A 72089-nucleotide genomic window follows, 5' to 3' on the forward strand; every position below is an offset into this window, starting at 1 on the left:
TTTGGAGAAACTCCATGGGTCATCTCGAGAGTGTCACATATTTCCTTGGAGGAATCACAATTAAACACATAACAAAACTCCTTAGAACTTAAAACGATTTTCGAAAGATGTTTGACTTCAAAACCAAGTTTTACTTTTCTCTTGTCTTCTCCCATCCAATGAAAAACAAGTTTATTTACTACTTTATCATCAAATCAAAAAGTAGGAATAAATGGAACATTTATTAACAAATTCAACATTTCAAAATCATTGGATTTAATAAATATTTCAAATCCCTCTTTCCATGATTCAAAACTTTCACCATAAAATGATGGAGGTGGATTCAAAAAAAGATCTTCATTAAAAATAGAAATATTTGCACTCATCATTTTACATCTTGAGACGATTTGTCTTTGAACATGATTTTGGCTCAAATGCTACTTGTTGAACAAGTGACTCTAAACACAAGGAGGAGGTGAATTGTATGAATTTGAAAACGATGTTAAAAAATCCTTTATAAAATCAAAGTTTAAAACAGGTTTTTAAAACAAACTTGGAATAAGCCGCTGAATAAAGAAAATTAGAGTATAAATAAATACAACATAAGTAAATAAATGACTGAAATGTAAAAAGATAAGGGTAGAGAAAGATGCACCAAATATTTATAGAGGTTTGGTCTAACCATTCTACCTACTCCTCTCCCTAAGAATTACTTATTGAGAGTTTCCACTGTCTTGTGAGCTTTTTTGTTTTTTGTAACACTTTTGGTAGTTGTCTTGATCACCTTAATAGCGTTCTAAAGAGATATGTTGAAATAAACCTTATTTTAAACTGGAAAAAAACCACTTTATGGTGACATAAGGTATTGTTTTAGGACACAAAATCTCTTCGAACGGCATTGAAGTAGATCAAGCAAAAAGTGAGGTAATCAAAAAATTACCACCTCTAGTTAGTGTGAAAGGAGTGAGAAGTTTCTTAGGACATGTCGGTTTCTATCAATGTTTCATAAAAGACTTCTCCAAGATTTCAAAACCTTTATGAAGTCTTCTTGTGAAAGAAGATGATTTTGAGTTTGATGTTGATTGATTACATGTTTTTTCCATCATTAAAGAAAAGTTGGTAACTGCGTTTGTAGTCATCACTCCGAATTGGGAACTTCGCTTTAAGCTTACGTGTGATGCAAGTGATAACCCGGTTGGATCAGTTCTTGGCCAACACCATGAAAAATATTTTCATACAATTCACTATGCCAACAAGGTTTTAAATTAAAATCAAGTGAATTACACCACTACTAGAAAATAATTGTTAGCGGTATTATTTGCATTAGAAAAGTTTTTTCCTTACTTAATTGCTTCAAAGACTTCTCCAAGATTTCCTTCCTTTCTTAAGCTTGAAGTCTTCCTAAACTGCCTTTGTCAAACCACTTATCCTCGCTTAGCGAGATATAACTCGCTAAGTGAGCTTTATCACTTGCTCTTTGTATAGCAAAATTGGTATTTTTTGAATATACAAAATTTCTTCCAAGCCTCGCTGGAGCCCGCTTAGAGAGAGTTTGTTGAGTGCTTGTTGTAGCGAGTATTAGATGACTTTGCTTTTTACTTTGTTGCTCAAACTCTTTCCTTAGCATCAAAGCTTACAAAAGGTTTACCCTTTAGCAACAATATGCATTAAGCTCTTGTTATCTATAAAAACTCAACTTTCATCAATAATTGGGGTTTTTGATATTGGAAACTTGTAAACCAAGTTAATAAGTGCTCCAGTTCTCTTTGTCCATTACTCGTAACTTGACATTTATCAACTCTCCCCAACTTAGAGTTTTGTTTGTCCTCAAATCAAAGTATTTCAAAGCAATTCGAAATGCATGAATGGATGTACTAAGTTTCTATGATCAACAAATTTTCAAACAAAAGATGGACATGTATGGTTCAAAGATAAGATGCACATGTAAGTCTTGTGTCCACCACTCTTAAGAATCGAATCATGAATATGAAACAATTTATAAACACAAAGTTCATGTCATACATTCCAAGGTAATAACACATCTTAACTTGGTCACTCCTAACATACTTCCTTTTAAGTAAACAAGGAATTGAAAAACATGTGTTATTTTGAACTTACATCCATAAGTTTGCTAACATCTTGATCAAATTATGCCTTCATCTAAACACACCATCATGAAAGCACAAAAGCATAAATCACAAGGACTTTTATCGGTTGTAATTTGGCTAGGTTTCCAAAGAAGGGTCATTTCTACGAATAATTGAAACCAAAAATGACTAAAGTCATATAAGAGCATTCACACCTTTTTAGATTTTCAAAACACTACTCATCTTACCCTCTTTCAACCCTTTAATGGTATTTGATACATAAATTTCATCATTCATATCTTTCTTTTCTTTTTTCATTTTCTTTCATTTTTCTTTCTTTGTACTCTTTCTTGTTTATGAAGCAATCTTTCAATTTTCTCCCCAACTCGAACAAATATTACTTTTTATTTTTTTAATGCTCTTCATATTCGGCCAGGGACAAAATTTAATCATGACTGGTTTTGGGTTTTTTCTTTAGAAATCAAAATTTTAGAATGGATTTGTTGTGACGCAAAAAATACGTGAGCGCATCACACGCTCGAAATACAACAAAGTCTCCATTGAATTTTATTTATTCTAAGAGAAAGGGAAAATATCAATAAAACCCAGAGGGAAGAGAAAAAGGGTACGAAAGTCATTTATGTAAGGGGGAGGTATTAGCATCCCTCACATTTGTTGTACTCAACGGGAATCATTTTGATTATTCTTTGTGCATATGGGTGTTATTATCTTAATGTTACTTGCGATTGGTTTTAATTAAGGGGAAAATAAGTTTTAATTAATGTGCTCGCCAAGATTTCGAAATCATGTGCCTACGTATTCCTATAGTTCAATGAGAAAATCAGAGTTTCATAATTCATGGGGTAGTAAATAAGTACTTGTTGGTTAATTTTAGGGAACAATGTTATAATTGTATCCTAGAAGTATTTTGACATTAGTTGTTTGATCCTGGTTCAGTTTCTCTAAGATGTTAGTCTAACTCCTAAGGAATGGGTTATAACAAGGCAACCGAGAATAAGAATAAGAGCTTACCTAAACTAGGGGATTAACAAGGCAAATGGGAAAAATAATAAGAGTTTGCCTAAACCAAAGGATTAACAAGGCAAATGGGAAGAGGAATGAGAGTTCACCTAAACTAGGGGATTAACAAGGCAAGCGGGAAAAACGAAAAAGTTTGCCTAAACCAGGACATTAACAAGGCAAACGGAAAGAGGAATATGAGTTTGTCTAGATCAGGGGATTAATAAGGAAAATGGGATAAAGTAAGAGCATGGGTGCCTAAGCCAAGAGGATTTATACTGGAACCAAGAGAGAATGATTATGGAATGTTTTTGTTATTGGTTGTGATTAATTTTAGTCTCAAGATGAGTATTCATATAGGGAGCTCTATAATAGTGTCTGAATCATTCAGGGAGAGAAAGTCTACATCATCCTCAATTTTCTTCTTTTATTATGAAAATTTCGTTGATTTGAATTGCACTAAAGTCTATGAATGAAGGTGAATACTTTGAACAACTAGGTCATGCGTCCCGTATCCAAAGATATTCATAATAAGGATAGGAATACACCCTCTCATTCTTCTCCATTTCTTAAGGCTCGTGGCGCACAATTTGTATCGAGTGTTTTTAGTTTATTTTCAAAAAGAACTTTAGTCTTAAATGAATAAAGAAAAAGACATGATTAAAACAATGGGATATGTTACCAAAAATGGGGAATACAACTTAATGTTGTCATGCATTGATTAACCTATTTTTCTAGGGTTTTGAATATGAATGGGGTTTGTATTTGACCTAAGAGATCATGCATGGTATAAGTCCTAATGTCAATCTAATTCAAATTAAATGATTAAGGGACTTTTAATCACCTAATTGAATAAACTCTTACGGGATCATGCTAAATGTTCAAAACTTAACCCTTATTGCTTTGATAGATGTAATAGATAAAGTTTGCAGAATCAATAGCACAAGCAAAATCAATATAGAAAAATGATTTGGGAAAGAAGAAATGACTTCTTTAAGAATAGATTCCAAACACCAAGACGAACTGGATATTACACCTCTGAAATTGAAGAAAGTTAGAAGTTAGAAGACGTTGATCTTTAATAAACATTGTGAACTCTCAAAATAAAATTATATAAACAAATGCATAATTTAAACAAAAATTGAAAATATCCATTTAAATAAATAATACAAAATAGAATTTATCAAGAAAAAAATAAAGAGACTACATATCCTTTATTCTCATCAAAGTTCTATATCTACACAAATATAATTAGAAACATCAAGATGATATTTTTTTTTATTTTTAGGAAAAGTTGAGTTAAAGTTAAGAAAAAAAGAAGGGACGAGTTCATGGAAAGAGGGTATAATTCTCAATGATGTCACTAGAGGTTCAAACAAAGTTTCTATTTGGTGGAAAAATATCTATTCAGTGGGTAGGAATTCCCATACGGAAATTAATTGGTTCACAAATAATATTTCGGTTAGGATCGGGAATGGTTATTTGGTTCTGTTTTGGCACTATCGTTGGCTAGGGAGCGCTTCCTTATGGAAAATATTTCCATTGCTAATTCAAGCTTGCGACTTGAAAGATGCCTCATTTGTATATCAAGATTTTTGGGTGGAAGGAAAGTGGCAGTGACGACCTTTGGCTGTCAACTTAGAAGGTCATGTTGAACTGGTGTCTCAATATTCGGAACTGTTGGAAATTCTGAATGAACTATCCCCCGTATATCGAAACAATTGGTTCTTTTGGGTGGAGAAATAACGTGGATGGTTGTTTTTCGGTAAACATCTGTTATACCAATTTGAATATCGTGGCTCAAGAGGAGATGTTCGAAGATGAAATGTTAAAGGCATTGAAACAAGTTTGATGCTCTAAAGTCCCTTCTAAAATTAAGATATTTTCTTGGAGACTTTTCTTGGATATGATTCCTACTAGAGATCAACTTGCAAGGAGAGGAATTATTCTTTCTAGTCATGATTTAGTTTGTGCTTCTCACTTTGTCAAAATCGAAACCATTTTCACTTGTTTTTCAATTGTTGCTTTAGTAAGAAGGTTTGGAAGAAAGTGTTTTCTTGGTTAGGTTTAGAGGAAATGGTCACTTCTTCTTGTTTTTGAAACTTTATTATTTTTCGGGAGATTGTGAGAAGGAAGGTAAAGAGAACCAATGGGAGTTTGATCTGGATGACAACAATTTGGAGTTCATGGTTAATGAGAAATGCCTTAATGTTCAACAATGTAATAACCTCTGTTGATGATGTTATGCTTTGTTGGCATATTTTATAATTTAAATATTATTTAATTATTATATTCCAATAATTATTATGTGGGCATATATTTTAATTATATTAGTTATTTATCAAATTAAGAGTCTTAATTGATTAAGTGGTCAAATAAATTTAAAAGGCTATTTAGATTTTTATTTAGTAATTAATTAATTGGATATGAGTTCAAATATGAGTGGGTGTCAGGATGATCCATTTCGGAATAATGGGTACCCTAGTTGGAAATCACTTTATATATAAGCTATGATCCCCAAATATTTGTTTTGGTATAAGAGCAGATCTACGTGTTAAGTTTATTGAGATTTTTCCACAAAACTTTAATTTTTTGTGTGGATATGCGATTATGAAACATATATTTGAAATTCATGATTGTGTGAATTACGAAATTATATTCATGATTGTGTGAATTACGAAATTTATAACTGTGTGTATATTTGTTTTGAAACGATTTGTATGGTTTAAGATCTTCCATATAAATTAATATGTATGCATGTTCTTTTATGTTATTTCAAATAAATGATTATACATCTTATATATGTAAATACTTCTTCATGGATGATTGCAATTGTTTGGTCCTTGCATTATAATCTTAAATATTTGTTTTGATCATTATTTTTTATAAAATAAAAACAAAAGAAATATATTAGAAATAATTTTTTTATTTGAAATTAAATATTTTATTATAATATATATCACAAATTTTAGATTTGATTCAAATATAATTTATTGCCATCGAATAAAGTTTTGAATTTGACTTGCAAATTATATGATAATATTTTGATTCAAAATAATATCTTTATATTTTTTTAAAATAAAAGTATTTCTGAAAATTTGGCTTTTTTAAGAGATATGTTATTTAATATATATTAAACTAAATATATTTGGAATCACATATATGATTATGATTGATGATTGAGAACCATAAAAAATAAATTTCATTAAAGATTTTGATTTTCAACACTTTATGGCTAGAGAGTATATATTTAAATATATATATTTATGTCAATTATTTGGAAAAGATTAATATTGAATTTAAATCTTATTTTGGTGATTTGATTCTTAATTTTGAGTTAAAAAAATTATTATCAAATCATTTTATTTGATTTTTTAATTATTACTTTATCTTTCAATTTGATTCACATAAAATTTGCACATGAATTTTAATTTTGAGAGATAAGACAAATACTAATTTGCTTAAAATATATTTAGTTATTATATATTATTTATGGATTTTTTTGAAATATTTTGAATGTATCTCAAAATTATAAGATAAAACTAAAGATTTGATACTCTAAATTTTGAATACTTTGCATTTTTGAATTGGTTTTGTTTATGCCGTGTAAATTTAAGACTTTTCCCATTGAATTTATTAAAATGTCTAGTAATTATGATTGAGTTCGAAGCAACATGTTGCAAAAGTAACATCTATGGTGTAAGTTTGTGTAAATTTGATTCAATCGGAATTATAAAAGATGTTATGTGTAATTGTTCATGCGAACGGTTATGATCGATCAAAAGGAAGACACGGTTTGACCAAACAATTGGATACATGTGATGGTAAATATGTACTAATTATTAATTTTATCCGTGTGGATAATGATTAATGTCAAAGACGTCCATTGTCTGACCAGACTTATTACTAATAATAATAATTTATAATTGATAGGTAAAGATATTGCCTAAAGACTTAATATCAATGGTGAATTTTGTATTTTGGTGAGTAAATTTTGCTTCATTTTGTTGTTCTTTTTAAAGGTAAATCTAACTTATGATCATTAAGTATGACATTTCGTAATTTTTGGTATCATTTAAGATGACACCATTTTTTCCATATTTTCTTTGTTTAATCTGAGGTATTTTTAAAGAGATTAATTACTATACATTGTCAGTGTAAAAAGTTTTACACCGTCGATTCATCACCATCATCTGTTTGTATTACTTTATAGATTTTTAAAATAAAAGTCAAACTTCATTTAATATCCGACGTCTATGATTAACTGACGGTGTAAAATCCTTTTACACTGTCAGTGTATTTCAATTAAACTCATTTTTAAAATAATAACGAGACAAACTCTCATTAGAGTGATAACTTTTTATTAAGATTATTAAGAAAAGAAAATATCAGAAATGCATTATGAAACTATTTAATCATGCTAAAACGCTATAGTTTCGTCATTAGGTGACTTTGTCGAAAATTTAGCATATGATATTCTTTTTGCACAATTAAATTTATATCTATTAAAGTTAAAAATTATTTTTTAATAGAATAATTTCATAAAGTGTGCAATAAAGAAAGAATTGAAGCAAAATAAAATAAAATAATACTCATTCGATAAATACCTTAAAGGATAAGAACAAATAAAGAATAATAAAAGAATAGGATTTGAACTGACAAATGTTCAATGACGTTGAAAGATACATCAATTTAAATGGGATAAATTTGGTGAATATATATATATATATATAATATATATATATATATATATATATATATATATATATATATATATATATATATATATATATATATATATATATATATATATATATATATATATATATTTAGATTGTCATTATAAGCTTAAATTTGTATTTAATAAACAATTTGGTGAATTAATAAAGTTTTATTTTAATGTGATAACTTTTTTTTTAAAATGATGAATTCAATTTGTCTTTTAAATTTAAGTATTATTATAGTTAATTCAGTCATGACTTATGACAATCTAGAATTATTGAAAAGTTTGAGAGATATAAACTTTAGTCTCAAGTTAAGGAATACTTTGAGACAAATATTGTAATGTACAAATTGAGTGAAAAATAATTGGTTCTAACTCAATTCATATAGTTGCTATTTATATAGCAAATTTGGATCCTCATACGGATATTATTGTTTTTTCTCTCAATTAAAAATAAAGCATCAAGTGGAATAAATAATTGGTTGAAAATATAAATCATATTCGGTATAATTGAAAGACTCTATTATGATAGTTGTGACACTTATTACTTGTTATAATTTTGGAGCTTCATAAGATGGATATCAAGTTAGTGTTTCTTAATGGTGACATTAAGAAATACAATATGGTGCAGTGAGAGAAAATTGTGTCAATAGATACAAAGTTTATGGTTTGCGAACAGATAAAAACTATTTATGAGTTAATGAAATTGTCTCATAACTGATACGACAATATTTCATAAGGTAATTGTCTCGTTTGGTTTTGAGGTGTCTATTATGAAAAATTATTGGGTTTTACAAGTCCAGTGGGAGTAAGTTTATGTTCCTAGTTTAATGAGTCGATTTTATTTTATTTAGTCAACAATGATATATTATTGTTATGTGAAATCGAGAAATCTCTAACAAAAGTTTAGCGATGAAAGATCTTGGATACATCTCTTTTGTATTAGGTATATAGATACTTAGAGATTATTCTGAAGGTATCATCCGATTATCACAGTGTGTAAAGTTGAAACTAAAAATAAAACTGATATGAAAGACAATAAACTATGGTATGTATCAATTATCAAAGGAGACTATTGAGTCTCTATCATTGTCCAAAATAAAAGAATCTGGAAATTTAGAAAACTAAGTCTTTTATACTTTTTCAATTTTTTGAATCTTATATATTATCTCATGTATATTCATCCAGAATAAGCGTATAAATAATGAGATCATTTGACAGATATGAAAATTCAAAATTTGAATTGTTGAAATGAGGTAACCATAATGATGCTTATAGAGAACAGAAGAACTTGTGCTCACCTATTAGAGATCAAATAATTTGGAGACCATCATAATGTTCGACTATGATCCTTTTGGAAATAATTTGGAGACCATCATAATGTTCGACTATGATCCTTTTGGATATATATATATATATATATATATATATATATATATATATATATATATATATATTATATATATATATATATATATATATTATTATATATATATATATATATATATATATATATATATAACGAGCATCCTAACTCAAGAAATGACTATAAGTATTTATGTCACTTGGTTACATATATAAAAGGTTTTGAAAGACAACTCGAGCTATATTGTGACATAAGTCAGTCGGATAATGTTTCAACAACTGTTTTATAAAGTTCATTGACTTATAGGTTGTTGTTGTTGAAGGATATAACATATAGATATAAATTTTATGCTAGTTGATTTACTAATGAAAGACTTGACATATAAAGTCTTTCATATGATTTTTGTCACTAAGGATATCCTAGATTAGTGGGAGTCACTCATTCTTTATATTTTATAATATTGATTTGATATCGATACAAACTTTATGTTAAGATTATTGGTAGAGATAAAGTTTATGAGGTTATTATTGTTATAACCATTTCTGCATCATTTGTGCAAATATTGAATTTGCAAAGTTTAGTTTGATCTCAATAAAGAAATCAATTGGACCAGTTGAAAATAGGCATGATTCATAGATCACGTTGCATGAAATTGTTATGCCACTCATCCATATCGATCTATGTTATCAAGTACATTGATGTGGTGGTTATCATGGTTCTATCACGCTATACGTCAGTGACAACAACCGCATGTTAACTGAGATTTTGACGCCAATGTTGGATTAAGTATGATGGGCAAAAGAAATATTTTTTAAGATGTTTTAATTTTGACAGGAAGTATTTTGGGAGATCTTAGTCGAAGAGGTCCTTTGCATAAGAGGGAAATGCTGGTTTTAGGACTTAGAAATATTTATGAGTTTAGACTGCAACTTCGACAGAAGCAATACTGAGGTTGCGTTCGACGAAATGTTTTAAATTTTGAATAAGGATGATAATTGTCTTTTGCCCATATCCATTTATCTAAAATGACGAGTGTAAAGCTATGGCGAAGTGAAGGCATGCAAGCGAAACGTGTCATTTTCTGGAGAAAAGACCGTTGGTAGCGGTTATTTTTGACTTAGTATAAATATGGGTCTTAGTGTATATGATTTCCGTGTGTTCAATCATTGTATAAATACTCACAAATTACTCTAAGTATCTAAGTGTGTTTGAGAAACAAGTTCATTGAGAATGTACGTATGAATCACCATATTTTCATTTCAATTGAAGTCATTTGCAGTTTATCAATTATTTTTTCTTATTGCAATTTACTTTGAAGTTCTTTATTGCAACTCCTTTGCAAATTCTGCATTTACTTTTAAACTTTAAACAACATTCTCAAATCATGGGCATTGTCGAAGTGTTCATAGACTTTCAAATATAATTTAACAAGAGTACATGTCCTAGAATTCACTGGTTGATCATGTAAAGTAAACCATTTTTGTAGACCATAGCTTGTTTACCAATTTTCACGGTAAACATATTGGCACGCCTAGTGGGACGGTGCTATTGTTAAAACGTTTTTCTTTTTGAATTTTTTTTGTATAAGTTCTTCATTTTACTAATTCTCTAACTTCTTTGCATTAGACTAAGAAGTGGTAAAATAGCCACAAACAATGAGCAAAGACTAATGAGAGGATACGTAGGGAGGATGGTGAATCAAAATCCACCAAATAATAATGGAAAACCACCCAATTCATCTCCGATAGGGGGGACTACGGTTGCAACATTTGTATCTGAACTTGTACCATCCACGACAAGTACGATGCATGTGCAGTCAATTGCCCAAAGTGGACCTATTTTATCTTATGTAGGGATACAAGGTGACCCCCTCTCTAGTGGGGAATGACTTATCCAGGCCTTATATGCCTGGATTCTCGAAGCCTTTAAATGGTCACGAACAGCCTTATGGCATGCCAACTTCGATGATGACAAGTTTGCACAATACAACATAAATGTTTAAAGAACTGGTGGTGAACGTGACTTCACCACTATAAGGATTCAGTTCAGGCATGAATATCATGGTTAGAATGAGTCAACCCTTAGGGATGGAATTTCCTATCCAAACGTCCAATCTTACCAACAATTCTGCGGTAGTAATAAGGCAACAGATGGACGAAAGCAACAATGAAATGGTCCAAATGTTGGCTAACCAAATGGGTACAATATTTAACCATTTGATCCAAAACACTACCTAAACGAACCAACAGATGGCAGTGCAGATGATGCACATTGCTGATTTCTTTGGTGTCCCACAACCTCCTCGACATCCCCAGAGGGAGTGGATGATAGAAAATTAGAGGATAGCCCTTGAAGAAGACCCCACCATTAACCAATTCCAACAAAACCAAAAAAACCTACCCCGGGCGAACGTGGTAAATCAGGGAGTAGAAGTCGAACCCCATAGAGTCGGACCCCTAGGTCCTGAGCCACAAATCCCAAGGGAGAGACAACCAAGGGTAGTAATGGTGAATATGAACCAAGATGCTGACAACGTCATACATCAGATTCAATGTATGATATGGTGGCAGACAATAACCTGGCAACCATGTGTAATACCCCAAAATTTACCCTTCATTTTTCCTGGAAGCATGGGATTATGTTTCCCCCCTCATTCATGCATTCATCTTTAGGTCATTTAACATTTCATATTGCATTGCATCATATCAATCAGAATCAGATCCAAGAAGCTTGAACGTCATCCAAGACACTTTGTGGGTTCTATCTGGGTGGTCAGTCATGTTAGACTATGGCACGGATCTAGAAGGGGGGGGGGGGGGGTTGAATAGATCCCAATTAAAAACTCGAGTCGGCGCTACCAATTTAGAAGAAAAGTTGGTTTTAAAAATGTTTTAGGTGCGGAAGCGACCGAGGAAAATTTAGTCTAAAACGAACCGTTATTGGAAAACCGGATATGCGTTAAGCTAATGGATAATAGATGAATTGGAATACAAGTCACTACAATTATTTGCACAATCAATGAAATAATTCACTTACTAGCAAGCCTAGTTCCAATGATACAAAATGCCAAATCAAACAGAATGTAAACTTAAGACAACTTTGGCTTAAGCAAATTTACAAACACTTGGTGTGCATAAACACCCCAAGTGATACTTGAGTTGAGTAAGTAGATCAATTTGTCCTAGTACAATGTATTATTGTACTTAGTATTCAAACAGCAGTTTTAATCACTTACTCAACTTATATCAGCGTTTGGTAAAAATTGCTTAAACTAAAATCACTTAAATTTTAAGCTGAAAAACAGATTATGCAGAAAATTAAAGAAGACGCAGATTTGATGAGGCAGTTCCCCCGCCGTCCTCGCTTCGGGGTACGTCTGCCCTCAATTCTAAAAATAGAATTGAGATGATTAATTAGATATCACCTGTGAGATTTAATCGTTTTTACAAGGATTTCAAAGTATGTAAACAACAGAACTTCCAATGTGTTGAATGATACTTCTTATCCTTGCTCCTTGATTCAAGATGAATCAAGACCTTTGATCGTTGATGCTGGACCTCCGTTTCCTGCCACTCGTTGAGGAACTTTCCGTTCTTCAACCCCTTGGCCCGGCTGATCACGAACACGAACAAATCAAACCCGAATCCTTCACTACACAAACACCGAATCCGCTACTAGACTGATGAAGACATTCTCTTATCAGTCACCTTCGCTCAGCTGAATGTTAATGAAGCAATTCGTCCAAAAACCCCCAAACACAAACCGGTATTGGAGGACAAAACCCTAATGGTTTTATTCAAGAAAGAACCTGCCAAGACTTCAACTCGAACCCGATTCTCCAATCGTAGCTACGAACCTTATCACCTTCAATCTATCACGAATCACATCAAACGTTATTGTGTGCAGTTGATGTATTGTGAACTGTTGAGGATGAAGATGATGAATCTTTGACACCTTTTTCACTCTTTCTTGTTTCCTTGAACACTTGCAAACAAATTAACAAAATGTTGGTTAATAGAAGTGTTTTGACTTCTATATATAGTAACAGACAAAATCAAACAAACATAACAGTATTTCAAATATTTGAAATAACTCAGAAAACTGAGTTGGCGCGCGAACGGTCGACCATAGGTCAGCGTGCGCTGACCCGTGGGGCATGCGCCGACCCTTATGGTCGACTCAAACATTTCATGCGCTGACCCGTGGATAGCATCACTATGCCATGCGCTGACGTGTGGTCGACTCAAGGGGTTTATGCGCCGACCCGTGAGCTATGCGCCGACCCTATGGTCGACGCAAGCAGTTTTGCGCTGACCATCCTCCAGTTTGGGTTGAGCTTTGCGCTGACCCGTGAGCTTTGAGCTGACCCCTATGGTCGACTCAAAGCTTTCAAATCTGCAAAAAAATGTGATTTGTGATTTTCATGCATTTAGTCATGATCACACTTTGTCTACATGTTTTTTGATGATTATAGTAGATTTAGAGGAACGTAGAAAAGGATATGGTGGGTAATGTGTTGCATTTGTTTGTAGACGTGCATGATGGTCTTTTGTCATCATCGAAACTTGATATCGTATGTTGTATGACACTTTGTCTTTACATACTCCCCCTTTTTGATGATGACAACCTGTATAAATCAACGTGACAAACAGCATGCGGTATTGACACATTTTGCACACTCCCCTTTTCTTTTGTAATCTAAGGCTATTTGCAGAAAGCGAAAGCGACTGTTAGTTGTGGATATTTTGTCAGCACTTTTCTCCCCCTTTGACAACATCAAAAAGAGAGACAGAGTGATTTTTCAAGATAATAACGAAAAAATTCACAGGTAGTAGCAGAGATATAGATACCAACGAAATAATATCACACTTATATCATTTCTTACTAATAGTCATTAATTAAAAGGAGAAAATACATAAGGAAATTACGGTTGCATAAACATGCAAAACAAAGAAAAAAACAGGAATGCATTCAAGCAACATGTAATATGCATATGAAGGGCTATTGTCTTAAGTGACGGTGGCCGGGATGGTAGCAGACGCTTGGGTTTCTGCTAGGGTCAGCCAGAGTTTCTAGGTAATCACACACACCTTCCAGATGCCTAAGACTCCCGGTGACATTCCGATCCAAATTTGCATACCGTTCATTTAGACTTGTGGAGAGGTTGTCGAGCCGCTCATTTTGGGTTTGAAGTTGACTGTTAATTTGAGCAAGTCGGTCATCCTGGGATTGCATGAAGGATTGTTGGGCAAGTTGCATGCTCCGCATCATCTCCAACAGCTCTGAAGAATCAGCTTGATGTGGAGGGGATGGAGGAAATTCTTCCTCAACTTGGTGATACGGCTGGTAAGATTCACGTTGAGTTGTCCATCCCGTATGTTGCCATTCCCCCCAGCCACCCCATCGTGAAACATCTTCTTCATATGTATCCGGCTGCTGTACCCAAGCAGAGCCGGAGTAGTCATGCGTGCCAACGGGTGAAGGACTGTCGTCTCCACCATTGTAAGCAGCATCGTGCCTAGCTTCTTCTTCTTCTTCTTCTTCATTTTCCACTTCATCGTCTTATTCTTCGCTTTCATCACTGTCAGCACTTGGAGGAACGTATCCTCTTCTAACAAACTTATATTTTCTCCGCTCCTTGCACCAAATATATCCCATCATAGACATGGTTTTTGTGCTAAACTCTTTGTCAGGTGAGATTGATGTGAACGGGAAAGACGGATGATTAACATTGGCGGCAGTAATGACTTCTTGAATGAATGATCCGTAGGCAAGGGCAGTCCCTCGCCCGGAATCACGTAGATTATACATTCTACTAGCAATGTAGTATGGCCATTTGATTTTTATCTTATTTTTCAGAATGTAAATCAAATGAACCTCGGGCTGTTCGACTCTGGAGAGACCGCCCTTCTTCGGCCGCAGGATGCGTGAGACAACCCACTGAAGAATCCTTTCTCCGGCGTTCAGCTTGCCGGCAGTGACGGTTCGTGGGAACAAGTCACTTTGCACAAACTCATCAGAATATGGCCGTGCCAGCATGTCATTTAATGCACTCTTAAACTCATAGCCATCTATGTGGTGAGAGTCAGTCACCTCAGGTAGAGAATTTCCAGCATCATCCACAGACATGTCAAAATACTTGTTCCAGAAATTTGATTTAATCGATACCTTTGTAGAGCCAACTCTGGAGGAAAGCTTGTGCCCGCGAAAGTTCTCATGAAGACAGGAGTAGAAAACTCGGACAAGGTCTTCACTGTATTGAGTGTTGCACTCCAAGAAGTTGATGAGGCCTTGATGCTGCAACAGAGACAGGACTTCCGGTAGGTGCATGCGTTCAGCTTCAAGTTTGTAGAACGCATGTTGTTGCACAACTCCTCGTTTACCGATGTCTTTGTTGAAAATTTCGACACGAGCAGGTGGAACGAGTGATACAGCAGATACGGGAAGAGATGCACCGGATGATTCTCGGGGTCTTTTGCCGGAAGGTCTGCGTGATGAGGAGGCCATTGAGCAAGTGTGAAACAGGGTGTTTGTGTGTAGAGAGAAGGTTTAGGAAGGGTTTTTGACTTCACAGTGTAAAGTTTCAAAAACAGTTTGCAATTCATGATGAGACATACTAGAGGAATTTTCATATTTAGCATGTCGTACCTGTTTCTTCTTGTTCTTTTGATGAGCAGAGAGACATAGATTTGCATTTTCATCTTCATCACTAGAGCTTTCATCATCGGAGGAGTCGCTATCGCTTTCCCAAGCAATGTATGCCCTCCTTGGCTTTGATGGTTTCTTATGTGATTTGTATGAATCTTTTTCTTTTGTCTTTTTGTTCATCGGACAGTCCGGTTTGTAGTGACCCGGCTTTCCGCACTTGTAGCACGACCCTCTAGTTGTTTTTCCTTTGGAGTCATCATTTTTGGAGAACCTAGATTGCTTCCGGAAGTTTACTAAGTTCTTCTCGGAATGTTGGATGCCGTTCTTTCTCACGTAACGGTTGTAGCGTTTGACGAACAGCCCCATATCTTCACTTTTGTCTTCTTCTTCTTCGTCACTTGATGAATAATCACTTTGCTCTTTTGCTTGAGACTTTGAGGAGGAAGTCTTTAGAGCTATTGATTTCTTTTCACTCACCTTTGCTTTGTCTTTCTTATCTTTCTTTTCATGTTGTTCCAAGCTTAAGAGAACTTGTTCGTGCTCTTGTAGTTTACTGAACAATGTTGTCAAGTCCAATATGGTAAGATCATTTGCCTCTTTGATGGCGGTCACTTTCGGCTGCCATTCCCTATTAAGACATCTTAAGATCTTATTAGTAGCAACATCATTGGAAATAGGTTTGCCTAGTGAATGTAATCGATTGATTAGATGAGTGAATCTCTTTTGCATGTCGGCAATGGTTTCCCCTTGCTCCATGAAAAAGAGATCAAACTCTTGTGTTAGTGTATTGATTCTAGCCAATTTAACATCGTTCGTCCCCTCATGGGCAATTTGAAGTGAATCCCACATGGCCTTAGCAATAGGACAATGGGATACACGATAGTATTCGTCTACCCCTAATGAGGAGATTAAGATGTTTTTGGCTTTCCAATCATAGTTGTATTTCTTTTCATCATCATCAGTCCATTGTGCTTCAGGCTTAGGCACTATTTCATTATTCTCATTGGTCATGGTTATTTCAATTGGACCATTGAGAATAACATTCCATATTTTTCTATCTATGGAATTTATGTGCACCCACATACAGTCTTTCCAATAACTATAATTTTCACCATTGAAAACGGGAGCTCTATTGTAAGCCCCTTTAGGTTCGTTAGCCATTTTCTATCAACGTTGTATTTTGAAGCACGGAGTGAACCGGAGCTCCTGATACCACTTGTTAGACTATGGCACGGATCTAGAAGGGGGGGGGGGGGGGTTGAATAGATCCCAATTAAAAACTCGAGTCGGCGCTACCAATTTAGAAGAAAAGTTGGTTTTAAAAATGTTTTAGGTGCGGAAGCGACCGAGGAAAATTTAGTCTAAAACGAACCGTTATTGGAAAACCGGATATGCGTTAAGCTAATGGATAATAGATGAATTGGAATACAAGTCACTACAATTATTTGCACAATCAATGAAATAATTCACTTACTAGCAAGCCTAGTTCCAATGATACAAAATGCCAAATCAAACAGAATGTAAACTTAAGACAACTTTGGCTTAAGCAAATTTACAAACACTTGGTGTGCATAAACACCCCAAGTGATACTTGAGTTGAGTAAGTAGATCAATTTGTCCTAGTACAATGTATTATTGTACTTAGTATTCAAACAGCAGTTTTAATCACTTACTCAACTTATATCAGCGTTTGGTAAAAATTGCTTAAACTAAAATCACTTAAATTTTAAGCTGAAAAACAGATTATGCAGAAAATTAAAGAAGACGCAGATTTGATGAGGCAGTTCCCCCGCCGTCCTCGCTTCGGGGTACGTCTGCCCTCAATTCTAAAAATAGAATTGAGATGATTAATTAGATATCACCTGTGAGATTTAATCGTTTTTACAAGGATTTCAAAGTATGTAAACAACAGAACTTCCAATGTGTTGAATGATACTTCTTATCCTTGCTCCTTGATTCAAGATGAATCAAGACCTTTGATCGTTGATGCTGGACCTCCGTTTCCTGCCACTCGTTGAGGAACCTTCCGTTCTTCAACCCCTTGGCCCGGCTGATCACGAACACGAACGAATCAAACCCGAATCCTTCACTACACAAACACCGAATCCGCTACTAGACTGATGAAGACGTTCTCTTATCAGTCACCTTCGCTCAGCTGAATGTTAATGAAGCAATTCGTCCAAAAACCCCCAAACACAAACCGGTATTGGAGGACAAAACCCTAATGGTTTTATTCAAGAAAGAACCTGCCAAGACTTCAACTCGAACCCGATTCTCCAATCGTAGCTACGAACCTTATCACCTTCAATCTATCACGAATCACATCAAACGTTATTGTGTGCAGTTGATGTATTGTGAACTGTTGAGGATGAAGATGATGAATCTTTGACACCTTTTTCACTCTTTCTTGTTTCCTTGAACACTTGCAAACAAATTAACAAAATGTTGGTTAATAGAAGTGTTTTGACTTCTATATATAGTAACAGACAAAATCAAACAAACATAACAGTATTTCAAATATTTGAAATAACTCAGAAAACTGAGTTGGCGCGCGAACGGTCGACCATAGGTCGGCGTGCGCTGACCCGTGGGGCATGCGCCGACCCTTATGGTCGACTCAAACATTTCATGCGCTAACCCGTGGATAGCATCACTATGCCATGCGCTGACGTGTGGTCGACTCAAGGGGTTTATGCGCCGACCCGTGAGCTATGCGCCGACCCTATGGTCGACGCAAGCAGTTTTGCGCTGACCATCCTCCAGTTTGGGTTGAGCTTTGCGCTGACCCGTGAGCTTTGAGCTGACCCCTATGGTCGACTCAAAGCTTTCAAATCTGCAAAAAAATGTGATTTGTGATTTTCATGCATTTAGTCATGATCACACTTTGTCTACATGTTTTTTGATGATTATAGTAGATTTAGAGGAACGTAGAAAAGGATATGGTGGGTAATGTGTTGCATTTGTTTGTAGACGTGCATGATGGTCTTTTGTCATCATCGAAACTTGATATCGTATGTTGTATGACACTTTGTCTTTACAAGTCAACACAAGGGAATGACTTGAGTTACTTCCAACATGTTCAAATGGGGTCTATTCATCATTCAAAACGCTAATCTCGAAGGAGAAAAAGTCTGTGCCTAAGCTGTCATGCTCGCTAGGCGAGTAGCAGGGTTCGCTTAGCGAATGTGAACTATCATGCTCGCTAGGCGAGCAAATCCTTCGCTAAGCGAAGCGCACGCGTTTTTGAAAAAATATAACAGCAAAATCTTGGACTTGGACCTCTCATTTGAGCCCACCAAGCTACGAAAATCAGGTTATAAAAGGAGAAGGGGTGAAAGCTGAAAAACAGAGAAGTTTCCTTGGAACAAAACCCTAGAGAAGAGCTAACAGAATTTAGAGCAACCTCCACACACTGAGGGGGAACTCATCTGCAAAGAACCAAACCCATCTCATATTTACCCTAAGATTGTTTTGCAAACCCACAGGTGCAATTCAATTTAAATCAATCTCTCCAATCAGGTTTGCCCTATTCCCATTACTTCACGCCTTCAATTTGAAATTTCTAAATGTATGAGGCATTTGGGTTTAGATGTGCATGAATGTATAAAATAATGCCTTGAATGTTTAATCTCTTCGTTTCTGAGATGGATACCATAGGGTTTGGGATTACTGAAATCGGACTGTTATCAAGAAGGAATCCAAAACCCGCAGACACTCGCTAGCACCTCGCTAGGCGAACATGTAGCGAAGCTTCGCTAGCACATCGCTAAGCGAAGCAGTAGTGAGCGTGACAGTAGTTGTTTTTCTGTTTGCTCCAATCTGTTTTGTGTTTGTAGTGACATGTTTTCTCTTGATTGCATCTTGTTATTCTAACCCGTTTGTTGAGTTTTTGTGAGGGCTCACATGACTCTTGAAGAGATAGCCTGCTTGGTATTTCGCTTTATTTTTGGGATACCACCTGGGGTTTTATTCCGATTACCTGTGCTGACTTGCTTTGTTTGATGGTGCTAGCTTGAGAGATCTCTGGGTTTCCTGTTCCTTTAATTGTTGTTACTTCGGATCTTTATCCGTGTGGTAGATCTTTTGATCCCTTTTACATCTTTTCAGCATTTTACCGCTTTCTTAGCTGGAAGACCTCGATAGGAGGCAATGTCTTTTGTTTGTTTACTTTTGTGCCCAAAGACCTCCGAGAAGAGGCACCAGTGCTAAAGACCTCCATGAAAAGGCAATTGACGGATAAAAGGGATTAGTAGTCAATCCCCCGTTATTCAGTGTGTCGTTCTCTACGCTCACACTACGTGTCGATGCTTCAGAACAAAAGTCCAAGATCTTTCGTCCGGTCAGTCAGTGGAGAGGGTTCCACCTTTATGAATCCCCACTTTTTGTCATGAGCTCACCCTGTCCAGGGTTAAGAGCTACGAGGTCTTACCCTCATTACCCTTTTGATCTGCTCACTCTGACGTTCAATGTCAGTGGTTAAGAGCCCATTTGATTACCTTTCCATGGCTTGTTTGTCGAGGTTGATATGACCCCTCTTGACTAAAGCCCTACCCATGTATGTTTGAACCCCTTGTTGGCGTGTTTACTTTATGCATGTTTGTTTTGTATGGTGTGATCGCCCCCCCATAGGATTGTTAGGCTTCGTATAGCCTCTCGTTTGCATGTCAATTAAGGTAGCACGGTTCCTTCGTCTAGGACTTCCTTTTTGCATGAGCATTCCTAAAACAAAAACAAACTCATTGATTTTTCTTCTCCTAAGAACACGTTAACTCATTCTACTACAGGCGAGTAAGTCTCCAAAGGTCGAGCATCCGGTAGATTGCGTAGTAACGTCGTTCACCTAAAAAACACAACCCTTAACCCGTAGTTAGCCGAACTACGGTTTGCTCTGATTCTCATTCCAGATGAGATACGTAGGCATAAGACGCGATGTCTTAGCGAGCACACTCCTCTTTAACCCATAGGTAGTCGAGCTACGAAGACTCTGATTCTCATATTCAGATGAGATACGTATGCAGTGGATGCGACATCCGTGCGAGTCATTTTCTTTTGACCCTTCTTTTAGTAAATAGTACACTAGATAAACCCACACCCTTTAGACAAGAACAACAAGAGTGGATCCCGTAGAGTACTACGGATGCGTTGGGGTGCTAATACCTTCCCTTCGCATAATCGGCTCCCGAACCCAAGATTTGGTTGCGAGACCTTGTCTTTTCCTTTCCTTTTTCCAGGTTTACTTCGAGCGTTTCCTTTCCCTCCTTTGGAATAAATAACGCACGGTGGCGACTCTTCTGTCATTGCTTTTTTCGCCGGTTGTTTTTTCGCATTCCCTTTTTTAGGTTGCGACACCATGGTCAATAGAATCATGACACGAATTACACATCACCATTGTCTAAATATATTCTACAATCATAATTACCCCCTAGGTGGAAAGTCCCCAAGTTTACTAAGTTTTCTGAGGATACTAATGAGTCCACTGTTGAACACGTGGCGAGGTACCTAAATGAAGCAGGGGAAATTTCTAATAATGGGAACCTAAGGATAAAATACTTCCCAAGTTCCCTTATGAAGAATGCCTTTATGTGGTTCACCATGTTGCTAGTGAATTCAATCCATGATTGGACTCGACTGGAAAGATTGTTCCATGAATAATTCTACATGAAACAGTCGAAGATCAATTTTTAGTAATTGGACAGTGTTAAACGAAAATTCTTTGAGCCAATAGATGATTATTTGAATAGATTCTGTTTTCTTAAGGCCAAATGTTTTACACAAGTACTTGAGCATGAATTGGTCTAAATGGATGTTGGTGGCCTTGATTATTCCATTAGGAAGAAACTGGATACCCAATATCTAAGGAACATGATCCAGTTAGCTGACAGAGTTCGATAGGTAGAACGCATGAAGGTTAAAAAATCTAGGGCAAATAAGAATAACAGGAGGGAAATGGTAGCCTACGTTGAATTGGATAAAGATGATCCAGAGACGTGTAATGGTCCTTTAAATTTCGACGAAAGTGAAGTTGACCTCACTGAACTAAAGTAAGGACCGCCTTATTCCTACAAAGTCCTAGTGCCTTCGAATGGAAAAAACCCAGTCGAACCAGAAAAGAGTGATAGGTTCCCTAAGAAAACATACACCTTCGACGCTACCAAGTGTGACGAGATTTTTGACTTATTAGTTAAACATGGCCAAATGATAGTGCCTCCTGGTGCCAAAATACCTCCTCTAGAACAAAAAGAAGAGGGGTTTTTGTAAATATCATAATTTTTTGGGCCATAAAACTTCGCAATGTTTTCTTTTCAGGGATCTTGTGCAGAAGGCTATCAGAGACGGAAGGCTCAAGTTCAGAGACAAGTTGAAGTCTCAAATAAGGATCGATTCAGATCCTCTATAGGTGGCAAATGCCCACTTGACTGAACCATCTTTTGTATATATGGTGGAAGTGTCTGAGGATTGCGCCAAGAAAGTTGTAATGGTCGAAGCTATTGAAGGCTTCAACCAAGGAGTCACTTAAGGCTTCGACAAGGGAGCCACTGAGGGTTTCATTCAATGAGTCACTGAAGGATTTAACAAGGGAATCACTGAGGGTTCCAGTCAAATGATCACAACAAATGAAACTACTAAAGGTTTCATAGATATTAATAACATAATTGAGGCCACTGAAGGACTTAGAGTCAAGTTACAGGATTTAGACATCACTGAGGGTGCCAACTTAGCGGTTAACATGGTCAAAGCGACCCAAGAGACTGCAATGGAGGTTGACGAACAAAGCCTCGGGAAAGAGGAGTATGCCAAAGTGGCATATCCCAAATAAGATGAAAGCTTAATCGAATTCCTTCACCGGTGCTAGAGGAAGAAATATGAGGTGATGTTGTGCCTAAGGTATAACTCAGCCTTCGATAGAAAGGCAGTCGAAAACGTCGAGGGGGTTCGACTAGCCAAAAACAAGAGAAACTGGAGAGACAGTAACAACCGCTTTGCCTTCGACAAGAGGGGAGTACCCAGGAAGCAAGAGCAAGGAGGACCAGGACCCTGTGGCAACAAACCAACCACCTTCAAGCCTACAGATGATGCCCCTAAGGGTAAATGGGTGAAGCCTGTCGAAAGAAGGGAGCAAGGCCATAAGAAGTGTAAAAACTTTGAAGTAGAGAGAGGTTCCTCACTAGAATACTGTAAGGAATTCTGAGCCTTAAAACAGTTAGCATATCACTCTGAAAACTACAAAGGAAAAAACCCTATGTCAAGGTCTCAATGGAAAAGACAACAAAGAAGAAGAAAGGTTGAGCGGGAGGCTGAAGAAAAGGTAAAGGCTGAATCGAGTAGTAATGCACCCCTTAAGCAGGACAAGAACGAAGAGAAGAATACTGTCGAAAGGAAGCTCTTTTCCTCTCAAAAGGAGGAATTTGGAGAGAAGTATGACCAAGCAGTAGCAGAAGATAATATGCTGACGGATGATTTCGACACATATTCAAAGTCATCATTGGATATCACTTGTAACATGATGTTTGTGTTGCCTAGGGAATACGACCAAGTTATGGAGATAGAGGAACCTGAGGATACAACTGATTTGGGAATGGCCATGAATAAGGCAATTTGCTATTACATAATGAACAATGGATGCGTGGAAGAGCAAAACACCTTTTTTAAAAGGCCAAACGAAGGAATGAAGAACCACTTAAAACCTCTGTTTATTAGGGGCAAGTGGAAAACATTGGAGTGAATAAATTCTTAGTGGATAGTGGAGTGACTGTGAATTTGACGTCGCATTACATGTTGAAAAGAATAGGAAAAGATGATACTGACACTAAACGTCATAATATGGTTCTATAACTATGAGGGAAAGGTTGGTACTATAATTAGGGTAATCCAAGTGGACCCTACAGTTGGCACCATCACAAGGCCAACTATGTTTATGGTCATAGCGTCGAAAGCCAACTACAATCTACTTTTGGGTCGATAGTGGATCCATGGTATTGGCGCAATCCCTTCTTCACTACATCAACAAATTTCAATATGGCGAAACGATGGAATAATGGAGAATATTGAGGCAGACCAAAGTTGTTACATGGCAGAAGTCAACCAGGTGGATAGAAGGAACTTCAACAAACACCTGACACACATTTCCCCTTGCAATCTTGTAGGGTTCGACTTTACACCCACAAACAACACATTTTGTTCCCTTTACCTGCACCCAACCCATGTTTTCCAATGGGATAAGGAGGTAGTAGGTGAGGAAGATTTAGGATTTAGAGGAACAAAAAGAATCCAACCAACTAGTTAGGGAAGTGAATTTGATGACGACGTCTGAGTCAAAGACATTGGAAAAGATTTTGGCTTATATAGCCGAAAACAAATTAAAAGCGGCCTTAGAAGATGAAGTCAAATACATGGTTGTCAAAGCCAAAAGGAATGAAGCACACTTAGAAGGTCTTGGTAAGGACTTCAAGCCAGAACCACCTGATAAGGTTCAAGGTGAAGTGCAAAGCCAGAGGCTTGACGCCATTTATGATGACAAGCCTTTGGGGTTCAAAAAGGATCCATTAGCTAACAACATAAAGATGCTATCGCAAGATCCTTCATAAGAGATCGACCTAGGAGATGGGGAAACCAAAAGACCAACATACATAAGTGCCAACGTTAGCCCATAACTAAAGGTCGAAGTAATCCAGCTATTGGAGGAGTACAAGGACTGCTTCACATGGGATTATGACGAGATGTCGGGTTTAAGCAGGGAACTGGTCGAACTGAAGTTGCCTATAAAGCATGGGAAGAAGCCAATCAAGCATACTCCAAGGCGTTTCGCACCTGAAGTTTTGTCGAAAATCAAGGAAGAGGTCGAAAGGCTTCTCAAATGCAAATTCATTCGTACGATCAGGTATGTCGAATGGATTGCTAACATTGTACCAGTCATTAAGAAAAATGACACTTTGAGGGTTTGCATTGACTTCAGAGATTTGAATGTTGCAACCCCAAAGGATGAATATCCAATGCCCGTAGAAGAAATGCTTGTTGACTCTACTACAAGGCACAAATATCTTGGTATGCTCAACGGATATTATGGGTATAACCAAATTTTCATTGTTGACGAAGATGTGCCAACAATGGAATTTCGATGTCCCAGAGCCTTAGGCACCTACCAATGGATGATGATGCCTTTTGGCCTAAAAATATTGGGGAAACTTATCAAAGAGCAATGAACTCTATATTTCATGACTTTATTGAAACTTTCATGCAAATTTATATTGATGACATTGTGGTTAAGTCTGTTTCAGGAAGAAGTCATATAAACCATCTTTGATAATCATTCAAAAGAATGAGGAAACATGGTCTAAAGATGAATCCTCTTAAATGTGCTTTTTGTGTGTAGACTGGGGATTTTCTAGGATTTGTGGTCCATAATAAAGGAATCAAAGTTAACCAAAACAAGACCAAGGCCATCATGGAAGCGAAAGCGCCATCAACGAAGAAGGAGCTGCGGTCGCTGCTAGGAAAGATCAACTTCCTAAGGAGGTTCATCTCAAACTTAAGTGGCAAGACTCAAGCCTTACCACCTCTACTTTGACTCAAGAAGGAATGTTTTGAATTATGGCAAGTGCAACAAGAGGCTTTTGACAAGATCAAAGACTACCTTGTTCATCCTCCAATTCCGGCGCCTCCTAGTAGGAATAGAAGTATGAGATTGTACATATCTGCATCTGATATGACTTTAGGGAGCATGTTGGCTCAAGAGGATGAAAATAGCGTCGAAAGATCCATTTACTACCTTAATAGAGTCTTAAATGATGTATAAAATATATATAATACATTCAAAAATTTATGTCTATGTCTATATTTTTCATGTACAAAATTGAAGCATTATATAAAGCCAATTGATGTTTACGTTTCGTCTCACTTCGACATTATTAAACATATGTTATCAAAACCAATTTTACATAGTCGAATTGATAAATGGGCATTGACCTTAACTGATTATTCTTTAACCTACATGCCTTTAAAGGCTATTAAGGGAAAAGTGGTAGCAGACTTTATAGTCGACCACTCTATAGTCGAAAACTCCCTAAACTCTCTGGAGCTTGAACCTTGGAAGTTATACTTTGATGGTTCTAGTCATAAAGATGGAACGAAGTATTGATTATTTATCCTAATAAAATTCCAACAAAATTCAAGTACAAGATCGAAGGTCTTTGTTCAAACAATGAGTTTGAATATGAGGCTTTGATAGTCGGACTTGAATCCTGTTGGAATTGGGGGCAACTCGAGTCGAAATAATGGGTGACTCAGAGTTAGTTATAAAAAAATTACAAAGGGGCATAAGTGTGTTAAAGAAAATCTTATAATGTACTTTGTAATAGCCAATAGACTATTACGAAGGTTCGAAATGGTAAGGATTCGACACATACCTCGACTTGAGAACCAAGAGGCCAATGACTTGGCCCAAATTGCTTCCAGATATAAGATTTCAAAAGAAAAATTACAAGATGCAATATAAGTCATATGAAGAGTTGTGTCAACTAGATTGTCCCCAAATTTTTTGGAAATAATAAAGTTAGGGTATGCTGACAAAGATAATTTTGAGATACTGGCCATAAACAGTTTGGTAGACGAAGATTGGAGAAAGCCAATAATAGAATACTTAGAAAATCCAACAACATCTGTTGAACGAAATATCAGGTATCACACTTTAAGTTATATTCTTATGGGGAACAAATTATTTAAAAAGACGTCTGAAGGAGTCTTACTCAAATGCCTTAGCGAATGTGAGGCATATTTAGCTCTCTCTAGTGTCCATAGTGGAGCATGTGAGGCACATCAGGTAGGCCACAAGATGAAATGGTTATTATTTAGACAAGGGATGTATTGGCCTACCATTCTTAAGGATTATATTGAATTCACTAAAGAGTGCCAGACACATGCATGCATACATTATGTCCCTGTAAACGAACTACACTCCATTGTGAAGCCTTGGCCTTTTAGAGGTTGGGTGTTGGATCTAGTTGGAGAAATTCAATCAGCACCATCTAAGAGTCAAAGATACATTCTAATGGGTATATATTATTTCACTAAGTGGATTGAGGCTATACCTTTGGAGAATGTTAATCAAGAAGCAGTGATCAAATTCATCCAAAGGCACATCATTTATAGGTTTGGAATCCTAGAAACTGTTACAACTGATCAATGATCAATTTTCACTAGTCGAAAGGTCCAGGAGTTTGCTAAAGAAATGGGGTTCAAGCTATTGACATCTACACCTTATTATGCTCAGGCAAATGGTCAAGTCGAAGCAGCAAATAAGGTAGTTATTGGATTAATTAAGAAACACGTGGGGAAAAAGCCAAGGAATTGGCATAAGACATTGGACCAAATTTTATGGGCATGTCAAACCTCCCCTAAAGAGGCTACAAATACTACGCCTTTTCGACTTACATATTGTCACGATGTAGTATTACTAGTCGAAATTTGTCTTCAATTAACTAGAGTCCAAAAGCAAAATGAGATTCCGTCTGAATCCTATTGGAACATGATGTTGGACTAGTTACTTGACTTAGACGAAGAAAGGTTAAAATCCTTAGAGTTATTAAAGAGGCAGAAAAGAGAGTAGAGAAATCATATAATAAAAATGTTAAACTTAAAACGTTTTCGCCTAAAGACTTATTGTGGAAAGTAATCCTACCCATGGATCAAAATGATAGAGCATTGGGTAAATGGTCCCCTAAGTGGGAAGACCCTTTTCAAATTATCCAAGTATTTTCTAATGGCGCATGCGAGATTGAAAAATTAAATGAAGAACGGAGAGTCCTAAGAGTAAACGAGAAATATTTGAAAAAAAATAGGCCGATGCTCCAGGAAGTAAAAATAATGACAGAATAATCCATACATAACAATCGAAGCCAAAATGGAAAGTCGAAATAGATAATGCCAAGATGGATAAGTCATTACACAAATGCCACAAAGGTATTAAAGTCATTACATAAAAAACCAAAGTCCTTCAAAGTCAAAAGTTCAACAATTATAACTAAACTAAAAGGGAAGAGAAATCTTGTGGTACTTCGACTTCTGAAGTCTCAAGCGTCGTTCATAAACAAATTTGTTTAAATTAAGGCTATCAATTTCCCTTCCCAGTTTCTGAGCCCTTTCGACGTGATGCATGCCAACTTGGATTTCCTTGGCTAGTTCGTCTTGATCAAGCTTTTGGAGTTAATTCTTGCGCTCTTTGGCCTTGGTAATCTCGACTTGCAATTCCTTTATCTATTGTTCCCAAGCTTTGATATTTTTGTCACAGGTTTCAACCTCTTATTGGTTATGCTCAGAGCCCTTCTCCAATTCTGCAACTTTTGTAGTAGATTTAGTGGCGGCGTCCCATTCGGCTGCTTGGGTCTCTGATTTGTTTTGGATTTTGTTAGAAACTTCCCTTATATGATTAAGTTCCATAATAACTTGATCAATCAACAACCCTAGATCCTTGATGACATCTACTTCTTTTGGGGAAGCATTTAAAATGCCAACTTGTTTCAAGAGATCTTTGATCCCAAAGCAAGTAGAACTATCCTTCTCCAAGAGTTGGAGCATATCAATGTCGAAGGCTTCTTCTTTGATTTTGAGGAGCAACTCGTCACCAAATTTGCTTGTAGATTGGCCACTTGACATTATTGAAGTACTAGGACTTTTCTTAGTCGAGCTACCCCTTGCATTAATGATGGCCTTCAGATATTCCACTGATTTGCTTTGCTTCAGCGCTTCTAGCTCTTCTGGAGAGAGGGCATTAATGGTTCCGGTCAAAGGTTCCATGGTCTCTTTGGCAGCATCAGAAGTTGAGTTGGTCTTGGGCATGTCATTGGTTTTCTCATTCTCTTATTCATTGTCTCATTCCTCATATTCCTCCTTAGTAGGCTCCGTGTGAAAGATGAACATATAATGATCCTCTTCTTCTTCGTTATCTGGGCCATCAGTGCATGGGTTTGCAATTGTTGGAGAGCCATCTTCAGATATGTCTTCGAAAACTTCGTTAGCATTTTGCATATCGACATCTACTCCCCCCTCAACAGGGGCATTTTTCTCTTTTTCATCCTCATGCTCAGAGTCACTGGTGTGATCCTTTTGCGTTTCTTCAATATGTTTGTTCACTTCATCTGTAGACTCTTTTGTCGAATCTTTGGAAGATGTTGGATGATAAAAGGGAGTGCTGGTGGGGTGACAGGAAGGATCACTACTGCTTATTGGGATGACTTGTTTGGTGGTTGGTTGCTCTGTGCCATCTCCAACCCCCTGAAAAATAAATCAAACATGGATGAGTCGAAAGCCAAGAGAAGCAATTAATAACTTAAGAAATTAAGGTTAAGTTTTTACCTTAGGACCTTCAGCTCCAGGGTTGAAATTGTCGCCTTCGAGTTGTTCCGAAGTCTTTTTTGATTGTGGTTCAGGGTTAGTGGAAGATACCCTTGGAGTAGAAGTTTTCTTTGTTGGGGTCTTGGTAGCCTTTATTTTTGGTTGAGAATTAAGCATCAAAGATCTTCATTTGCTTCTTTTTCTTCTTGGTTGGTTGTGTGGTATCTGGTGAGAGATCACCATAATCTGATTCAATCATCTGAACTTGAGGTTCCTTTGGCTTTCGTTTTTTGGGCGTTGGTGGTGGTTTTCAACTTGCCTGAAAGAAAAGATGTCTCAAAACAATAAAAAACATGAAGGCAACACATAAAGAAAAAATAATAACAATATATGAAGTGTACCTTTGTTGTTGTTATTTTGTTGGTGTCTCCTTCATCTTTCTCTTCGACGACATCTTTGTTTGTGGAAGCGGTTCACTTCAAACATTAATGGTTGAAAAGATAGTGGGACACGTGCCAGTCGGAGAGCAAGCGATGGAACAATGGCAGTTGAGCTAGCCCACGATCTCCTAGGAGCTAGAAGCGTGATGGTTGCAATAAAGATTCTCGCATGGTTTTGAGAAGACTTTTGAGAGAAGGTGTCATGATGATTATGACGTCATAGCAGATGGAAATTCTGTGGTGTCGAAAGAGACTTTCAAAAAATATCTTTTTCTCCATTTGGTCGAAAACGATATTTTTGGGGGGCAATTTGTTAGTTGAGATTTCGACGCCAAAGTTGGATTAAGTATGATGGGCAAAAGAAATATTTTAAAGATGTTTTGACTTCGACAAGAAGTATTTTGGGAGATCTTAGTCGAAAAGGTCCTTTGTATAAAAGGGAAATGCTGGTTTTAGGAATTAGAAATATTTCTGAGTTTAGACTACAACTTCGACGGAAGTAATAGTGAGGTTGCGTTCGACGAAAGTTTTTAAATTTTGAATAAGGATGATAACTGTCTTTTGTCCTTATCCATTTATCTAAAATGACGCGTGTAAAGCTATGGTGAAGTGAAGGCATGCAAGCGAAACATGTTATTTTCTGGAGAAAAGACCTTTCATAGCGGTCATTTCCAACTTAGTATAAATAAGGGTCTTAATGTATATGATTTACGTGTGTTCTATCATTGTACAAATAATCACAAATTACTCTAAGTATCTAAGTGTGTTTGAGAAACGAGTTCATTGAGAATGTACGTATGAATCACCATATTTTCATTTCAATTGAAATCATTTGCAGTATATCAATTATTTTTTCTTATTGCAATTTACTTTGAAGTTCTTTATTGCAACTCCTTTACAAATTCTGCATTTAGTTTTGAACTTTAAACAACATTCTCAAATCATTTAGTTTTGAACTTTAAACAACATTATCGAAGTGTTCATATACTTTCAAATATAATTTAATAAGAGCACATGTCATAACATTCACTGGTTGATCTTGTAAAGTAAACCATTTTTGGAGACTAGAGCTTGTTTACCAATTTTCACGATAAACACCGCGGTGATCCCATTATTGATGTATGAGATGGACCAGATTGTAAAGTTGAAATATAAAGATAAATAGCATTCAGATGCGCGTGGGAGATTGTTGAAATATTTTATAATTTAAATATTATTTAATTATTATATTTCAATAATTATTATGTGAGGATATATATTTTAATTAGATTAGTTATTTATCAAATTAAGAATCTTAATGATTAAGTGGTTAAATAAATTTAAAAAGCTATTTAGATTTCTATATAGTAATTAATTAATTAATTAATTGGATATGAGTTCAAATATGACCGGAGGCCAGGATGAACAATTTCAGAATAATGAGTATCCTAATTGACCATCACCTTATATATAAGATATGATCCCCAATATACCGTACACAAACAATTTATCTCTTATCCTCATTCGGTGAGTATTCAAGGCATTAGAAGTACTGGTTGAGAAAGAATCATACAAGTCACAAGCTGTTTGTTGTTTGTCTTCTATCTTTCAGGATTACCGTCGACAAAATTTTTTCTCAATAGATTCAGATATTACTGTAATTCCTTCTCTCTTATACTAATATGTCGTAGATCCTGTAATTATATACATGTTCGTATTATCTATTCTATTCCGCACTAAAGTATATGAATATGTATAAGTGATTAATTATTATTAATTTAATTCCAACATGTTTAACATCAAGTTTCTTTCTTGGTTTTGGTTAATTTATGATAGTAATTCTAGGACAAAATTTGATTATTACGATTGATGTGTTTGTCTGCGGGATGTCATAAATTTGTAATTTGTATCGGGTTCGAGTACCCCTGTACTCGTTAATTCTATTTTTGATTATAAAAAAAAAGGTGTTTCTTTCTCTAATTTTTTTTCATTTGCTTATATAACAAAAGAAATTAGTTTTTAATGCTATTTTTTCATTTCAATTTTACTCTTGTGGTTTACTTTCTAATTTTATTAAATAATCAATTTATATAACTATTATATTAATAAAATATATTGATTATTTAATAAATTGAAAAAATATTTTTTTTATAACAGACAAAAGAAAATATATTTATTTGAATTATTTTATTTATAATTTTTCTGTTTCCAAATTTTTTCTTTTTAATTTCATATTTTATTCCATTTTTGAATGTTATCTTATTATTCTCTGTTACCTAAATAATCAAAACGAAAGGAAAAGTAAAAGAAATAAAAACAGAGAGATCTAAGTGGAGTTAAAGGGGCACTCTAGTTTAAATTAAGATATTTCCAAATTACAAAATCTATTTTAATTTTAGGTTTATTTTTTAAAAAAAAGTTTTGGGCTTTCCGATAGTAGTTGTTTCGGTCAAGCCGAGCCGATCCGATGACGCGAGCCACTCACACACTGGGGGTTCCCCCAACAACACGCGCCCTTCCCCGGCGACCGTACTGTATTATCCCATTCTTTCGCCTTTGTTTTCCTTCCGCCGTTTCTCTTTCTATATCTCTATCTCTTTCTCTCTCATCATTCCTCAACCCTAATTTCTCTTTTTTCACCGATGCCGGACTTTCACGATTCTCTCTCTCCGCCGTCACGTCCTGTCCCTGTCCGTGAGGATTGCTGGTCTGAGGAAGCTTCTTCCACTCTGGTAGATGCTTGGGGTCGGCGTTACCTTGAACTCAACCGTGGTAATCTTCGTCAGAAGGATTGGCAGGATGTTGCCGATGCCGTTAACGCTCTTCATGGTCATACGAAGAAAACTCATCGCACCGATGTTCAGTGTAAGAATCGAATCGATACGATTAAGAAGAAGTATAAGATCGAGAAAGCTAGGGTTTCGTCTTCCAGTGGTGTTGTTTCTTCGTCTTGGCCTTTTTTCGAACGGTTAGATGCTTTGGTTGGACCTAATTTCAATTCGAAGAAAGCTTCCTCTTCGCCATCGCCGTCGCCGCCGATTGCTCTTGCTTTGGTTCCTCATCGGAAATTTCCTTCTTCGTCACCTGCTATTTCTGTGCCTCCGACTGCCGTCGCGCTTCCGCAGAAACGGCCGCTTGCAGCGGTGATGGATGATGGTTATTTCAGGAGGAATTATTCAGCGGTAGCCGCTGCAGCGGCTGCCGCAGAGGCTGATGAAGACGAGGAGGAAGATGAAGAAGAGGAAGTTGAGGAGGAAGAGGTGGAGGTAGAGGAAGAAGAAGGGAGGGGAAGCGAAGTCGATGAAGGGGATAAAGGGAGGGAAGGGATGAAGAGGTTGGCGAAGGCTATAGAGAGATTTGGTGAAATGTATGAGAGAGTGGAGGGACAGAAACTGAGGCAGATGGTGGATTTGGAGAAACAAAGGATGCAGTTTGCTAAAGATATTGAAGTGCAGAGAATGCAGATGTTTATGGATACGCAAGTTCAGCTGGAGAGAATCAAGCGTGGAAAACGATCTGGGTCTAATGGTGAGATAAAACAATTAATTTAAGCTTTTTAATTGTTTTAGTTACCTTTTTAACTTGATTTGATGTTTTGTTTACATACCCTACTATCTAGTCTTTTGTTTTTCAATGAATGAATGATGTTAAGCATGAAAGAGTTTTTTTTCAATAGTTTTTTTTTGTGTTGATTTTGGATTCAAGGAGTGTAATGAATGCTTTTATTTGGTTGTTTCTTGTGGTTCTGCAATTAAATATGCTAGCAAGTGGTGCACTAGTACTATTATTTGAGAGTTCTTCATAGTTTATGACGAGTCATTACTCTATGAACTTTGTTCTATAAAAAAAGTCTAGCTAGGCTATAAAACTTCAAGGGGTTTGTATTTTGAGTTTTGATGCTTAAATAAAAATGGTAGTTTTGGCACTAAAGCCAGGCGGGGATGGTTTCGCTTGATGCGAGCCTGATTTGGCTTGCTTGTTGTTCATAATTGACATCGGTGTGATTTGGCCAGACTTATGCGTGATTTTTGTTTTTAGATTAGATGGTGTGTGATGCGTTGTGTTGTGTGCTTTTGCATTATACAAGTTTCTCCTGAGACTGCTGCCTTGTGTTTTGTCTTTGGTTTCTGTGTCCTATAAACCATTAACAATAAGGAAAATGCTAACCAGTTTTAAAGACACTGATTAAAGAATCAACTATAAAAGTTTTTTAATGGAAAGTGCAGATTTTGAAATTGATTATGCATTGAATGTCGTGACTTACAATACTTTCCTACCTATATCTCGATTCATTAACAAGTATTCTTAGCAGGATCTTTTAAATAATAAACTCAAACATAGAATGGATATCTTTGTTCTGTTGAATCTTTCATTTTTCAGTAAATTAAGCTCACTTTGAATCTTTTATGGGATTTTGCATATGGCTTAGTATCGTAAAGACAGTTTTGCATGTATTTACTATCATAAAGTGTAGACTAATTTTTTGGTTTAATATCATTTGAAATCTTTTAATTGTGAAGTTTACAATGGACTGATTATTTCCAAGTTGTGTTTTTTTGCAACAACAACTTGTTTCTGAGGCACCACTTCTTTATTTGTTGCTTTGTGTCTTATTGTTTTTATGCATGAGTAGATTTTGACTTGATTTTGAACAACCTATCATACATCGAAGTGTTGTTGTTCTTTTATGTATGGACATCTATTTTGAAATGTAGTTGTAAGTTTGATATATTATGAAATCAAGGTTGAGTTAGTATTTTCGTGGTCAAAATAGGTGTTTGAACCTATAAATATTCGTATTTCGCAGTAACTTTTGCATACAAATGGGTATAGGTCTGGTTAAGTTTTATTTGTTGTCCAATTCATATTAGTAGAGAGGCCTAGTTCAACTGGAAAATGCCGATGTTGTTAGGCTGGACATTTTGTCCTGGGTTCGACTTGGGACCGTGCAGTTGTGATTGTGAGTTTTTGGTGGTCATTGCCACTTCATCTACAGACCGAAAAAGAAGCATGTGTGGGACATTTGTGCTGTGTTTTGGCTTTCATAAATGTGATGCAGTTTTGATAACTTATTGTGGGATGCAGTTTTAGTATAAAAATATGATAATTAATAAATAATAATTTAAATAAAATTCAAGTAATAATGTAGATTAATATTTTATAGTTATCTTAATATTACTATTTTAATATTTGTTTTATATTTAGTAATGATTATGAAAAGAACAAATGGTTCTTGAGGGAATAGGTCGAACATGAGTCATAGGTATGAATAAGTTTAGATGGGTGATATATAGGCAGAAAACAACATTCGACGAGCCAAGCCAATGATGCTTGAACAAGAAGAGCAACCATCAGCAAGCAGGTAAAAGCCCGTGGGAGACATATATGCGAGCTGCAATGCTAGAGGAATTGAGGGAGATAAACTTGCGGGAGAAGCTAAACTACTGCCTAGCTCTGACAACAATTAGTTAGTCAGTTACAATTAATATGAACATTTATTTAACTAGCTTAACAGCTTGGAGTAGTTATACTCTAATAATCTCAACCTGCTGGAAGCGAAGAATTGCAGTGTGCTTGGGGAAAGCCTTGATCATGATATCAACACTCTGCTGATGGTGTGGCATATGAACAACATATAATTGTTTTTGAAGGACCTTTACTCCAACAAAGAAGTGGTCAAATTCCATGCAGGTTATGAGCTAATGCAATGGTGCATATGTTGTTACAAAGAACTGTAGGAGAAGAGTATGGAACCACCAATTCAGTTAGGATGGACTATATCCATCGTAGCTCAGCAATAACAAGTGCCACTCTTCTGTATTCTGCTTCGGTGCTTGATCTAAAGATGATTTGTTGCTTCTTTGCTCACCAAGATATAAAGTTATCTCCAATAAAAACACAGGGACGCTGGGTAGAAGTTAGTGGCTTTAGATGTAAGACCCCATTTAGATGTAAGACCCAAAGCTTGATTGTTGTTGTTATTGTTGTATGACATCTTTTCCTTTCCCAAGTGCTCAACCATGTGTTTAAAAAGGATAGTAGTTTAGTGTGAAACCTGATTTTGATGGTATGGGTGCCCTGTTGCACAATTTTCTGAGTAGTTACTTTAGTCTACTCTCTGAGTAGTTACTTTAGTCTACTCTCTGTTGCACAATTTTCTGAGTTACTTTAGTCTACTCATCAATCCAACTCAGTTGTGTTGGCATGAATTGCTAGTCCAGTCACACAGGAGAAGTTTCATTTTTTAAAATGCTAAACATGGAGGTAACTCACCAAATTGGAGTACAATTCCGACCATCCATGGTTAGCATTTAAATTCATTTTTGCTACATTCCTTTTTGACTCCGTCTGGTTACGGTGCAGAGGATTTATTTTTGTTGATGATAGAATAAAACCTCACTCAACTTAGATGTCTGGTGCTTCTCCGAAACTATTTTGACAAACTTGTTCTTTGGTGCAGATATATATAATAGCTAGCCAAGTGGGGAATGGTTCGATGATGGCGCTTGGAACTCTGTCTTGCTTTGGTTTATAATCATGAGAAAGTACATATCTGCAGCTGATACTGTCCCGAGGGAATCTCTAAATAGAAATTTGTGGAAGAGTAATTTTGGATTCATTTAGCTAGCTTTTAATTTTGTTATTAGCCCTTATAAATTAATTCTGCAACTGTACTAAAAGCCTAATTCGGGCTCCCACATAGAATTTGCTCCAATGTATAACTCTTCTATGTCTTTTTCTGTGTTTTTATTATAAAAAATTAACTAATTTAGTAGTTAGACTCCACACATATAAGTCTGGAGAATCTGAGAATCTCGGGTTTGAACCCGGATTCACCAACGTCTTTGGATATCTCTTTTTATTACTAAAGCTATGGTTGTGGTTCTTGATTAGAACTTGTCATATTTTAGGCTATAAATTGGAAACATATATTCAAAAAGTGAGAAGTTAGTTTTAAAAATATGATAATTAAAATGATTTAATTTATTAAGAGTAATAGTACAATTAGCCAAACAAGACTCTAGAATTAAGATAGTTGATTGGAATTTTTAGTTTGTCAATTATTTATATAATTTATGATTTGTATGAAAGAATTTAATTTAGATTGCAAATTTAAGAGTATTTCCTTCCTCTTATAAAAGATATCTTATTTGAACAATGAAAAAATAATAATAAATACCGCATTGATACTATAACATTTATTTTGAGATAGACAAAAAAAAATGTAAATAAAATACTTTTTATAATCCTGGAGTATTTTGAAACGGCATTCTCCATAGACCATATCATTCAATTTTGGATATGTATTTTTTCGCATTTGTAAAATTTCTTAATTTTATATTGAAAATTTTAAAATTTATTGTAAAAAATACTGGAAATTTCAAAATTTATATCAAAAATTTCAAAAATTTCTAAAATTTTGATAACAGCTTTTCTTTAAAAAATTCAATAAAAATATTATCAATTATCTTAAAATATCCGATAAAAACACCGCAAATTTCAAAAAAAATGTTATTTTTTTAGGAAATTTTAACTCAATATCAAAAATAGTCAAAATTTTCTAAAAAAATAAAAACTTCTTCTGATAATTTTACATATTAACACTACTGACTGAAAAATTCGTATAAATTACTAAAATTTCCAAAATTTATTCAGAAATGCTATAATGATAAAATTATTCTAAATAAAAAAGTATCGGTGGAGAGGGGACAAATTAAATGCTCCAAAGTACCTGCTAGTTAAGCATTCACATCTACTGTCACTATTCCAATTTGTGTTAATGTGTTTTTCAACGCCAATAGCTTCCAAATTTGACTCTACCATTACAGATCACACTTAAAATCAGGAAAGCAATTTTTTTCCTCCCATCTTGCCCATCCCATTATAGAGAGCTTTAATTCAAACAACTTTTAACCATATGTCCAGTTCCCATTGTATTGAACTTATAGATGTTACATCATACCTATCTTCCATTCTTGTTGAGATTCCATAGAAGTATCTTTCTCTAGACCTTAGTTTTAGAGGTTTATGTTATAAAACTATACTTGTGTCTATGAAACCACTGATTATTAAATATCAACCCTACAATTTGATACTTGATTTTTATGCCTCTTGTGAACTTGTGTCTCTCTCTTCCTAGTTGTTAATTTGTTAATTAGGTCATTATTATGTGTTCTAATCAAATGAGGCGAGCTTCTTAACATAAATTCCCTCCATTCTCTTTTATAACATAAATTTTAATTTTTTAAATTTATTTAAAAAATAAATAAATAAATTAAGTGAACACTGAGATACCCTTGAGTTTAGTTGGGTAACGGTACATTCCTCAAATCAAATAAAAATATTGAATGCTACATCACTTTTAAATATTATTTTATTTTAAAAATTAAAATTTTAAATCAATTAACATTACCCAATTAAAATTAAAGGGTACCAAAAATTTGCCTTTGAATTATATGTAGACTAAATATTTTAATTATTAAAAAAATTTAAGAAATTAAAATTTGTTTATAAAAGAGAATGAAGGGAGTTTTTATTTATTATTAATATTTATAAATTTATTAAAGAGAAAAGTTCTATTCTCATATACATTAAAGATAAGTTTGTTTTATCAAATAGTATTGTACTATTAGGGGTTTATTAAGCAATCATATTTTAGTGTTCTAAGACATCTTTCTAGTGCGGTTCAGAGTGGTATTCTTGCATCTTCAATTCAGTATGAATCTTCTTCTGCGGGGTTTTCTGGAGGAGCGGCTTTATGTTGTGAGGATATGTCCAATGGTGATGTTGTTCAAGGTAATAAGAGGTTTAAAGCTCTAAATAAGGAGCGATTAGTTGTGCAACTTTGGGACCAGGTTGAAGTTCTTGGGGTTAATGGAGGGAACGGGGTTGAATCATATATAAAGCTATCAGATTACTTGAAGTAATGGACGAAAACATAATTGCTCAGAAGGATGCTAAAAAGAAAGTGGTGGAATGAATTGCCTTTCTCTCAATATTAGAGGGCTGGGTAGTTCCTTGAAGAAGGAGAAGCTAAGAAAGTTGATTAAGAAAGTTTAATTCAACGCGTGCTTTGTATAGGAAATGAAAATTCAAAGGATTGATGACGAATTTGTATGGGCTTTATGGGGAGGCAAGGATGTGGAATGGTAAGCTAAATCAACTATTGGTATATCAGGGGGTTCGCTGATCATGTGGAAATCAAGTACGCTAATAAGTAATGGGGGATGACTTTATTGGTATTTCTGCTGTTTGGAAGGTGCCTGTCATTTATCTTGTGAATGTGTATTCTTCGTGTCATTTGATTTTGAAACGAGTGTTATTGAAGGAGTAATTGGTTCGTAAATCAAAGTTTGATGTAGGGGAGTGGTACATTGTGAAGGTGGCAAGAAACATAAGAAAATGGGGTTTGAATTGGGTTTCTAAAAATATTTTTTTTTTCAAAACCAACTCATAAGCCAAGAACACGAACAAGAAAAATAACAAAGTTATTTTTATACCGGTTCACTGTTAAAGAAGTTAGCTCCAGTTCATCCTACCAATGTAATTTTGCCTTCTCAATAAGGACTTAATCCACTATAATCGAAACTGATTACAAACACCACAAATAAAAACCGTCTTTGTCTTCTTGAGTCTACCTGACTAAAACCTAATCACTCAAGGAAACCATTTAAACAACTTTGAGATTTACAAGTGTGTGTTTACAAGTATTTCTTCTAAGAAAGCAGATTAACACAAGTTAAATATAATGAATATCTCCATACAATAACGAGCAACAAATTTTGTATGTTTACAAAGACAATACACAGAAAATATATACTTTAGCAGAGAGCGTGTGTATGTTCAATAGCGTGAGCATTTGCAACTTCTTCCAATCTTCCAAGTCTCCTTCATATAGGCAGTTGAAAGACCCGTTGAAGGGTAGAATTGGAATAGAAAATTACAACTATCTCTTTGTATAACGGTCTGCATATAGGAGACAAAATGGTACAAAAGTACTATCCTAGCCTACAAAATCAGCATAATGGAGGGAGGGGTAATCTTGTACTGTGTACTACTTTTATGATGCAAAACCTTTTGATCTTATCTTCTAATATTCAGAGGTTTTTATTGAAATGATGTTAAAGCATGATTAAAAGGATCAAGATACTAGTTAAAAGAATCTTCAGAACTTCGGTCTTCAGAGTCTTGACACAGTTCCTCAGAACCTGGTCTTCAGAGTCTTTAGATCTTGTTCTTCCGAATCTTCAAAACTTGAGCGCGAAATCTTGAAGGCTGACAATCCTCCAGAGGCTCTTCAATCAGAGTCACAGTCAGAAGCTTTAACATAAATATTTACCAAAACCGTTGGCTAAGAGTTTTCTATAACTTGACAACATTTTGCAAAGCACTTGTATCTCTTCAGAGTCAGAGTGTGTTGACTTAAGAATCTGATGACGTCACACGTCAATGCTTTAAAGTTAAAACCTGTTAGCAAAATCTACACACTAGATAAAAACCATTAGTGTACAAAATTGTTCTCTAAGAAACAATGCATTGTGATCATCAAAACTAAAGGCCAGATGTATTGTAACACCCCGATAATAATAAAATAATTATTTAAATTGAGTTAATAATTTATTTATTAATTTAATTAAATAATTGGAAATTTTATTATTATTATTATTATTGGAAAATATATATATGTTGGAAATAAGGAAAAGAGCCTATTTGGAGTAAAAAGGTTTTTACGTGAAAACAGAGAACGATCGTGAAAGAGGAAAAGGGCAAAGAGACAGAGCAAGGGCTGAAGATTGAAGAGAGAAAAGCTTGGAGCTCAAAGATTTGCCGGATTAATCAGGTAAGGGGGGTTTATCGTCGATTAATGGGTATTATGGGATAATATGTGATGGATAGTGATAAGCCGTTATTTGACCCTAATTGGGATTGGTGAATGCTGGAATTACGTTGGTTAAACTGTGTTAAAAACTGAAATTGAATCCGTGATTGTATGTGTCGTGATTTTCCGATAGTGTAGCTTTTTACGGAATCGGAATCGGAGGTCCGGAAGTCCTCCAACGGCGGAAAATGCGGAGAATTCTGCATTCTGCCTTGAGTTAGCGCAGGAACAACTTCTGTCTTGCGTTAACCGGTTAACCCAGGGTGTTAACCGGTTAACACTGTGTTGAATTGTGAAAATTTGCTGTTTTGTCTGCGTTAACCGGTTAACCCAGGGTGTTAACCGGTTAACACTGTTGTGATTGCTGAAATATTGCTGTTTGTGCTGCGTTAACAGGTTAACCCAGGGCGTTAACCGGTTAACACTGTTAAGTTTTGGGACAGGAGGCGTGTTGTGCTGCGTCAACCGGTTAACCCAGGGCGTTAACCGGTTAACACTGTTGCAGAGTGGAAAAATTGGCTTTTTAATGTTGTGTACATAATTGAGAGTTGGCCTATGTTGGCGTATGATGTAATAGGGATTATTTCCCGCTGTTTTGAGCAGTATAGGTATTAGTAGAGTGTGCTAATACTGTGTTTAATTGATTTACATGATAATGATGTGTTGATACATGTGTTGATGATGTATGATGGTATGCATAATGATGTTAATGTATGTATTATGCATGTATGTGTGAATGGACTGTTGTATAGCTTAGAGTGTGAGCTTATGTCTATTGTGAATTGTTGTTGATGCTGCATTGCTAGATGATTAGCATGCATAACATAGCCTTTGGGGCTGTAGCTAATTCCCATGGTGAGGAATTAGTGAGTGAATCATTGTGGATTTGTTGTTGATGTTTGCATGCTAGATGATTAGTGTGCATAGTCTAGCCTTCGGGGCTGTAGCTAATTCCCATGGTGAGGAATTAGTGAGTGAGTCACTAGGTCTCAAATGAGGGGGACTAGTGAGCTTAGTAGCCGTATCTGGAGGGATCGGTGAGCTTGAACTATATGTTCAAGAATAGTCGGTACCGCATGTGTGGAGTCTCATTGCATAATGTATGTATGGCGTATAATATGAATGGATGTATTCCAATATTATACGTGTGTTTGTGTTGTTATGGAGTATGATTTGAGATTATACTTGTGCTTTACATTGGTGTTGAGTATGATGTTGAGCTGATGTGCTGTTACTGATTGTATGTTGCGATTAGGGTGATTAATGTGTTAAATTACTTAACATGACATTATATTCTATAATGCTTATTATATTGATTGAGGAACTCACCCTTACAACCATTTTTCAGGTAACGAGAAATGAGTTGAGTAGAAGCGAATGCTTGGAGTCTAGTGTAGTCTCCCTAGTGGGTCATGCTCTGATAGATGTAACATCGGGAGGGAACATTTTAATTGTGTTGTTGATGATTGTTGAACCAGTTTACATGTAGTATGTTACATGTTTTGATTTATTTGATTTATATCTGCTGTGATTTATGCAAATGTTTAATTGATTAAATAAAGAGCATGACAGTTATTTTGGAACATGGTGTGAATGATTGTGTGACGCCCTTAACTGCATAATTACTCTGATATATGTTTATTATTTTAATTAAATATTTGGGGTATTTTAGAAGGGTGTTACATTAGTGGTATCAGAGCATAGTCGGTCGAGTCGAGTCGTAATTATTCTGTTTCCCCTGTATGGTATAGGTGTTGTGTAACCCTATCAGTACTCATTGTTTTAGTTTGTTTGGGTTTTCAGAATAGAGATGGCTGGAAGAGGTAGAGATGATGCTGCGATTGCTGAGGCTCTGGGTATGCTAGCTGGAGTACTTGGAGGGAATCCGAATGTTGTGGGAATGGGAGCTGCTCGTCAACTGAGTGAGTTCCAGAAGAACAATCCTCCAATGTTCAAGGGAGCATACGATCCAGATGGCGCTCAGAAGTGGTTGAAGGAGATCGAGAGGATCTTCCGAGTAACTGAGTGTGCCGATAACCAGAAGGTCAGGTTCGGTACGCATATGCTGTCAGAAGAAGCTGATGATTGGTGGGTTGCTACCCGCACTGAGTTGGAAAATGCCGGGAATGCTGAGATCACTTGGGCTGTGTTCAGAGAGAGATTTCTGAGGAAATACTTTCCAGAGGATGTTAGAGGAAAGAAAGAGATAGAGTTCTTGGAATTGAAGCAGGGTAACAAGTCTGTTACGGAGTATGCTGCTAAGTTCACAGAGCTGTCAAAGTATTACACTCCCTATAATGAGGCTGCTGGAGAATTTTCGAAATGTGTGAAGTTTGAGAACGGGTTGCGTCCCGAGATCAAACAGGCTATTGGATATCAGCGGATCAGAGTGTTTTCTGACTTGGTTGACTGTTGCAGGATTTTTGAACAGGATTCCAAAGCCAGAGTAGAGAGCTATCAGCAACGGGTTGATAGGAAAGGCAAGAATCAGAATGATCGTGGGAAACCGTATGCAGCTGGCAAAGGTTTCCAGAGACAGAGTGGGATGAAGAGGCCTAGTGGGGGAGACTCTAGTGCCCCTGCTAAGTGTTATAGATGTGGTCGGGCTGGACATCGGGTCCATGAGTGTACCAGTGCTGAGATGAAGTGTTTCAAGTGTGGAAAAGGTGGTCATTTGGCTGCAGAGTGTCGGTTGAAGACTGTAACTTGTTTCAACTGTGGAGAGTTGGGTCATATCAGTCCACAGTGTCCTAAGCCGAAGAAAGAGAATCAGTCAGGAGGCAAGGTCTTTGCTTTATCGGGTTCTGAGACTTCTGCAGATGATCGTTTGATCCGAGGTACGTGTTATATTAATGGCTTTCCTCTTGTAGCTATTATTGACACCGGTGCTACTCATTCCTTTATATCTTTGGATTGTGCTGTGAAACTTAAGTTAGAGATATCTGAGATGCTGGGAAGTATGGTTATTGATACTCCTGCGAAGGGTTCAGTGACTACTACTTCAGTTTGTTTGAATTGTCCCTTGAGTATTTTTGGTAGAGACTTTGGGATAGACCTTGTGTGTCTTCCACTAGTGCAGATTGATGTTATCTTGGGTATGAACTGGTTGGTGGTTAACCGAGTTTATATTAACTGTTTTGATAAGACTGTGATATTTCCTGAGGTTGAGGAAGGAAAGGATTTGCTTCTATCAGCGAGACAAGTGGATGAGGCAGTAGCAGATGGGGCAGAGTTGTTTATGCTGTTAGCGACTTTGGAGGCTAAAGATAAACTGGTGATTTGTGATCTGGCTGTGGTGTGTGATTTCCCTGATGTGTTTCCGGGAGAAGTGAATGAATTGCCGCCAGAGCGTGAAGTTGAATTCTCGATTGATTTGGTACCTGGTACTAGACCGATATCGATGGCTCCGTATCGTATGTCTGCTGTTGAGTTAGCTGAATTGAAGAGTCAGCTGGAAGATCTGTTGGATAAGAAGTTTATTCGTCCGAGTGTGTCACCGTGGGGTGCGCCAGTGTTATTGGTTAAGAAGAAAGAAGGTACTATGAGGTTGTGTGTGGATTACAGGCAACTGAATAAAGTGACGATCAAGAATCGGTATCCTTTGCCGAGGATTGATGATTTGATGGATCAGTTGGTTGGTGCGAGTGTGTTCAGCAAGATAGATTTGAGATCTGGGTATCATTAGATACGTGTGAAAACTGAGGATATTCAGAAGACTGCTTTCAGAACAAGGTATGGACATTATGAGTATTCTGTAATGCCTTTTGGTGTGACTAATGCGCCTGGAGTATTCATGGAGTATATGAATAGGATTTTCCATCCGTACCTAGACCAATTTGTTGTGGTGTTCATTGATGACATTTTGGTGTATTCGAAATCTGAAGAAGAGCATGCTGAGCATTTGAGAGTGGTTTTAGAAGTTCTACGAGAAAAGAAGTTATTTGCTAAACTATCCAAGTGTGAATTTTGGTTAGAAGAGGTTAGTTTTCTTGGTCATGTGATTTCAAGAGGTGGTGTTGCTGTTGATCCTTCTAAGATAGAAGCGGTGTCTAAGTGGGAAGCTCCGAAGTCTGTTGCTGAGATTCGAAGTTTTCTTGGCTTGGCTGGTTATTATAGGAAGTTCATTGAGGGATTTTCTAAGTTGGCGTTACCGTTGACGATGTTGACTAGAAAGGGGCAAGCGTTTGTTTGGGACTCGAAATGTGAAGAAGGTTTCCAAGAGTTAAAGAGAAGGTTAACTACTGCTCCTATTCTGATATTACCGAGTTCGTCGGAATCATTTGAGGTTTACTGTGATGCTTCATTGTTGGGTTTGGGTGGTGTGTTGATGCAGAATAAGCAGGTTATAGCTTATGCTTCGAGACAACTGAGGGTTCATGAGAGGAACTATCCGACGCATGATTTAGAGTTGGCAGCTGTGGTATTTGTTCTGAAGTTATGGAGACATTATTTGTACGGGTCGAGATTTGAGGTTTTCAGTGACCATAAAAGTTTAAAGTATTTGTTTGATCAGAAAGAGCTGAATATGAGACAGAGAAGATGGTTAGAGTTTCTGAAGGATTATGACTTTGGTTTGAATTACCATCCGGGTAAAGCAAATGTAGTGGCTGATGCGTTGAGTCGGAAATCATTGCATATGTCTATGTTAATGGTTAAAGAATTGGATTTAATTGAGCAGTTTAGAGATTTGAGTTTGGTGTGTGAGAGTACTCACAATAGTGTTAAATTGGGAATGTTGAAATTAACGAGTGGTATTCTAGATGAGATTAGAGAGGGTCAGAAATCCGATATGCTTTTGGTTGATAAGTTGACTTTAGTGAATCAAGGTCAAGGTGGTGAATTCAGAGCTGATGAGAATGGTGTTTTGAAATTTGGTAATCGGGTGTGTATTCCGGATGTTACCGAACTTAAGAAGAGTATCCTTGAGGAAGGACATCGTAGTGGCTTGAGTATTCATCCTGGAGCTACGAAGATGTATCATGAGTTGAAAAAGTTATTTTGGTGGCCGGGAATGAAAAGAGAAATTGCGAGTTTTGTTTATTCTTGTTTGACGTGTCAGAAGTCAAAGATTGAGCATCAGAAGCCGTCTGGGCAAATGCAACCGTTGGCTATTCCAGAATGGAAGTGGGATAGTATCAGTATGGATTTTGTTTCTGGTTTGCCGAGGACAAATAAGAATTTTGAAGCTATTTGGGTGATTGTTGACAGATTGACAAAGTCGGCTCATTTCATCCCGATCAGAATGGATTATCCGTTAGAGAGATTAGCCGAGTTGTATATTGAGAAGATTGTAAGTTTGCATGGTATTCCATCTAGTATTGTTTCGGACAGAGATCCTAGATTTACATCGAAGTTCTGGGAAGGTTTGCAGAGGGCTTTGGGAACTAAGCTGAGATTGAGTTCTGCATATCATCCGCAGACTGATGGTCAGACTGAGAGGACGATTCAGTCACTGGAGGATCTTTTGAGGGCTTGTGTTTTGGAAAAGGGAGGTGCTTGGGATTGTTATTTGCCTTTGATTGAGTTTACCTACAACAATAGTTTTCATTCGAGCATTGGTATGGCACCGTTTGAAGCTTTGTATGGTAGGAGATGTCAGACACCTTTATGTTGGTATGAGTCCGGTGAGAGTGCTGTGGTTGGACCGGAGATTGTTCAACAGACTACAGACAAGATTAAGATGATTCAGGAGAAGATGAGAATTGCTCAGAGTCGTCAGAAGAGTTATCATGATAAGAGGAGGAAGTCACTTGAGTTCCAAGAGGGAGATCATGTGTTTCTTCGTGTTACTCCGATAACTGGTGTTGGTCGAGCTTTGAAGTCGAAGAAGTTGACACCTCGATTTATTGGTCCTTATCAGATTTTGGAGAGGATAGGGGAGGTAGCCTATCGTATCGCTTTACCGCCGTCGCTTGCAAATTTGCATGAGGTTTTTCATGTGTCTCAGTTGAGGAGGTACATTCATGATCCGTCGCATGTAGTCCAAGTAGATGATGTACAGGTGAGAGATAACCTGACTGTTGAAACATCACCTATGAGGATCGAGGATCGAGAGTTGAAGCAGTTGCGGGGTAAAGAGATTGCCTTGGTGAAGGTAGCTTGGGGAGGACCAGCAGGTGGCAATGTGACTTGGGAACTGGAGAGTAAGATGAAGGAGTCTTACCCAGAGTTGTTCGCTTGAGGTATGTTTTCGAGGACGAAAACTCTTTTAGTGGGGGAGAGTTGTAACACCCCGATAATAATAAAATAATTATTTAAATTGAGTTAATAATTTATTTATTAATTTAATTAAATAATTGGAAATTTTATTATTATTATTATTATTGGAAAATATATATATGTTGGAAATAAGGAAAAGAGCCTATTTGGAGTAAAAAGGTTTTTACGTGAAAACAGAGAACGATCGTGAAAGAGGAAAAGGGCAAAGAGACAGAGCAAGGGCTGAAGATTGAAGAGAGAAAAGCTTGGAGCTCAAAGATTTGCCGGATTAATCAGGTAAGGGGGGTTTATCGTCGATTAATGGGTATTATGGGATAATATGTGATGGGTAGTGATAAGCCGTTATTTGACCCTAATTGGGATTGGTGAATGCTGGAATTACGTTGGTTAAACTGTGTTAAAAACTGAAATTGAATCCGTGATTGTATGTGTCGTGATTTTCCGATAGTGTAGCTTTTTACGGAATCGGAATCGGAGGTCCGGAAGTCCTCCAACGGCGGAAAATGCGGAGAATTCTGCATTCTGCCTTGAGTTAGCGCAGGAACAACTTCTGTCTTGCGTTAACCGGTTAACCCAGGGTGTTAACCGGTTAACACTGTGTTGAATTGTGAAAATTTGCTGTTTTGTCTGCGTTAACCGGTTAACCCAGGGTGTTAACCGGTTAACACTGTTGTGATTGCTGAAATATTGCTGTTTGTGCTGCGTTAACCGGTTAACCCAGGGCGTTAACCGGTTAACACTGTTAAGTTTTGGGACAGGAGGCGTGTTGTGCTGCGTTAACCGGTTAACCCAGGGCGTTAACCGGTTAACACTGTTGCAGAGTGGAAAAATTGGCTTTTTAATGTTGTGTACATAATTGAGAGTTGGCCTATGTTGGCGTATGATGTAATAGGGATTATACTTGTGTCTATGAAACCACTGATTATTAAATATCAACCCTACAATTTGATACTTGATTTTTATGCCTCTTGTGAACTTGTGTCTCTCTCTTCCTAGTTGTTAATTTGTTAATTAGGTCATTATTATGTGTTCTAATCAAATGAGGCGAGCTTCTTAACATAAATTCCCTCCATTCTCTTTTATAACATAAATTTTAATTTTTTAAATTTATTTAAAAAATAAATAAATAAATTAAGTGAACACTGAGATACCCTTGAGTTTAGTTGGGTAACGGTACATTCCTCAAATCAAATAAAAATATTGAATGCTACATCACTTTTAAATATTATTTTATTTTAAAAATTAAAATTTTAAATCAATTAACATTACCCAATTAAAATTAAAGGGTACCAAAAATTTGCCTTTGAATTATATGTAGACTAAATATTTTAATTATTAAAAAAATTTAAGAAATTAAAATTTGTTTATAAAAGAGAATGAAGGGAGTTTTTATTTATTATTAATATTTATAAATTTATTAAAGAGAAAAGTTCTATTCTCATATACATTAAAGATAAGTTTGTTTTATCAAATAGTATTGTACTATTAGGGGTTTATTAAGCAATCATATTTTAGTGTTCTAAGACATCTTTCTAGTGCGGTTCAGAGTGGTATTCTTGCATCTTCAATTCAGTATGAATCTTCTTCTGCGGGGTTTTCTGGAGGAGCGGCTTTATGTTGTGAGGATATGTCCAATGGTGATGTTGTTCAAGGTAATAAGAGGTTTAAAGCTCTAAATAAGGAGCGATTAGTTGTGCAACTTTGGGACCAGGTTGAAGTTCTTGGGGTTAATGGAGGGAACGGGGTTGAATCATATATAAAGCTATCAGATTACTTGAAGTAATGGACGAAAACATAATTGCTCAGAAGGATGCTAAAAAGAAAGTGGTGGAATGAATTGCCTTTCTCTCAATATTAGAGGGCTGGGTAGTTCCTTGAAGAAGGAGAAGCTAAGAAAGTTGATTAAGAAAGTTTAATTCAACGCGTGCTTTGTATAGGAAATGAAAATTCAAAGGATTGATGACGAATTTGTATGGGCTTTATGGGGAGGCAAGGATGTGGAATGGTAAGCTAAATCAACTATTGGTATATCAGGGGGTTCGCTGATCATGTGGAAATCAAGTACGCTAATAAGTAATGGGGGATGACTTTATTGGTATTTCTGCTGTTTGGAAGGTGCCTGTCATTTATCTTGTGAATGTGTATTCTTCGTGTCATTTGATTTTGAAACGAGTGTTATTGAAGGAGTAATTGGTTCGTAAATCAAAGTTTGATGTAGGGGAGTGGTACATTGTGAAGGTGGCAAGAAACATAAGAAAATGGGGTTTGAATTGGGTTTCTAAAAATATTTTTTTTTCAAAACCAACTCATAAGCCAAGAACACGAACAAGAAAAATAACAAAGTTATTTTTATACCGGTTCACTGTTAAAGAAGTTAGCTCCAGTTCATCCTACCAATGTAATTTTGCCTTCTCAATAAGGACTTAATCCACTATAATCGAAACTGATTACAAACACCACAAATAAAAACCGTCTTTGTCTTCTTGAGTCTACCTGACTAAAACCTAATCACTCAAGGAAACCATTTAAACAACTTTGAGATTTACAAGTGTGTGTTTACAAGTATTTCTTCTAAGAAAGCAGATTAACACAAGTTAAATATAATGAATATCTCCATACAATAACGAGCAACAAATTTTGTATGTTTACAAAGACAATACACAGAAAATATATACTTTAGCAGAGAGCGTGTGTATGTTCAATAGCGTGAGCATTTGCAACTTCTTCCAATCTTCCAAGTCTCCTTCATATAGGCAGTTGAAAGACCCGTTGAAGGGTAGAATTGGAATAGAAAATTACAACTATCTCTTTGTATAACGGTCTGCATATAGGAGACAAAATGGTACAAAAGTACTATCCTAGCCTACAAAATCAGCATAATGGAGGGAGGGGTAATCTTGTACTGTGTACTACTTTTATGATGCAAAACCTTTTGATCTTATCTTCTAATATTCAGAGGTTTTTATTGAAATGATGTTAAAGCATGATTAAAAGGATCAAGATACTAGTTAAAAGAATCTTCAGAACTTCGGTCTTCAGAGTCTTGACACAGTTCCTCAGAACCTGGTCTTCAGAGTCTTTAGATCTTGTTCTTCCGAATCTTCAAAACTTGAGCGCGAAATCTTGAAGGCTGACAATCCTCCAGAGGCTCTTCAATCAGAGTCACAGTCAGAAGCTTTAACATAAATATTTACCAAAACCGTTGGCTAAGAGTTTTCTATAACTTGACAACATTTTGCAAAGCACTTGTATCTCTTCAGAGTCAGAGTGTGTTGACTTAAGAATCTGATGACGTCACACGTCAATGCTTTAAAGTTAAAACCTGTTAGCAAAATCTACACACTAGATAAAAACCATTAGTGTACAAAATTGTTCTCTAAGAAACAATGCATTGTGATCATCAAAACTAAAGGCCAGATGTATTGTAACACCCCGATAATAATAAAATAATTATTTAAATTGAGTTAATAATTTATTTATTAATTTAATTAAATAATTGGAAATTTTATTATTATTATTATTATTGGAAAATATATATATGTTGGAAATAAGGAAAAGAGCCTATTTGGAGTAAAAAGGTTTTTACGTGAAAACAGAGAACGATCGTGAAAGAGGAAAAGGGCAAAGAGACAGAGCAAGGGCTGAAGATTGAAGAGAGAAAAGCTTGGAGCTCAAAGATTTGCCGGATTAATCAGGTAAGGGGGGTTTATCGTCGATTAATGGGTATTATGGGATAATATGTGATGGGTAGTGATAAGCCGTTATTTGACCCTAATTGGGATTGGTGAATGCTGGAATTACGTTGGTTAAACTGTGTTAAAAACTGAAATTGAATCCGTGATTGTATGTGTCGTGATTTTCCGATAGTGTAGCTTTTTACGGAATCGGAATCGGAGGTCCGGAAGTCCTCCAACGGCGGAAAATGCGGAGAATTCTGCATTCTGCCTTGAGTTAGCGCAGGAACAACTTCTGTCTTGCGTTAACCGGTTAACCCAGGGTGTTAACCGGTTAACACTGTGTTGAATTGTGAAAATTTGCTGTTTTGTCTGCGTTAACCGGTTAACCCAGGGTGTTAACCGGTTAACACTGTTGTGATTGCTGAAATATTGCTGTTTGTGCTGCGTTAACCGGTTAACCCAGGGCGTTAACCGGTTAACACTGTTAAGTTTTGGGACAGGAGGCGTGTTGTGCTGCGTTAACCGGTTAACCCAGGGCGTTAACCGGTTAACACTGTTGCAGAGTGGAAAAATTGGCTTTTTAATGTTGTGTACATAATTGAGAGTTAGCCTATGTTGGCGTATGATGTAATAGGGATTATTTCCCGCTGTTTTGAGCAGTATAGGTATTAGTAGAGTGTGCTAATACTGTGTTTAATTGATTTACATGATAATGATGTGTTGATACATGTGTTGATGATGTATGATGGTATGCATAATGATGTTAATGTATGTATTATGCATGTATGTGTGAATGGACTGTTGTATAGCTTAGAGTGTGAGCTTATGTCTATTGTGAATTGTTGTTGATGCTGCATTGCTAGATGATTAGCATGCATAGCATAGCCTTTGGGGCTGTAGCTAATTCCCATGGTGAGGAATTAGTGAGTGAATCATTGTGGATTTGTTGTTGATGTTTGCATGCTAGATGATTAGTGTGCATAGTCTAGCCTTCGGGGCTGTAGCTAATTCCCATGGTGAGGAATTAGTGAGTGAGTCACTAGGTCTCAAATGAGTGGGACTAGTGAGCTTAGTAGCCGTATCTGGAGGGATCGGTGAGCTTGAACTATATGTTCAAGAATAGTCGGTACCGCATGTGTGGAGTCTCATTGCATAATGTATGTATGGCGTATAATATGAATGGATGTATTCCAATATTATACGTGTGTTTGTGTTGTTATGGAGTATGATTTGAGATTATACTTGTGCTTTACATTGGTGTTGAGTATGATGTTGAGCTGATGTGCTGTTACTGATTGTATGTTGCGATTAGGGTGATTAATGTGTTAAATTACTTAACATGACATTATATTCTATAATGCTTATTATATTGATTGAGGAACTCACCCTTACAACCATTTTTCAGGTAACGAGAAATGAGTTGAGTAGAAGCGAATGCTTGGAGTCTAGTGTAGTCTCCCTAGTGGGTCATGCTCTGATAGATGTAACATCGGGAGGGAACATTTTAATTGTGTTGTTGATGATTGTTGAACCAGTTTACATGTAGTATGTTACATGTTTTGATTTATTTGATTTATATCTGCTGCGATTTATGCAAATGTTTAATTGATTAAATAAAGAGCATGACAGTTATTTTGGAACATGGTGTGAATGATTGTGTGACGCCCTTAACTGCATAATTACTCTGATATATGTTTATTATTTTAATTAAATATTTGGGGTATTTTAGAAGGGTGTTACATGTATAACCAAATCTTGTTCTTACATATTGGTGGTAATTTCAATGCAATTAAGAGGTTGGAGGAGAGGAATGGTAATAGTTTAGTCATCAATAGGGAAGAGTTAAGGGAATTCAGGAGTTTATCATCAAGATTGATCTTGTGGATTTACCGCTTTTGGGAAAAAAATTACGTGGTATAAAAAATATGGTTTCCTTATGAGTCAGTTGGACATGTTTCTTGTTTATGATGGTTTGATGGCTAGGTGGAAGATATGAGTTCAAGAAGTGGGGGAGAGGAGTATTTCAGATCTCATTCCTATCTGGATCAAAAGTAAGGAGGTTAATTGGGGTCTTAAGTTGTTCAAGTTTTTTACGAGTTGGTTTCGGCACCAAGATTTTATCTCCTTTGTGAAATATGTTTGGGATTCTAACATGTTAGAAGGAAAATGAGCTTTTGTGTTGAAGGAGAAGTTGAAACTTCTCAAAGAGAAGTTGAGATTATGGAAAGTATTGTGTTTTATGATTTAGACTTGTAGGTTGATGATGCTATAAAAAAATCAACGACTTGGACGAAGCTGCGGCTGCAGGTGAAGGGGTTAGCTGTAATCAGTTAATGGAGGACCGCATGCTTGCTACGAGTTCTGTTTGGAAAGCTATGCAGGGTCGGGATAAGGCTATTCAGCATAAATCTAGGTGTAGGTGGGTCGTGGACGGAGAAAAGAACTCAAGGTGTTTTCATAACTCTTTGAAGGAAATATATAAAAGAAATACAATTATGGCTTTAGATACGAGTCAAGGAAGAATTGAGGAGGTGGATGATATCAAGATGGAAGCTTCTTCTTTCTTCAAGAAGATATTCGTTGAAAGGAATTATAGCAGACCTAAACTGGATGGTGTTCATTTTGATATGTTGATGAGTACCGAGTCTTGTTTCTTAGAGGCACCATTCTTGTTGGAAGAGGTTAAAGAGGTTGTGGGGGACAATGATGGGGACCAAAGTCCAGGTCCATACGGGTATAATATGATTTTTTTGAAGAAAGAATTGTTGGGACATCTTGCACGAGGAGGTAATGAGTTTCGCCAATGATTTCTTTAGTAACAAAAGAATGCCTAAAATAGTGATGACCTCATTCATTGCTTTGTTACCAAAGGCAGCCAATCCGCAATGTTTGAGAGACTTTAGGCCCATATGTCTTGTGGGGTCCTTGTATTTGATTGTGTCAAAGTTGTTGTTCAATAGAGTGAAAAAATTGTTGGGTAAAGTTGATTTCTTCTCAACATTTTTCTTTTGTTCCAGGATGATGGGTGGAATGTTGGTTCTTAACGAAATCATGGACTACGCAGCTAGAAATAAAAGGGAGTGTCTATTAGTAAAATTGGATTTTGCAACAATGTATGACTGGGTTTCGTTGGAGTATTTAAGATACATGCCAGGTAGGATGAATTTTGGTGCGAGATGGCTTAGATGGACAGAGATGTTGGTCTTTTCTAGCTCTATGTCGGTCTTGATTAACATGATCCCTTCAACATACTTTGATGTGAGAAGAGGTCTTCGTCAGGGGGATCTGTTGTCTCCTTTCTTGTTCTTGATTGTGGCATAAGGACTAGTTGGGTTAATGAATAATGCTAGCAGGTTTGAGAAGTTTCATGGATTCAGGTTCAATGAATAGGTGCATTTCAACCTCCTTCAGTTTGCTGATGATATATTGTTGATTTTCAATGGTAATTTGGATGATTTGTGGACTATCAAAGTGCTATTGTGTGGCTTTGAGTTCGCTTTGGGGTTGTGTGTAAATTTTAACAAGAGTGAGATTTTTGGTATCAATTTGCAGGAGGAATTGTTGTCTGCTGCCTCAAATTTCCTTGCTTGTTATGCTGACTATGTTATGTTTACTTTTTAAGTATCCAAGTGGGTGCAAATCAGAGGAAAAAGGCTTTTTGGAACCATATTCTCGACAAAGTCAGAAATAGGATAACCAAGTGGCGTGGGAAACAAATATTTATCGGTGTGAGGGGGTAGTGGTGCATAATTCTATCATGACAAATTTGTCTATTTTCCAATTTTCCTTTTGCAAAGCCTCTAAAGGGATGATTCAAGAAATAATGAAGTTGCATAAAGCATTCTGTGGAATGGGGAAAATTTGAAGAATAAAATTCATTGGGTCAGTTGGTCTACCATTTGCAACTCAAAGAAACAGGGTAGTCTCGAGGTGAAAGACTGCAAGAAATTCAACTTGGCATTGCTCAGTAAGTGGAAGTGGAGAGTGTTGTATGAATCCTATACTAGTTGGTTCAAGATCTTGGCGTTTAGATACGGGATGTGAAAGCAAAAATGTTGGATTGTCCGAGTTTGCCGACAAGAAAAAATGTGTCTACTTGGTGGAAGGGTTTATTTGGATTAACCTCGAACGTTCTATCAAGTGCAATTGGTTCTCAAAGGTGATATCGTGCAAGCTTGTGACTGAAAACGACTGTCGATTTTGGAATCATACCGCCTTTAATATTGATGTATCAAAATCTATTTTTCTATGTTGTTGATCCTAAAATTTTGGTCCAGCATATTGGTTTTTGGACGGAGGAGGTGTGGAATTGGAACATGCAGCTGACGCAAGACTTTTCGAATAATGAGGTTGCAATAGACGAATTGAATTCCTTGCTGGAATTGTTGTAGATTGTTAGTCCAAATAGGGAGTTCAACGATAAACATGTTTGGTGGATGGGAGGAGCTGTTTTTTGGTTGCCCGTAGCTACAGCGTTTTGGTTAGTTTCGATCAATCAGAGGGACTGATGGATGATGATGTGCTTTAGCTGTTAAAGGAGTTGCGGGGAGCGAAAATTCCGAGCAAAGTTTAAATTTTCATTTGGAGGTTGTTGATCAGTAACCTTAAAAAAAGATGAATTGGAGAGGAGGAATGTTATTATTGACAAACATGAGTTGGTGTGTCCTTTATGCTTTAAAGAAGATGAAGATATTGTGCATCTTTTCTTTAATTGCGAAGTGAGTCGGAACGTGTGACGACTAGGCTGTTTGTGGTTGAGGTGTGATGAGATTGATTTCATTACAAACTCGGTAGGCCACTTTAATTTTTTTAAGGAAGGTTTCAAGATCGCTATGGTTAGTTAGTAATGTTGGTCAGTGTGGTCGTGGACGTGTTGGATTATCTGGTCTTGTAGGAACGAAATTCTATTTGCATGGGCTTTTGTTGACATTAAGGAGTTGTTTCATTTGATCAAGATTAGAACTTGGGAGGGGTTTTCTTGGGCTCATAATAATGGAAAGGAATTCTTTTGGGTCTATTGGTGTTGCTTCCCGAGTCTTTGTTTTTGAGTCGAATAGCTTTGGCTCATTTTTTTGTTGTAATTGGGCTGGGTACCCCTCTTAATTCAAATTTGGTTATAAAAAAAGAACTTTTATTACCTTCATTTAATTTTACGATTATATTTATGGGATATGATTGGTTGTGAGAAGAAAATAAAAAGCAAACAAATATGATAGAAAGAGTGAGAAATAAAATATATTTAATATATCATTTATTATAAAAGAATAAAAAAAGAAATAAAAGAGAGACTTATCTATATATTTTAGGCTAAATTCTAGTTTTGGTCCCCCAATTTCATCTGATTCACGAAATTAGTCTCTCTATTTTAAATTCAAACATTTTCTTATCCTCCTCACATATTTTTCATAGAAAATCGATGAAAAATTTAATTTTTAACTTATATTTTTATCTATAAAGTTCCTCAATAGGTTTATATACGATGATTTATCATGTTTCACAAGAAAATTGTCATTCAAAAATGAAAATATCATTAATTTTCAAGTATAAAAGTATGAAAGGAGGATCAAATCTGTTTAAATTTAAAATAGAGAGATTAATTTTGTGAATCAAATAAAATAGGAGGATCAAAACTGTAATTAAATCTATATTTTAAAAGGACAAAAACACCCTTAACTAAAATATTATTATTCAATTTATTTTATATCAAAATTAATTTGTTTCTATTTAATAAAAAAATTTAAACTATTTTTTAGTTATCTTAATCTTTGTGTAACTCAACCCATCGATTCCAATTCTAATACCCGCTCCATAAAATATTATGTATAAAATCATATATTTTTTTTATATCATCTTGACATTGTTTTTTTAAATGATAAACAAAATTAAATACCAAAGTTAAAAATATAATATATCTGAAAGTTAAACGAATATGAGAATCTATAAAAAAAAATGAGAGAGGGTAAATATGAAAAAAAAAGTAAAAAGAGGTCACTTTCTCCATTTCTTTGCACTTGAGGAAAAAAAAGCGCGGAACCCGTCTATTTTTATTCCATTTTCATTAATTCTCTACTAATTCAAACTTTCTCACCTAATTTTCTCGCATGCACTTCTCTCTTTTATAAATCACTCGTACCAATCACATAAATAAAGTACAAAAGAAACCACAACAATGAAGTCGGAAAATTTTACCCCATAATCTTTCATTTATTCCCTTACTAATACATTATATTTTTTTGACCAAAATAACCTCATATAAATAGTTTATTTGTCTCATTTTCCCACTTTTTCTCTCATTTGCGTCAGAAGACTTTCGAAACAAAGAAAAAAGTTGTAAACCAGAACTCATTTTACAAGTTATCCAATACACATTTTGCAAACTGGAACTGAAAGAGTAAGCTATGCGGTTCTTTTTAGTTACCGGGACACTTTGGATAAGACATCCGATACACGAAAAATTCCGAAACTCTTTTTGGAAGTGATCTGATTTATTAGAGAACTGCACTAGAACTCTTTTTCAAAGTGTTTATGTTGGAAGTCATTTTTAGACACCAGAACTCTTGAAAAAAGTGTTCATGTTTGTTTTTTTTACTTTTATTTTCTAAATGTGTTTTTTTTTTTATTTTGGCAGTGGCGCGAACACGAGGCAATGGAAGAGAATTTCAGAGCATGGTGACCTATCACGGAGCACTCGATTGCCATTAGTAGGTGAGGAAGAGTATATTAGTAGACCTACATTTGCAGAACAACCGGTTGGTTTTCCAAGAGGGTCGTATGATACGTCTATTCTCATAAAGTATGAGAATTATGTTGCCCGCCTTTTATGGTTTGGTGAGGTAAGTAAATGATAATTACTTTATTTTGAATAATATTTAATATTTTATTTTGTGTTTTATAACATATATACTTTTAATTATTTTCAGGAGAGAGGTCTGAAGAAAGAACTAGAGGTTGTTGGACATGATAACAAGCTTACACGAAGGGATCCTCATTGTTTCCCACCACAAATGGAGAAATGAGTTACTCGGTATGGTCTATCTTCACTCCAAAGAACCAGTTTGTCAAAGATTAATACAAACTTGGTATCAACATTTGCAGAGAGATGACATCCAGCGACATCTTCATTTCACATGCCACTAAGTGAGATGAGCATAACACTGAACGACATATCTTGTCTACTTCACCTTCCCATCAAAGGTATCTTCTAGACCCCTCAAGATGTCACTGAATAAGTGAATGTTGTTATTGTTGTTGATTACTTAAGGAGTGGCACATAGTGAGGTAGTACCCCATGGCCGTCTTTGTTGGGCTGTTTATTCTAAGCTGGACTGATTGAATGACTTATTCAAACGTCACTGATCTTCTGGTATATGAGATTGTGCAACCAAATAACCCATATCTGGTAGAGTCAACCATTTTTATAGCGGATGAGGACTTAAGTACTGTATCATCAAAGATTATCTTACTTATGATAACCGATTTACATATAACTTCTCATATAAACTTGATCTTTCTCCATCTCTTATTTCTTTGTCCAAGTATCGATAAACCATTGGCCAACCATCTTCATTATATCCATGCAATGATGCAATGCCTCTAAATTCATAATAACCATATGATGCAACATTAAACACATCTCAATATATGACCTAATATGATTAGGAAATTGAAGAGTGGACTGATTCTTTGAAGTTAATTAGGAACTTGAAGAGTGAACTAATTCTTTGACGTTGGTTGCTTATTTGATTGTGATTTATTCTTAGAAGATTGAGATGCTGGACATAGTCTCTTTGAAGATTGAGATGCTTGATCAACATATTCATGATATGAAGGGTCCATATAAACATCATATCTCGCTGGTTTCTTCCCTTTCTTCTTCACTTCTCCTTTGGTTTTTATTTATCAGATGGTAGACACATTGAAGTCGTTGTGGGGTAAGCAAGTTCACAAACCCTACTTTTTAATGTTATTTTCCAAAAACATCTAGTGACCTAAACCTTTTCCATAATTCATCTACTTCACTACTTATATCCACCTCTGATCAATTATCAACATCTACCTCCATCTCAACTTCTATGCTTAGTTTCCTCTAATGAACATGAATAATATCTATTGGTATCTGTATACCACCAAGTGTGTATCTTCCTAACTCACAAGCACAATGTAACCCATAAGATGTTCTAAGAGTACAAGCACATATTTTCCTGTTGGATCCCACATAATCAATCCTCAATAACTCTTCAGCAATGCATCTCAAAGCAGCTCGAGATATTAACCCACACAGATTACCGTATAATAGACTTGTGTGCGCGTGCTTAACTTCATAAAAACTTTTTACAAAAGAAGCTCTAATGTTGCCCAATTTAAACTTCAATTTGTTATTCATAACTGTTGATTGTTTTTTAAGTGTCGGGTTTTTGTCATCGTCTCCACAGGGATTGTGAGATATCGCCGCCGTTCGACAGTTGTTTCAATTCTTAACTCGTAGTAACAAGGGGGTTTTTGGTTTTAGTCACGGTATCTTGCATAAAAGTGTGATAAAATGCGGTAAAAGATTTGGTTTTAATATTTGAGAAATATTGCCAAAGTTAGGGTTCGACGATCACTTTGCATGTATATGTTCGATCAACAAAACTTATAAACTCCTTTAGATGATAAACTATTTCACAAAGTCCTCCCAATGTGTTTATCTCTAACACACATTGTGAGTTTTCCCATTTTGATCCATTGTTTATCTCTAACACAACCTATCAAAATGACAACTTTTTGGTTCAACCTTATGGTGAACAAAATCATTCATTACTATCTCTAGCTAACAAACAAGATTGGATGAAAACCTAGGTAAAGAGTTGGTAAACATCTCTCGATCATAAACCAACACAAAAAGTTTTCAATAAAACAAAGTTTTCAATAAAACAAAGTTTTCACCATAAATTCACCATTAAAGAGTTTACAAATGAAGATCATCCCATTTACACACAAAGCTAATGATCGTCTACATCTAACCTTGATAAAATGAAGAACTTAGCTACTCATTTTCATGGTAGCTTGGTCAACAAGTTTCGGAAGAAGGTTGATCAACATCCGAGTCGAATAATCGAGATTTGATGGGAATCCACCTTCTTTTTGTGAAAGATTGTTAAGAGATGAAGAGAAATGATTTCTAGGTCACAAAGTATATCTAGAGCAATGCTGGAAAAATATCTCAAAAGTACAAAAGTATGGAGGTGTAAAAGTATGGCTCCAAAAAGTAGCCCTTGCTACTTATAGTGCTGCTACTAAGCTGTCATGCTCGCTAGGCGAGCAGAATGGCTCGCCTAGCGAGCCCCAAAATGAGGCACCTGAGGCACCTGCGCCCAGAGAAATATCCTTTGCCAGATTGGCATGTTCGCTAGGCGAACAAAACCTTCTCCAGGCGAAGCACACGCTTCAACCTTCGCTCCAGCGAGCTTAGGAGGTTTTGCTACTGGAATTGCTCGCTGGGATCTCGCTAATGGCTCGCCTAGCGAGTGAGTGCTGGCTGCGCTTTTGACCAAGTCTGGACGTGTTCGCTACACCCTTCGCTGGCTGCTCGCCTAGCGAGTTTGTTGATGTTTGCTACTGTAAAATACTGGAGCTCTTCGCTGGGCTCTCGCTGGGTGCTCGCCTAGCGAGCTCTTCGCCACAGCCCTCGCCTAGCGAGCAAACTGATGAATGCATCCCTTTTTTGGTCCCTTTGCCAACTTTCTTGTGGCTTCATTTTCTATTATTTCATGCCTACTTCCTGCACAATAACACACAAATCAAAGGTACCAAGATCGTTTATCATTGTATTGCAATTCATCTAAAACAAAGGTGGTTTCGAACACTTTAGCAAGGAAATGGAGTGAAAGATGCCCATATTTGATAGCTCAAATAAGCACTTTTGGGTATCTAACAACTCTCCCCAACTAGATTCTTGCTTGTCCTCAAGCAAAGTATGCCTCTTGAAGGACAAGAGGATTTGCATTAAGAAAAAGGTTTCTCCGAAATCGGATAAAACGGCTCAAACACAAGCGAATCAGCATATACAAATTTCCAACGGTTAGAATAAAATAATACACAAGAACTAAAACTTAGTAGCAATGCGAAATATGTATCTATCCACAACAATATTATCTTGAATGAGTCACCCTATCTCTCCTCTTCGAATAAGGATTGAAGAATTTACGCGTTTGCAACCGCGGGAATAATCTCACTCTCCAACAAACAATGAAGAAATCAATTCAATTCATACAATATCTAACAATTATAAATGGTAATGTGGAAGCACGAAGATCACTAAGGACTTTTCGGTTGAAGCTTGGTTAGGTTAACAAACAAGGGTCATTTCTAAGGCCATTGAAAACGAAATTGCCGATGCAAAAGAGACATTGGATGTACATTATTCACACATCTCAACTTCGTTCCATTTGTTTCTCATTTGAGACCTTCACAACTCTTATTTCACAACTCAATTTTTGTTTTTCACTATTTTTCTTCCAAGCAAGCATTCATTTTCATTTTCTCTCTATATATATTTTTTTCTTTCACATCATATTTACAAAACAGATGTTTCTCTTTTCTATATTTTATATATATATTTTTCTTATGCTTGCTTGATTTTTCAAGAGTTGTGGCACTTACCGATTCTCATTTTCGTTCTCCCCAACTTATTTTTTACTCACCCTAAGTGAATGCTCTTGACTTTTTACGGCAAAAGAACAATTATCAAAATTTTCCGGGTTTCAAGAAAAAAGATTCAACTGTTTAAGCTCAAAGGGGTTGACGAATACTCTCTCTGCTCACAGGTAAGTTGTATTTGGAACTGGTTGTGCTCGATAGAAAACAAGTGCCTTGATCATTTCTAATTGCTTCCACATATTCACAATAATAAAAGATAAAGCATGAATCAAATGAATCAACAAAGCTTATTAGAATCCAGCATTTAAGTGTACAATGGAGGTTTCCTCACAATTTGTGGTTTTAAGTCCTAGATGAAACATTCATTCAATTATGTTGCAAAAAGACAATATTCAATTACAAAAAAGAGTAAAGTTCTTAATGCATTCTAAAATTCTAGCCGGAGGTAACCATGTACCTTAGCATTATTCACTTGTTTATTTTTATCATTGCCATCCAAGCTCGGATGCACCTTCATTGGATACTTCTTTGAGGAGCAACCAATCTAGAAGGTTTGACACTCAACCAACCAAAAATTTATTAAAACAAACGAAATTTAAAACATAAATAATAACATTACTTCAAAATTTAAAATTGTTCATGGGGGACAAAACACCCCAAAAGTACATAACCAACATCAAAATACACAAATCTGAAAATACAATAGAAATAAAACATAATATGAAAAATAAAATAAACTTAGCCCTCCAAGGACTCATAACCCTCATCACTACTGGCTTCAGAACCGGTAGCCTCATCATCATCATCATCATCTTCAGCAGCACCAGAAGAAGCACCAGCACCAGCTGCACCAGCACCCGCCCCCTCTCCAAACACAGGCCTGTCCACAGGCCAGCTAGCGTGCTGCAGAAACTGCTCACGTGTCATCATAGAATGCTCACCGGAGGGGTCGCACATCTGCAACTGTAACAGCTGCATAGAATCGTGCATATCGAGCATGGCGCGCTGAGTTGCCGCCATCCAATCCCAATTGTAGTTGCAGACAGCCTGCTGGAAAGGATCGGATCCTAGAGTAAAAGTACCAGGACCATCAGAAGCCCCGGTAACCTCAGCAGCTGAACTACTTCTTACATTCTTCGATTTGTAATACTTGGCCACGTATCGGTCATCAATGGCTGGCGGGATCCTTACTTGACCCTTAGAGGGTAGCCTCACCCTCGCTTGCTGGCACAAAGCCATGATTAGACAAGGGAAAGCCAGGGGACAATTCACTCGTGCCCCGGACTTTAGCCCGCTTTCAATCATGGACTTCAACTCCAAAGCAATAATCCTCGCCACATCAATCTGGATGTTCGTGAGGATGCTGTGTACCAAGTGTGCCACTGGGATCGGCACGGTAGAAGTGTGAGACTTGGGTTTGATGTTTGTAAGAACCAACAAAAGGATCAGTTGAGCCGAGGGAATCATGTCTTCCCTATGGTATCTCACCGGAACCCCAAATGGGTTCAGCTCAATTGATTTCCCTTCCAAAAGCAGGGCAGCAGAAATCGAATCAGTATCCCGGTGAAGCCTTAAATCTTGGTGGTAGGTGTCTCTCTCATTGACTCCCAGATGGAGCGGTTCACCCAGGACACGGTTAATTGCATCCCGATCGAACGCAACAGGACGGCCGGACACTCTAGACATCCATGTGAATGGCCCGTCGTCGTTCGGCAGTGCGTTCGCGTAGAACTCACGCACTGTTGCGATGTCGTAATGCTCCAGGGGGGATATCAACCTGTCCCACTTTTTGCTGTTAATCAACCCGGCGAATGTACGGTTCGTGCCTTCAGGGTTGATTAAAAATCTCTTTTTCGGAAAAATCTTTCGCTTTTCCAAAGCAACATATCTTGCTGCTTGCTTTGGCCCGACAAATTTGTCGGTGTCGAATTGTATGGGCACGGGACGAGAAGTGTTCCCGCCCTTTCTCTTTTTCGAAGATCCGGACCTGGATTCCATCTGCACAGACATAGAGAGGAAATAACACAAAGACAAAACAGATTAGAAAGCAACACAGAATTCCAACTACTGTCATGGTCGATGCTGCTTCGCCTAGCGAGAACCTAGCGAAGCTTCGCTACAGGTTCGCCTAGCGAAGTGGCAGCGAAAGCTCGCCACTGATTCGCCTAGCGAGTTGCTAGCGAATCTTACGGGTTTTTGGGTTCTGCAATAATTACACTGAAATTTTGGCAAAACCCAAGGTCTCATGGTATCTATTTCAGAACAAAATGATTTATCAAGAAAGGCATCGTTCTAAGGTACATGCAAATCTACACCCACATGCAAAACCTAATGTACCCATTCCCCCAAATTCACCCTAAATGACATATACATCAGAAATTTACAAAGTTAAAACATAAAGAAATGTAATTAGGGATAACCTTAGTGAAAGAGATTGATTGAATTTGAAGTGCACAGTGAGGTTTGCAATGCAATGTAACCGTTTTAGGGTTTGAGTGAGATGAAAAGTGAGAGAGTGTTTGTGTGTGCTTCACTTCAGAGTTATAAAAAGAAAAATTGCACTTGGGCCCAAAAGAGTGGCCTGCTGAGAATTAAATGAGTGCTGCCACGCAGCGCTCGCTGCTGCTTCGCCTAGCGAGCAGCTAGCGAATCCGCTCGCTACTGCTTCGCCTAGCGAGCATCTAGCGAGCATGACAACATTTGCTTTTTCAAAAATAGCATTCCTGGTACATTCAGCAAGGTTTAACAATTGGAATCCCAATACGACACCACAGAAAAACTGTAAATACTTACAATGTTGGGGTGCCTCCCAACAAGCGCTTGTTTAACATCGGATAAGCTCGACGGTGCGATGCTCACAGAGGAGCATCCAAAGAAATAGCACAGCTCTCGCGATCCACATGACCGCCGAGATAAACCTTCAAACGTTGGCCATTAACGGTCCAACTCTCCTTCTTTTCCATGTCCTCAATGACAATAGCTCCGTACTCCTTAACTTCTTTGACCCGAAATGGCCCGGACCATTTTGATTTCAACTTTCTGGGGAATAACTTCAACCTGGAATTGAACAATAGGACCAACTGTCCGGGCACAAATTCTTTCTTTCGAAGCTTTTTGTCATGATATTTTTTTACCTTTTCTTTGTACAACCAACTTGAGTGATATGCGGCATTGTGCATCTCTTCCAACTCGAGCAGTTGCACCTTCCTTTTCTCACCGGCCAAATCCTTTTCAAAATTTAAAAATTTCAGAGCCCACAAGGCTTTGTGCTCTAATTCGACCGGCAAATGACAAGTTTTACCAAACACCAATTGAAAAGGAGTGAGCCCAATTGGAGCTTTAAAGGCGGTACGGTATGCCCATAACGCTTCATCTAATTTTTGTGACCACTCTTTTTTCGAATTTGACACAGTTTTTTCGAGAATTCTCTTAATCTCACGATTAGAGACCTCGGCTTGCCCATGAGCCTGTGGGTGATACGGAGTTGCCACTCTGTGTGATACACCGTAATGTTTTAAAATGCTTTCCAACGGTGCATTACAAAAGTGTGACCCTCCGTCACTTATCAACACTCGGGGGGTTCCGAAACGGGAAAATATGTTTTTCTTCAAAAAATTTATTACCGTTTTCGCATCCGCCCGAGGTGAGGCGATCGCCTCAACCCACTTAGAAACGTAATCAACTGCGACAAGCATATACTCGTTACCATAAGAGGGTGGGAACGATCCTACAAAATCGATGCCCCAACAATCAAATACTTAAACCTCTTGGATGTTTTGGAGAGGCATCTCGTCTCTCTTACCAATCCCACCGCTTCTCTGGAAACTATCACAACTTTGCGCATGGGTATGTGCATCTTTGAAAATAGTGGGCCAATAAAATCCTGACTGAAGGATTTTAGTGGCCGTTCTCACCCCATTATAGTGTCCGCCGTAAGGCGAGTTGTGACAATGCCAAAGGATGCTCTGTGCTTCATCGCCAGTAACACATCTCCTTAAAAGGTTATCACTACCCAACTTAAACAAGTACGGGTCATCCCATACGTAATACTTGGCATCCGAAAGAAACTTCCTTTTTTGGTTCGAAGTTAGGTCGGGAGGCACAAAACCACTAGCCTTATGGTTCGCAAAGTCTGCGAACCACGACCTAACTTGAATTTTGAAAAGTTTTTCATCAGGAAACTCTTCCCGGATTTCCTTCTCTGAATCGGTAACCTCCAAATTAACTAAGCGAGATAAATGATCCGCCACCAAATTTTCCGATCCTTTCTTGTCTTTGATTTCAACATCAAATTCTTGCAACAAGAGGATCCAACGGATGAGCCTTTGCTTCGAATCCGGTTTGGTGAGCAAATATTTAATCGCCGAGTGGTCGGTATACACTACGACTTTAGACCCTATAAGATAAGACCTAAACTTTTCAAGCACATACACTATCACAAGTAATTCTTTTTTAGTGGTGGCATAGTTCATTTGAGCCTCATTAAGAACTTTACTTGCGTAATGTATCGCATGAAATTTTTTCTCTTTTCTTTGGCCTAATACCGCTCCGATTGCATAGTCGCTCGCATCACACATTAGCTCAAAATTTAAATTCCAATTTGGAGCGACTATAATTGGAGCGGTAACCAATTTTTCTTTCAAAGTCTCAAAAGCTTGCAAACATTCATCGGTTAAGAGAAATACCTGGTCCTTAGCTAGCAAATTACTCAAAGGCTTAGCTACCTTTGAGAAGTCTTTGATAAAGCGCCGATAGAACCTGGCGTGCCCCAAAAAGCTTCGGATTCCCTTCACATTCACCGGAGGAGGTAACTTTTCAATCACTTCAACCTTAGCACGATCAACTTCAAGCCCTCTTGAAGAGACTTTATGGCCAAGCACTATCCCCTCGGTCACCATGAAGTGGCACTTCTCCCAATTGAGCACAAGATTGGTCTTCACACATCTTTCAAGCACCGTTTTCAAGTTTTCCAAGCATAAACTAAAGGAACCACCAAATACCGAGAAGTCATCCATGAAGACTTCCATTGTTTTCTCAATAAGGTCGGCAAAAATGGCTTGCACACATCTTTGGAAATTCGCCGGTGCATTGCACAACCCAAAGGGCATTTTTCGGTATGCGAAAACTCCAAACGGACATGTGAAAGCCGTCTTTTCATGATCGGCCGGGTCAACCGCAATTTGGTTATACCCGGAATAGCCATCCAAGAAATAATAGTATTGTTGCCCCGAGAGTCTTTCGAGCATTTGATCCATGAACGAGAGTGGAAAATGATCTTTTCGAGTTGCGGTATTCAACCGCCTATAATCAATACACATTCGCCACCCCGTTGCAACTTTAGTAGGGATCAACTCATCCTTGTCATTTCGGATCACGGTAATTCCACCTTTCTTCGGAACCACATGCACAGGACTAACCCATGGACTATCCGAAATCGGGTAAATCATTCCCGTATCCAACAACTTGACAACTTCCTTTCTAACAACCTCCTTCATAGTAGGATTTAAGCGGCGTTGTGGTTGAGCTACCGGCTTAAAATCCTCTTCCACTAAGATCTTGTGCATGCAATAGGAAGGACTAATTCCTTTGAGATCGGAAAGAGTCCAACCCATGGCTTCTTGATTTTTTTAGCACATTGATCAAACAGGCTTCTTCATCATTTGACAGAAGGTTGCTTATGATGACCGGCTTTGCTTTGGTCTCATCTAGGAATACATACTTCAAAGTAGAAGGTAACATTTTCAATTCAATAGGCGCTTTTTCGTCATTAACCTCCTTCTTCAAGTCTTCCTCCTCAACTTCCCACGGTTGTAGTTCGTTTAAACCATCAAGTTCCCTTAAGCATTCATCAAGAGCTTGCTCTTCTTCAACTGTGAAAACTTCAAATGAGTCATCAAGAGCTAACTCCATAGGAGATATCTCATGAATATGCTTAGAAACCTCCAAAATTGCCTCTTCGATCACATCGATGCGAAAGCTATCACTTCTATCTTTTGAATGCTTTATTGCTTCGAATAGATCGAAAGTAACTTCTTCATTTTGGACTCTCACCTTCATCAAACCGTCGTCAACGTCTATCATCATGCGCGCGGTTTTCATGAATGGTCGACCTAGAATGAGCGGAGCATCATCATCTTCTTCCATATCAATAACAATAAAATTGACCGGGAAAAAGAATTTGTCGACTTTAACCAAAACATCTTGGGCTACGCCATGAGGATGGGTAGTCGACTTATCGGCCAATTGCAAAGTCATCCGGATGGACTTAATTTCAATGTTGCCAAGCCTCTTTACAATAGACAATGGTATAAGATTAATGCTTGACCCCAAATCAATTTGTCCTTTTCCGACATAGATATCACCAATTTTAACCGATAAAGTAACTCGTCCTGGATCAACCTCTTTTTTCGGAAGCGTCCTTTGAATAATTGCACTACAGCTCGCATCTAGGACAATGGTCTCCGGTTCCGTATACCTCCGCTTTTTTGTAAGTATGTCCTTCATGAATTTGGCATACTTGGGCATTTGCTCCAAGGCTTCGGCAAACGGAATGTTGATTTGCAGTTGTTTAAAAATATTCATGAACCGGGCGTAATGCCGTTCATTCTCCCTTTTGGACGGAGCATGTGGATAAGGAAGGTTTTGGATTGGAGTAGCGCTCACTACCTCCTTTCCTTTAGCAACTCTAGAACTTCTCGCTCTTTTCTTTTTCACTTCCTCCACCATTACTTTATCACTCTTATTTTTCTCAATTTCCACACTTTCTTTCTTTTCAACTTCACCATTCTTTTCGTTCTTTTCAACTTCCTCCTCACTCCACTCCCCCACTTCACCATCAATATTATCCTCCAATATTTCTTCCTCATTTTTCTTCTTTTCCTCTCTTTGTTCACTCTCATCTCTTTTTTTATTCTCACTAATCAACTCCCTCCCACTTCTCGTTGTGATCGCTTTACAATGCTCCTTAGGATTTGTTTGCGTGTTCGCCGAAAAGGATGGACCGGGTTGTTGTTCCTTTAGTTGCTTAGCAAGTTGTCCAACTTGAGTCTCGAGATTTTTGATTGCCACATCGTTGCTCTTTTGATTAGCCATTGACATTTGCATAAATTGTGTCAATGTCTCTTCTAACTTTGAAGTTACGACCGGCGGTTGTTGAGGTTGATAAGGATTTTGGGGAGGGTTTTGACGGCTAGAAGAACCACCCCCATAACCTTGGTTATGGTAATAGTTACTCCTAGGTTGGAACCCTTGATTCCTTTGGAAGTGTTGTTGTTGATTTTGAGGATGTGGTTGATAAGGTTGTTGTTGTTGTTGTTGTCTCGGTTGGTAGTCTCGTTGGTTCGCCATGTAGTTTACTTCTTCGAACCCGGGAGGTGGACAAAATCCGGTGTCATGCTCACCTTTGCAAAGCTCACAACAAGCTATTTGTTTAGCTTTTGAAGGTTCTCTCAACTCTTTTATTTGCTGCGTTAAGAGTTCCACTTGTTGTGAAATGAGTTTGTTTTGGGCAAGAATGGCATCGTTCGTCCCAAGTTCAAGCACTCCCGGCTTCTTCAAAGAGTTGCCTCTACTTTGACTTTGAAGATCATTTAGAGCCATTCGATTTATGATATTTGTAGCTTCTTCGGCGTTTTTAGACAATAAAGAACCACCCGAGGTAGCATCCAACAACGTCTTGCAATTTGGTTGAAGTCCATTTTTGAAAATGTGGATTTGAGTCAATTCATCAAAACCACGCCCTTTACACTTCCGAAGCATGGATTTGAATCTTTCCCACGCCTCATTTAATGATTCGTTGGTTCCTTGTGAAAACACTGAGATGGCCGTCTTGGATTCCATGAACCGGTTGTGGGAGAAAAATCTTTCGATGAACTTCTCTTCCAACACGTTCCAATCTGTCATTACGGCAGGTGTTTGATCTAAGTACCAATCTTTTGCTTTGCCGAGCAAAGCATGGGGAAATAATCTTTTGAACAACGATAGCTCTTGAGCTTGATCAACTCCGGCCGCCAATGCTATCTCGTAAAATTTGGTGAGAAAAGCAAAGGGATCTTCATGGTCCATTCCGGTGAATGGACTTCCATATAGTAAATTAAGAGTTCCCGTTTTCATCTCGGCTTGCCTTCCCGTATGGTTGGAAAACTGAGCAGTATTCCTTGGACTGTTTACACATGGAGTGGAAATGGGCGGTGGTGGTGGTTCCATGATAGGTATGAACGGTGGTGGATGTGTGGTAGAAGAACTTTCTCCTTGTTCTTGTCGTTGTCTAGCTTGTTGCCTCCTTCATCTCGTTCTGCTATTCAGCCTCCTTGCGGTTCTTTCGATCTCGGGATCAAAAAGAAGTTCGTCCACAGGAATCTGCCCTCGCATAAAATGAAAGCTGCACACTAAACCAAACAAATTACAAGCACAAGTCAAAAATTCGAAAGCTAAAAATTAAGCAACTATTGCGATGCTCGCAATATCAATTCACAATCCCCGGCAACGGTGCCATTTTGTTGATTGTGTTTTAAGTGTCGGGTTTTTGTTATCGTCTCCACAGGGATTGTGAGATATCGCCGCCGTTCGACAGTTGTTTCAATTCTTAACTCGTAGTAACAAGGGGTTTTTTGGTTTTAGTCACGGTATCTTGCATAAAAGTGTGATAAAATACGGTAAAAGATTTGGTTTTAATATTTGAGAAATATTGCCAAAGTTAGGGTTCGACGATCACTTTGCATGTATATGTTCGATCAATAAAACTTATAAACTCCTTTAGATGATAAACTATTTCACAAAGTCCTCCCAATGTGTTTATCTCTAACACACATTGTGAGTTTTCCCATTTTGATCCATTGTTTATCTCTAACACAACCTATCAAAATGACAACTTTTTGGTTCAACCTTATGGTGAACAAAATCATTCATTACTATCTCTAGCTAACAAACAAGATTGGATGAAAACCTAGGTAAAAAGTTGGTAAACATCTCTCGATCATAAACCAACACAAAGAGTTTTCAATAAAACAAAGTTTTCACCATATATTCACCATTAAAGAGTTTACAAATGAAGATCATCCCATTTACACACAAAACTAATGATCATCTACATCTAACCTTGACAAAATGAAGAACTTAGCTACTCATTTTCATGGTAGCTTGGTCAACAAGTTTCGGAAGAAGGTTGATCAACATCCGAGTCGAATAATCGAGATTGGATGGGAATCCACCTTCTTTTTGTGAAAGATTGTTAAGAGATGAAGAGAAATGATTTCTAGGTCACAAAGTATCTCTAGAGCAATGCTGGAAAAATATCTCAAAAGTACAAAAGTATGGAGGTGTAAAAGTATGGCTCCAAAAAGTAGCCCTTGCTACTTATAGTGCTGCTACTGAGCTGTCATGCTCGCTAGACGAGCAGAATGGCTCGCCTAGCGAGCCCCAAAATGAGGCACCTGAGGCACCTGCGCCCAGAGAAATATCCTTTGCCAGATTGGCATGTTCGCTAGGCGAACAAAACCTTCGCCAGGCGAAGCACACGCTTCAACCTTCGCTCCAGCGAGCTTAGGAGGTTTTGCTACTGGAATTGCTCGCTGGGATCTCGCTAATGGCTCGACTAGCGAGTGAGTGCTGGCCGCGCTTTTGACCAAGTCTGGACGTGTTCGCTACACCCTTCGCTGGCTGCTCGCCTAGCGAGTTTGTTGATGTTTGCTACTGTAAAATACTGGAGCTCTTCGCTGGGCTCTCGCTGGGTGCTCGCCTAGCGAGCTCTTCGCCACAGCCCTTGCCTAGCGAGCAAGCTGATGAATGCATACCTTTTTTTGGTTCCTTTGCCAACTTTCTTGTGGCTTCATTTTCTATTATTTCATGCCTACTTTCTGCACAATAACACACAAATCAAAGGTACCAAGATCGTTTATCATTGTATTGCAATTCATCTAAAACAAAGGTGGTTTCGAACACTTTAGCAAGGAAATGGAGTGAAAGATGCCCATATTTGATAGCTTAAATAAGCACTTTTGGGTATCTAACAATAACCTCGAAAAGTTTGAACATATCACCTATATTGTTCCCCAACATTTTCTTTAACTTCCAATGATCAGACTCAACCCTAAAATTAAACAAAATTAAAATACTAACAAACATACCTATTGATAACTCGAAAATGCATTGTATAGTTTGACTCAATTCACATGCATTTTAATGTCAATTTTATGTCTTTTTTTGTCGTATTATGCTGGTATTCTGGGCTTATTTCAGGTGCTTAGTGGTTGAAGGCTTGTGTGTGACAAAACAATTAAAAACATGAAGAAAATGCAAGAATTGTGTTGTCATGACGGGTCCATTACTGTCATGACAGTCGCAACCCCAAGGGAGTAAACCCGTCAACAAAAGACAATAAACAAAGAAGAAATTCCTGAGCAAGATGATAGGTTGACCGCCAACAAGAAGACAGTCGTCACCTGCATGACAGATGAATCGTCAGCAGCGTGACGTCCGTCATGCCTCGTCAGTTCACTTTTTTAGCCCACGTTCAGGATTCCGTTTTTCCCACTTCCTAATTCTTCTCAACTACCTTAGACACGATTCCAGAAGTTCCAGCATGAGATTTTTACTAAAAATAGACCTTTTAGGACTCAAATTTGGACATCCAAGCCTTGTACGAGCCATATAATCACTTTTGTAAAAGCAATTATTTTCTCACATTGAGTAATATTGCAATTTTAGTCTTAAGAGCATCCTTCATTTATTTTTATGTACTTTGAAGTTGTAATTTGCTGCTGTTATTTTTATTCAATCCTGTCAGAATTTTTATCAGTATTTATTTTCAGCCTCTATATCAAAATTAAGTCTCCCTTCGAAGCACCTTTAATATATTAAAGCCTTCACTTTTATGCAATTTTAAGGTTCCATTTCATTGCTTTTTTATTATTATTTTCTGTTATGAATATGCCTGCTTTGAACAAATCCTGTATATTTAGTGTTTTTACCATGTCAGCTTAAATCAGCTGAGTCCGGAATGCGAGGACTATCGTACCGACGAAACTGTAATAAGTCGTAAAGTAATATTTATAACGAGAATTATTTTTATGTTTGAATAACTCTGGTTTTTACAATTAAAGTTCGTTGCG

General features: G+C 36.9%; 1 protein-coding gene across 1 annotated transcript; it reads left to right on the forward strand.

Annotated features, from left to right (window-relative positions):
* Positions 1-31969: 31969 nt before the first annotated feature.
* On the forward strand, positions 31970-36302 carry LOC127080823 (trihelix transcription factor ENAP2). The gene is made up of 2 exons (XM_051021119.1): positions 31970-33096; positions 36029-36302. The coding sequence occupies exons 1-2, from the start codon at positions 32211-32213 to the stop codon at positions 36043-36045; spliced, it is 903 nt and encodes a 300-aa protein (XP_050877076.1). The 5' UTR covers positions 31970-32210; the 3' UTR covers positions 36046-36302.
* The last annotated feature ends 35787 nt before the right edge of the window (positions 36303-72089 follow it).

This window comes from Lathyrus oleraceus, chromosome 1 (genome assembly GCF_024323335.1).
Source record: "Lathyrus oleraceus cultivar Zhongwan6 chromosome 1, CAAS_Psat_ZW6_1.0, whole genome shotgun sequence".
Classification (NCBI taxonomy): Eukaryota; Viridiplantae; Streptophyta; class Magnoliopsida; order Fabales; family Fabaceae; genus Lathyrus; species Lathyrus oleraceus.

Excerpts from the sequence above, each read along its gene's own strand:
- LOC127080823 (XM_051021119.1), top strand. The coding sequence starts at position 32,211 with ATGCCGGACTTTCACGATTCTCTCTCTCCGCCGTCACGTCCTGTCCCT.